Source organism: Chenopodium quinoa, unplaced genomic scaffold (assembly GCF_001683475.1).
Source record: "Chenopodium quinoa cultivar QQ74 unplaced genomic scaffold, ASM168347v1, whole genome shotgun sequence".
Taxonomy (NCBI): Eukaryota; Viridiplantae; Streptophyta; class Magnoliopsida; order Caryophyllales; family Amaranthaceae; genus Chenopodium; species Chenopodium quinoa.
In genome coordinates this window covers 6,834,203-6,899,410 of record NW_018743292.1, presented here as the reverse complement: position 1 = coordinate 6,899,410, position 65,208 = coordinate 6,834,203, and the positions used below count along the sequence as shown (strand labels likewise).

Here is a 65,208-nt window from a genome sequence, read left to right as displayed (position 1 = left end):
TTTTATATGTCGTCTCTTGAATTTATTGGATTATGTCCCTTGATGTTGTTGATGAAATTTCTGATTTATTGTTGACTGAGATGGAGGATTGTGTGTTGCTTGTTGATAAATGGTTGCCATCAACTATGATCTGTTGCTGGCCAGGGGATGTATGTTGTTATATGTTGTTGTTGCTATTGATGTTGGTGCGTCTGTGATATGTGTCTGAGTTTCTTGGATTATGTTCCTTTTTAATGCCCTTGATTAATGTTATTTGGATATGTCCCTTAATTATGTCCATTGTTTAATGTTACTTGGAATATGTTCCTTGATTATGCCCCTTGATTAATGTTGCTTGGGATATACTCTATCAAGAGCTTCCTACCTTTGCTTTCCATTTATATATGCTTGGAAACTACCTAACAAAGAAGCAAAAGCTGAAGGAAACAAAGGAAAAGAAAGAGACTCTTTTGGATGAAGGAAACAAGTGCTTGTTTGACAATCTTTTTTTTGTTCTGCTGCTATGCCCCTGCTGTTGTTTAGCTCTATAGCTACTGCTGCTTTGCTACTGTGTTGCTGCTGTTCTGCTATTTTGGTCTTTCTAAAATAGTAATTTTTCATTTTTTTTTTGGACGAAAATTGTAATATTACAACCATTTTTAATGAAAATATGTAACTTTATATATATGTTAGTGTTTATATATCAATTTAAGTGAAAAAAAATGCAAAAAAAAATTAAATTTTTTTTTTGGGGCATTAAGGGCACTGGTTTTGAACCGAACCGGTGCCAATTATTATTAATACCACAAAAAAAACGCGGCTAGAGACTTTTAGCTCCGGTTAACCGATGCCAAAAATATAAATTAGCACCGGTGTTGAACCGGTGCATATGCTTCTGGTTTTTGGCATCCCTCAAATCTGGACCGGTTCAAAACCGGTGCTAAAGGGGGGTTTTAAACTGGTGCTCATTTACATTTTTCGTCTAGTGTACATACAAGCTAAAAGTTAGGCAGAGAATCTCCTAACTAAATCCCTTAATACGTGGGATAACTATTGACTAAGCTAAAGCCTAACTAATTTCTAGACTATGATAAGTATACAAAGAGTGAAGGTATACACAGTAAATATAATACTATTCTAACAATTTAGGAAACTATACAAAACTGAATATATCACGAATATTCATTATATTCCTAATTACATTAATATAGTGGTTAATAATATATACATACACACGCATTTCAAAGCATCTATGCTGTTTGCAACTTTGCATGATGGGGTTTAGCAAAAGTTTCAATGCATAATATACTACTCCCTCCGTTTCTTATTTTAAGTAATTGATTCCAAAGGGGAGTAACAAAGTGAAACGGAGGGAGTACTACTGTTTTATATTTTGGGACTTGCATGTGGACCAATAAACTTTTGACAATAAACTAAGATCAAGCAATGGTTAATGATATACTATAATGATCTCATATCATGCCAGTCTTTAATTAATATAATTAATAGTGTTGAGCGCAAAATCAAGAACAATATAGAAAAATAATACTCAATTTTATCACTCTTAATTTGATTGATGACAATCACTATTACCATGGTGCATATAACCTATTATATAGAAGAGTTGATTTGAATGCAAATGGATCAATCCCTAACGGATGTCATAAATAATAATTATCATACATATCATATCTAATGTTTCCAAAAGACAAAAATAAAATATGTCGCAACTCGCAAGTATATATGTGAAATAATGAAGAAAGGAAAACATGTATGCAGTGAAATATAGTATCCATTGATATATAACGTGGTTATGCATATTCATAGATCTATTGGATTTAATTTGCTACTACTTTATCAGATCAAGAGCCCCTAATCAAGACAACTATGATTACATAACAAATACAATACTATGATCACAAGCGTCAAAAAGCTAATCGGTCAAAAGTTCAATAGAAATGAATTTTAATACGGAGTAAAATACAAGGAATAACCAATCAATTATGACATGACTAATTCGACACATCAAACAAAGGTTTTTAAGAGAAAAAAAAATAAAAAATAAATTGGTGTATGTCAAAAAACAAGTACTCCGTAACATAGTATTGCCAATTGATTGCTACTTAAATTTACGAAGGAAAAAGGTAAATATAACGCTGACCTTAATCATAGTACCATGGTGATTTCATTAGCTCAGTTGGCTAAGGTATGATATTGATAACGTGTTATAAAATCAAAGAGAAAAAGGAGTAATGGAGGAGAGAATCAATCTACTTCTTATTAGATGTCAAGGGATATATATACACAACAATAGATAGGGTTTTCTTAGACAATAATAAACCTCAATAAGATACAAAATATTCTAGAAAGATAGAAGGGTATAATGAGCATCCACAAATACATATATTATATAATAGGTGCAATTATTATCATTGTAACTAGGGGTGGTTATTGGACGGGTCAGTGCGGGTCCGTGCGTGTCATTAGCGGGGCGGGTCGGTTGCGGGTCATAATGAATATTTAGTGGGTCAAGGTCTGGTCAGGTTCAGGGTCGAGGTAAAAGTGAAACGGGCCATTAACGGGCCTTTACTCACATACTTTCAAACAGGCATTCATTCACAAATCTCAGGCCACCACCACAAATCCTCAAACCACCACCACAAATCCTCACGGTTTCCTTATTGTCGACGGCGTAGTAGCACAAGCCGCCACTCCTCCAAACCTCCGGCTGATTCCCGCCGGAAAAAACACCGCTGTCGACGGAGTATTCACCGGAAAACTACCAAAAGCCGACGATTTCTTCGACCCTATAACCACCGCCTTCATTCCACACCCTATTCCTCCAAAACGAACCTCTACCAAATCGCACCTCCACCAAATCGCACCTCCACCAAAGCTTCGAGAACCGACTTCCATTTAGCAGAGATGTTGCCGTTGAGGAGAGAGAGTATTCATCACGAAAATACACATTTAATAGAAGAATGAAAACCAAATGCCATGCCTTCTCAGTGTAATTGTAGTTTCTACAATCAGACCACTATCAGCAGTGAGGGAAAAAAAAACTCTTCAATCTCTCTCTACCCACTTTCTCACTCCTCCAACCCAATTTCCCTCATCAAATGATTTTTTCACCACACCAATGAGGAAAAAAAAAAAACTCCTCAATCTCTCACTACCCACTTTCTCACTCCTCCACTATACCCCACCATAATACACATCATCTTTTTATTTTATCTTTATTTTGAAATATTGTTTATACTACATAATTAATTTTCCAATACAATTAAAATATGTAAAAATAATTTATTTTTTAATTACGTTTAAAAATAATTTAATAAAAATATGTAAAAATAATTTTTTTTTTGTAAGAAATAAGTATAATAATAAGAAGAAGAAGAAATTGAGAGAATATGTTAATTTCTCTAATTTATGAGATTTTTTTAAATTATATCAAAATATATCAAAATGCATGTCTATTTATAGAGAAAAAAATTTTATGACCGTTGGTGTATTTTTTTTTTTTAAAATATTTACAAAATATAACCATTGTAAAAAAGGTACAAAAATTCTGATTGGCTGAAGCACTGACACGTGTCACCCTCCCATTGGCTGGGCCGACGCGCGTCAGTGCCAGCCATTTAATTTTTTTTTTTTGCTTCGTGTACTGTTCATTGCTACCAGAAAAAAAAAAGAAAATGTATTGCTTGTGGGCCCCACGCGTGCACTGTTCATTTAGAAAAACCCTCAACTCTTGAGGGTTTTTTTTTCCCTCACGGTTGAGGGTTTTTTCCCTCACTGCCGTGGTGCTCGGTTTTTTTTTTTACACCCTTATTTTTACTCGTGAGGGTTTTTTTCCTCACTGCTGGTAGTGCTCTCATGGAGGAGAGAGAAAGAGAAAGGGGGGAAAATGGAGGAGAGAGAAAGGGAGGAAATGGAGGAGAGAGAAAGAGAAAGGGGAAAAATTGGAGGTTCTAATTTATTTATTTTTCCAATTTGGGTTTTTTCTTTTTGGCCCTTTAATTTTTCTTTGATATTAATGGGCTGTCAATAAAAGCCCATTATTGACCTTATATTTTAAAGCCCTTTAATGACCCTTTCCACTAAAATATCAAAGGGTCAAGACCCTTTAAATTTTGACCCGACCCTATTATCAATGGGCAGCCCTATCCATTAACCACCCCTAATTGTAACATACAATACAAAATAAACTAGTACTAAGCTAATGTATGGACATATGGTATGATGAACATAACATGTTATGTAACACTATTTAAAGTGTCTATTATACATCCGAATAACAAAACACATGTTTCTAAGCATTTGCCCAGGCGTGGGTATGTACGTAACACTCTAGAATATATTCGATCTGCTTATTTGGAACTCTGTTTTACTCATCAGGTTCGTACAACAATAAAACGTTTTTTCTCATCCGAAGAAAAGTTGACTTTTATATTTTATTCCGTAGCTTCCTAATAATCTTCCTTCCCCAAGGAAAAAAATGGTCAAACTATTAAAAAAAAATGATGAAAGCAACAATAATACTTGTATAAGAAAACTACTGTATTGAGTATTGACAAAGAAACCTTAGATTTAGGGAGGAAAAATAATTATCTACGGAAATAAAATAATGATACAATCTCCTATAGGATGTAACACCTATCACCCATTAAAAATACAATTTATCAATTATTGTACTTTCTTAATTAAGTCCTTAATACTTGGATCATAAAATTATAGAAAGTGGAAACTAATCTTGGGTTGATTAGTTGATATCCGGCCGGCAATGATCACTGACCAAATACATGTATTTCTCCCTAACATAACATTTCCTATGTTCGGCATTAATAGTCATGTATCTTAATTTAATTTAAGATGTTAAGACAAAGTTGTCCGACTTATCACCTATTCAGCTATTCACATTTTTTGAATATTTTGGTTTATAATTAAAGTATTATAATGTTCTTACTAAAACAAATAAGTGACAAAGTAGAATATATATTGATGAAACAAATAAAACTAAATTTAAATTAATTTTAATGAATTTTTTTTATCGAAAATTATATATAAACAAATCAAATTAAAATTGAGTGAATTTTAAACTTGACATGATTTTAACTTAAATTTACTATAAGATAAGTTTTATAAGGGCAATATAGTTACTTGCCTTCAAAAGGGCAATATAGTTACTTTCACTCTTTTAGTCTCTGAGAATAAGTTTATGTCAACAATAAAAATTGAGAAATGTATCAATAAAGCATAGATCACTTTTATTCATACCTTAGTAACTTGTATTTTATCGGGGTAATTATTACTTCCTCCGTTTTATTTACTTGCAACACACTATTTTGACAACCACTTCAATTAAAATACTAGGTTAGAAAAACGAATAAATTAATTGAGAAAAGTTTACCACCGATAAGAAGAAAGTGATAAGTTGCTACGCTTTAAATGTTATAGCTTAATTCGTCTGTTTACTTAATCTAATCACTTTTTCAAATAGCATGCCAAAAAAGTATATTGCAAGTATAAAAAAGGGAAGTATTTATGTTGGGATGATTTTTTTTTTAATCATTTTAGAACAATTTATAACGGATGTAAAATATTTATTGTACACCTAATCTTTTAAAAGTTTGTAATAAACATGGTCGTAAATCAAAGTAAAACCACCGCAAGAATATCTAGTTCAACATCATGTTTTGTGTGCGGCTGACCACACCATGTGGCCACTTATAAAAGAACAAAGTAACCCCGACCCTGTAACACTGACGAGTAACCCTTGTAATACTGACCGAGTAACATTTATAACATTAACCGAGTTACCCTTATAACACTGACGAATTAACCCCTGTAACACTGATCGAGTGACATCTGTAATACTAATGAAGTAACCCATGATGACTGGTTATACTATGTGGCCGACTACACACATACGAAGTATAAAGTTGGTGCTAGTTCAATTGTCTTTTCTTTTTTTTTTTTTTAAAAAAAAAAAAATACCTTCCATCTAGTTCAATATAGCCTAGCTTAGGGTCCTAACAATTAGGGCCAATAATTGGAAGTTGGGCCTTCATTCTGGCCCAATCTCTAACCCAAGGTTTTTAATAGTAGTACCTAACTCGCTTATATTACTCAAATGGAATACAAGTATTTCAAATCAGACAAATTTACGTAGTATATTATGTGCTTCCTTCGTTTTAAATATTTACAATACTTTTCTAAAATAGAAATGTCATGATACTTGCAACATACTACTAATGAAAATTTTTCAAAAAAAAAAAAAGTTGCAACATTACTCTTATTTAATGCTCATGGCCTACTTAATTACACTCCAAACAATCTCTCAATCTCATTTTAAGTGTTTTAAATTATTTGAGGCTCATTTTTCTTAAATACCGTGAAAAAAAATGTGTGTTGCAAATATTAAAAAACGAAGGAAGTATAAAAGATCGAAGAGATTATATCTATAAATATAACTAAAGTAACAACCGCTAATATCATCACTGTCTATGTGTCACTCTCTTATTAAATTTGTTCCCGCCTAAATGCAAGGATGATGACATTTTTTTTTCTTCTTTTTTTAAGCTACTCTATTTAACATTGCTTTAAAATTATAAAGCTTTTACAATATGAAATTGCAAATAATATTACGTACCACTTATCATCTTATCCTAGAAAAATGAAACAATTTTGAGTGTCATAATAATAATGACCTCCTCCTCTCATAACCCTTTTTTTTTTAATCATTTGACCTTTAGTGTATAATTAATTTTTTATGTTGAATTAAAATGTGCATTGTACGGGTCTAACTAACTTAGTTGGTTAATATTCCTAAATACGGGTTTTTGCATTGCCTGCAAAACATCCTGGAGTTCATGTTCTACATATATTTTCAATGGAATTATTTAGTTACTATTTTAACAAAAGAGACAAAAACTAGTAGCAAAACTTATTAAGTTATTTTCTTACTCAAATCTTGCCATCATAAAATAATATCGAATCTTATGACGTTTGTATTTCTTATTGGCTAATTGCAGCTAATAAATATACCATCTCATTATCACCAAATCATTTAGAAGTAGAATATATATTTGACTACAAAATTTGATAAATTAGTTAAATTAAGTAGTGTTACATCCTGAAGGCGCATGGGTTGATGACGTAAAACATTACCAATCATATATTTTAAAATGATTAATTAAAAATTAAGCTTATGTCAACAAAGAAAAATTGATTAATGAAGTTTCTAAACGTCTAATAAAACCTATAATTATATTGATTAATTATTATTAGTAGAGTATAATGAAGACAGAATCTCATGTAAGGAGGAGCAAGCATGTTCTGTTATTGATGATGAATGCAGAAAGTAAATTAATTTTTTTTTTTATCGAAATAATAATCTAGAATCCAAGAGCCATAATTTGTCAACTAATTTGACCTCTTGAATAAGCTAAGTGTTTGATGATTCTGTTAAAATATTATGAAGTATAGCTGTATAAGTGAAAGGGAAATTTGAGTACTCTATTCCCTTTTATTGCAACGTAAAAAGTTTATAATATGACGCTCCAACAAAAAGATGTAGTTGAGGGGAAAAAGTCCGTAGAATCATGGTGTTTGTAACTCCAATAATGATCTTACTAAATATTGGGCACCTAAAACATGATGCACGCATCTTATGTGCACGATTATGCTACATGCCCCAAACAATAACATAATGTTCAATGTTACTTATTTCACAATAAAAAAAAAATGACAACAACTATTATTTTACCGATGTTGATTTTGATTACGAGTATATAGAAGGAGTAAAGTGGTTTGATCGAGTATAGGACTTGCACAAAGTTTTTGTATTAACTCATTAGAGCAAGACAACAAATGATAAGTAGAGAAAATTAGAACAATCATTTAGAGATGAAGGCAAATGCCGCATCATGCATGTTGTAATTGATGTTATAATTCACCTATATACATCATTTTTTTCCTAATTAGAATTAATAAATTTGACTAGAATACAAATTTGAAGAAATTGAAAGATAGAACACCACAAATAATTAGTATGAATATTCTTGGATGTGGAAGTTTTGACGAGGAATCTTGATACAAATTAAACGCAATAAATTATATATTGCCCATATATATATATATATATATATATATATATATATATATATATATATATATATATATATATATATATATATATATATATATATATATATATATATATATATATACTTTTGATTATACTTCGTATATTTTATAAAGTAAAGAACAAACCAAAGTGATTAACGAATGACTATGAGCATGACACTGTACGAATGTAAATTAAGGAAAATGATATATGGATTTCTTATTATTATTTTTTTAAAGGAAAACTACTACTAGTAAAAACATCAATTAATGAATGATTTTGTCACAAATATCATATTTTGTCGTATGTAGCTGGCACTATTTTACTCACCTTATATAGTTAGGTTCACTTATTTTTTAGTCTCATAAGTTTTGGAAACGTAAGTTTTGATAGGGCTATACAACCAAAATGTTACGTAGTTGGGTTTTTATTTTTTTAATCTTTAATGAAAAATTGAAGGCTTGAAGCTGTAAACATTTGACTCTATGCTGCTATGCACGCACTCACATTGCTACATATAGCGCGCCTTACCAAGAATGGGTATACTGTTCCCACCAAAAAATAGAAAAAAGAATGGTTACTTGTTTATGATAATGACCCTCTGTTGCAATTAAGATTCTGCTTGGTATTATTTGGCTAAAAATAATTCCTTATGGTATTTTCACACTGGAAATTTGGAGATTATAATTTTCTTATTTCATACTAGTATCGATTTTCTGAGTTTGAGTTTGAGTTTGAAATACTACTTCCGTTTTATATTAGTTACAACGATTTAACATAAAGTAGATAAGAAAAATGTCTAATCGTTGCAAATAATATGAAACGGAGGTAGTACGAGTATAAACGCTAATTACCAATGAGTATTTTGAAATGCAAATTCTTGTTTAATTATGTCCATAAACTATGTGGTCATATCGAATATTAGTAGGATAAAAAGAAAAAAAATTCAAAATAGACAAACAAGTGATTACCTTTTTTTTTTTTTTTTTTTTGTTGAAACAAGTGATTACTACTCTTATGTTAATAATGTATGAAAAAAGTTACATGAATTACATTAAATAATAAAAGTTAACCAACTAAACCTAATACGAAATAATTACTAGTTAGCAACATAATATATGGTATGAACATCTAACAAAAGATCAATAATAATTCATTAAATGGAATTAAAAATCCGTCCCCTAATCTCTATGGATTATACATATATGAACTACATACTTTTGAAATCTAACCATTGTCGCAATTAAGTTTATCATCTTATTGTCATAATTTTGCCTCATCGTATACCAATGAGGTCTAGGCCTAATGGTTATAACAAAAGGTATTTAGTTCTTTACATATACAATTATACATTAGGAGTATACAACGTACTTTCATACCCACCTCTATAACTCCATTTATAATTTGTATTGTCATTGTAGACCTTACGACTGGTTCCACCACCACCACCAGTACCAACAACAACAACAACTCCACTTCCTATAAGATTTGCATAACCTGGTCTTCATAATTTTCAAAAAGATTACTCAAATGCATACAAAAAATTAAAGTGGATCGATATTGCTATTTTTTAAAAAAAAATTAAAAATAAAATCCCTACTGCTTTTCATCCACAAAAAACAAAATGTTAGAAATAATTGAAGGTTGATAATCAAAGGCAGTGATATATATGCAAGAGAGGCTATATATGTTGGATACTGCTTCAATGTTGGAAAGAAATGCACCTGATCAAACACGTACAGTTACACAACTTTTTCATCATCTCACTCCTACTTTTGGTCCATTAAACTTTGTTTTATTATTTACATATTTTAAAGTTTATTAAGCTGTGAAATTTGAATTCAGTTATATATATATAAAAATTAGTAAAAAAAAAATAAAAATGATTAGTCTTACGGCAAGTGGCAATGATTATTGACTATACCTCCCCCACCATTCCATCAAGCTCAATTTTGATATAAAAAAATGAATAAAAAAGAAAGAAAGAAATATAAATCAATTACCTTGTTATTAAGATTCTACTATATTAATGTTTTTGTACAAATTCAGCGTATGGTACTCTCCATATAAATATGTCATGGGATACTTTATTTCTTTTTCATATCTATCTATCTAGATAGCATGTGTTATGATTCAATGGAAGTACAATTTCATTTAATTTTATACATATTTTTTTCACAGGATGTCCGTATAAAATTGTTACTAAGATCACAGTACAATAATGTATCCACTGTAATTAGATTGTCAATATATATCACAGACCTACGATGATTGATAATTATGTTTAGTCGCAGATGATTCCCCTATGTACGTAGAGATAAGTATTTAGGGTTGTTTTACTTAATTTAGAATAAATCCAATTATTCAATAAAAAATTAGCTTACAACTATAAGAACACCAACTCGATAAGAAGAAAGTAAGTATTGTTATATTTAATTTTTTTCAAAAAATACTTGCAATTTTAGTACAAAATATGTTTTTTTTTTTTCTTCAAATGGAATTGTATTCTTACTACTCGTATTTTTGTAAGTAAATCAATATTCTATATATCATACCCCATTAAAAAGAAATCTTATATTGTACTAATTTGACTTTGAAAGTCACCTATTTCATCAAAACAAGCATATTACAAGCTCAAATGGTCCAGGATCGATTGTCCCACTGTACAATAGAGACATATGATAGATAGTTTTGTTTAATTTTCAACAAAGCGAAAATACCATCATTTTTGCACAATTAAAGACTCGATTAAGTACAATATCAGTACACACAAACAGAAATCAACTGTACATGGAAAATCTAATTTACGTTAGGTCCGTCCTACTATTGTTGTAATTAAAATTTATGTCATAGGATAAAAAAAAAAAACTAACATTTGATCAATCTATATGTATATGAATTGGAAATATTTTCAAATATGTTCATCTCGTGTATTTGATTGGTGTATAAAGAGTTATAGAGAATAATGATGTATGTAACTAATCCAACATTCTCAGTTTCGCCCCACATTAAGTCTTTTACTTAAATTAAACTACACCCTTTGTTTGTATATATAAAACATACATCATGACTTTTGCACACAAGTTCGTTTAATTATTGTAATATCGTATTGCCCTTATATGTTAGATTTAAAATAGATATTAGAGAATAATAGATCCCATTTAGATGAAAAATGGAGTGGCAAGTTTAAGGTACAAGTTACATTTATTAGCATAATTTTCGTTCCTAATATCTCAAATTTTTAACATAGTAATTTTAATTAAATCAACATATAAAAAAAAATTATGAGAAAATAATACTTCTATTACGAGACGATAGAGTCACTACCATTCATATATTATTCCATTAAGACAATTAGCAATGTTGAATTAAAATTTCATGTCCTACTTTTTGCTTACAATATCATCCTTTGTGACATCCACAATTAATATCAACCAATATAATTTTGATGAGAAATTGTTAAAATTATGATAGAAAAGGCTATATTGTTGTATAGTAGTGCTAATTTAATTTATAAATTTTATTTGCCACATACATATTCTGCAAATACTCAAGAAGTGGGACAAACAATGTAATTCAACGATGACAAGCAATGAGGACTAAAGAGAATTATTTTAAGTTCACACAAAATCCAAAAAATGATTCTTTCATTAAATCTACAGCCTCAAAAATTAAAGAATGATACATGTTCCCTCTTTTCTTTTTTCTTTTTTTTTATTTATTTTTATTAATTATTTTTATGTACCCACTTTGATTTTATCTTTAAGTGTTTTATTTGAGTATCCACTTCTAGTTTACTAAATAGTTACATCATTCATAGTTTTCAATGTACTAGTTTTAATTTGACCACGCATATAATTATTATTCGATGTAGATTAATACTGACTTATAAGTAGTTAATATTTTGATAATACAAATTTAACTAACAAGATTCCACTTTAGTACTTTACTATATTTTCTCAGACAGAAATTTTTGTAATATTTAATTTTTCACAAACACATCTTTATTTTCATCTTATATATACTATTTAATACAACTTTTTCCAGTTACTCTTTTTAACTTTATCAACATTTTTTTCATACACTAACCTGCCTTTTTAGTTTTTACTAAGGAATTCATGTGATCTCTAACTTTATTTATATGGAGGAATTACTAATACGTGCAACTTTGCGAGTGGTTACAAAAGTAGATTCATCATTGATGATATATGCAAGAAAGATGCAGCCAACTTTGAAAAATTCCCTCTTTATTTAGCTAGAAATTAGCAACTAAGATCCAAAAAAAATATAAAGAAAAATAAATAACCAAAGTAGAATTATTGACATCGAAGATTCTAACCGTAGAATAATATCTACATACACTTGACTAGTTACAACCACAACGACAACTTTTTTTATATATACATACACTTCTCCCATCCCATGCCATTATAACACTGCTTACAACATCATCTCTTATCTCTACCTCTCTTAGCTTGGTTTTGATCTACCTACAATAATGTCGTGCAACGCTGCGGAGCTACTCCCTCTTCTCGGCGGCACGAATGCTAGCGCCGCTGCTTCTTACCTATGTGACCGTTTTACAACGGTGACATACGCCGTGGACAACACTTACTTGTTGTTCTCGGCGTACTTGGTGTTTGCCATGCAACTTGGGTTTGCTATGTTGTGTGCGGGTTCGGTTCGGGCTAAGAATACGATGAATATCATGCTTACGAATGTGCTAGACGCAGCTGCTGGCTCGCTTTCTTATTACTTATTTGGATTTGCTCTTGCTTTTGGTGCCCCTTCTAATGGTTTTGTTGGGCGTCATTTCTTTGGTCTTAAGAACATTCCCGAGTCTACTGACTCGGGAACGTTTGACTATAGTTTTTTCTTGTACCAATGGGCCTTTGCAATTGCGGCCGCTGGAATTACCAGCGGCTCGATTGCAGAGCGGACCCAGTTTGTGGCATATCTTATATACTCCACTTTTTTAACTGGGTTTGTGTACCCGATTGTTTCTCATTGGTTTTGGTCAGTAGACGGGTGGGCTAGCCCAACCAATACTAACAATTTATTATTTGGGTCGGGGGTGATTGATTTTGCTGGGTCTGGTGTGGTCCACATGGTTGGTGGGGTAGCGGGACTATGGGGAGCCTTTATTGAGGGCCCGAGGATCGGTCGTTTTGACCGGTCGGGCCGCTCTGTTGTCCTAAGGGGCCATAGTGCTTCTTTGGTAGTACTTGGGACTTTCTTGCTTTGGTTTGGATGGTATGGGTTCAACCCGGGTTCGTTTTTGACTATTCTAAAGGCGTATGGGTCCCCCGGAGGGTATTATGGTCAATGGAGTGGGGTAGGAAGGACAGCTGTCACCACAACATTGGCGGGATCGACCGCTGCGTTGACTACCTTATTTGGTAAGAGGTTGTTGGCTGGGCATTGGAATGTGATAGATGTGTGCAATGGGCTATTGGGTGGGTTTGCAGCAATTACTGCTGGATGTTCTGTTGTTGAGCCTTGGGCTGCTATTGTTTGTGGGTTTGTGGCTGCTTGGGTTTTAATTGGTCTAAACAAATTAGCTGAAAAGGTCAAGTATGATGACCCACTTGAGGCAGCCCAATTGCATGCTGGTTGTGGCGCGTGGGGCCTACTCTTTACCGGTCTATTCGCTAGCAAGCACTATGTCGGGGAGGTCTACGGGGTGGATCGGCCTTACGGACTTTTTATGGGTGGCGGGGGAAGACTACTCGCGGCCCAAGTGATCCAAATCCTTCTTGTGTTCGGGTGGGTTACCGCCACAATGGCTCCACTTTTCCTAATCCTTAACAAGCTCAAATTGTTACGGATCTCAAGTGAAGATGAAACCGCGGGTATGGATATGACCCGACATGGCGGGTTTGCCTACGCGTACCATGACGAAGATGACCTGTCACAAAGACCCTCCTTCATGATGAGGAAAATTGAGCCAACTAGCACTACTCCTAGTCCTCAAAACGGTGGAAGAAATGTATGATCGTGTGCATAATAAGCATGACTAAAGAAATTCACCATTAATAGGTTGAGTTCAACTTTTAAGGGTAGTTTTTATACGCAAGTTGAAATGTTTTTGCATGCCATATTTTTGCTTCGTATGATTTCTAACGTTATTGCTTGTATAAGTGTGTACATTAATGATTTAGTTGATAAAAATTACATATTTTTCCACCCTTTAAGCATGGTTTGAGTATGCTCATATTGTGATTTTCATCTGACATAATTACTTTTTCCGTGACTTCTATTGATATCTTAAAAGGCTATTACCATTTTATTCTGGATACATGAGTCATGTATTATTAGCTCCAAAAGATTTCTACATGAATGAATCATTAGCTAGAAGTTTAACTTAAAATCTCGATAATCTAAGCAAACACACACACATTTAAATTTTACCAAATTAAATAATGATTAACATCAAGAGACTTGAATGACTAAATATAATCCAACACCAACCAAACTACTCCAGTCGAATATGACCTAAACTCAGTAGATTCTTTATTAACAATTTATTGACACTTTTACACACTAATTGATTGCTAGAAGCGTTTCTATAGACTATAGTCATCCTAAAGACCTAAATACATAAATGTGTTAAGTAATTCAACCTTTTTCTTATCCCTCATTAATTATCCATATCAAGACATATAAACAACCAAAGTATGAGTTTCAATAAGCTTATCTAAGCATGTGACTTTGGAAGTCATTTCTCATAGCCTCACAATTCATTTTGAAATTACTACATTAATATATTTTTTTTTTATATAATAAAATAGAAAATAGGGTAGGAATTTTTTTTTTGTCCACGCAAATTTAAGATGCCATAGTAGAGGACAAATACACACAACACAAGGTTTCAAACGTGCAGGAATAGTTTACAAAGAATCTGGTTTTAATTTATCCATGTCCAGAATTATTATTTAGTTTCTTTTTTCGCGTCACTTCATCAAAGTTTGTGATTCTTGTGGAGTTGTGGTGCTTTCTTTTCTTTTCAAATCTTTTTGGCAACCACAATTAATCAGAAAAATGAGGAAATGTACTTGTTTTAGTTTATGCATTGTGTTCGAAAACTAATGATTAATGATGTGGTGAATCAATAATTGATAATGCATGGAATCTAGATGAATTTAAATGATTAGGCCATTAAGTAGTCAGATATTAAATGTTAGAGTGGGAAATTATCTAGGCCATACCAAAAAAAATTGATTTTAACACACCAATATTGTATGTTAGAAGAACATTGAAAATCGGGCTCTTAGCTTACAATGGGTGTGTCAAAATCAATGTTTAATGTGCTAAAATCAGTTTCCAAATAGAGTATATTACTTACAGATGTTACACTTTTGAGCTTGTAACTTATAATCATTCATCGTCCAACAAATAATGACTAGCAACAAGATTTATCATAAAATACCAAACCTTCACTTCATTTGTGATTATTGATTGACCTTTGGCTTACTCTTCCTTCAAAGTGTATTTTCTTTCTTTAGGTAGCAATTAATTTTGAATAGAAAGAAGTATTGTCAAATTACTTAATTTCGCTATTATGAATTACATGCGACTAAGCTTAAAGATAATTGGACAAATTAAGGTAACTTTTACACTAATAGTAGTCCATCCATTGTTCTCATGTCTAAGTAAATTTAATAAGTTGTCCGTATAAAATCACTATATTTCTTGTATTATATTATGTGTCAGAAATTTTGGCTACAAAAATTGGAGAAATTGCATTATTTGATGATATTGTAAGCAATATACCAACCACTCCTACCCAACAAATCGGGCATTTAAGTGTTTGGTTCCTCTTTGTCCATGAAAAGTCACTAACAAAACGTCTTTTCAAAAAAAAAAAAAAAATGTTGCAAAGAACTGAAGAAGACATTAACTCTCCATCCATCAGCATTATTAATGGCATCAATAATATTAATAATATAATTATATACTCCATCAGGTTTTTTTTAGGTTACATGGCACATATTAATTGATTTTAATTAATATAACATGATGTCATTTATACAAATTTTTCTAATAATAGACAAGTAAAATTTTCAAGACAAAGTTATGCAATATTACAGTGCGTGGCTCGTGTGCCAATTAAACCAATGCACTTATTTCAGGGAGTATTATACAATTTATACTCTTTTTGTTTTCAATTGTTTGCCTCCAAAATACCAAGTCATTTTTTAGCTAATTAAGTTATATTTCGTAGTAGAATAGAGTTGATAAGAGAGAAAATTGGTCGGACCAAAGCAATAGATGTGAAAGTAATTAATACTATGATATTGTGATCTTTCATGAACAATCTTTTGGAAACGATTTTAAAAAACTGGGTAAACTTTAAAGGATGGCGAGTAGGGGTGTCAATTCGGATGTCCGGATCGGGTTCGGTGAGATGTAATCAGGTCGGGTCGGGGCAATTTCTAAAGTTGAGTCTGCTAAGCTATTGTGTCCATGTGAGTCGAAATCTAAATCGGATATTTTTTAGGTCGGTTTTGAATCAGATCGGGTAGCTTGTTGGTTGACACCTCTAACGGGGAGTATCAAATAATTGGACCATCTTTGTTAATGGGCAAGTTGATAGCTACTTTCAAAATGAAGTTGAAACACAAAGTTTATTGATGTAACAGTCTTTGCTGAATATCATGAGTTGCAGACAAATTAAAAGTGTAATGTTTGAGCACAAGTCAATACAATTTAGGCGAACCACCCAATTTGCAATGGCTGGAAAAGGATAGTTTATACTGCGTATAAATTAATTTCAATATTGAACGGTGGAGGTAAATAAACGTCAATAACAAGAATTTTCAAACAATTAAACAAAATTGTAGGACCATTTATAATGGACTCTTTATAATGACAGAAAAATATATGTGTGACAATAAGTTTGTGGAGTATCATGTGGTTCTACTTTGTACTTTCCATCATTGTTTGCCTTTGTTTACAGTTAGTATAACAGAAAAATAATCTGCGCTGAATACTTTTACCACTAATAACTTCTTGTATTATACGTAGTAGTTCAGTGGTAATTCGAAAAAGCTCGGATCAAGTTCAATTCAATTTTAATCATGCTCAAATGAGTACTTTTACCCTAGTGTTGCGATCATTACAAAACTGAGGGAGTACTTCATTCATCTGTATATATGGATTTACTTGTACTCTGTAGTTCAGTTCAATGGAGGTAAATTTCCTGTTATGTACTCTATAGACCAGACAGTAATACTTTTACTTGTCAAGTACAATTTCCTGATCAGAAGCTCTTTAGAGCTATTTTGCCAGTTTGAACTATAGCGAAAACAGTAACCGAAAACAGATATCACGCCAACTTCTCATGCCAATTCAAGAACATTTTAGTCTGTCACGGATATCTTGAGCTTTAGTAACTGAGACAAAAAGAAGCTAATATTCATATCTTACATTAGTTACATAATTCGATTAATAATCACATATCTAAAGCTAAAAATGTACTGTATAATCCCTCATGTCACTGATTGTTATTCACATTCAATTCAGAAAAGGAACCTGGTCCATGAGCCCAAAATTGGAAACACAGCAATCAGCAACCTGATGAACAATGGTTTATCTTTGTTTAATGTCCTACTCAATTTATCAGTATCAGAGTATCCCCTTGGGGGCGCATCAGCCTTTTGCTTTTGCTCGTCAGTAAAGCTGTTGCTTCTCGATACTTCTTGATCCAGCTCATCCCATCCACCAAATTTTGAATCAGGTCTTCCATCTTTCTTAGCTGCCTCCCATGACTTATAGTCACTATAGTCACCATTTACAGGACGTGGACGGGATCTTGCCTTTCGTGCATATCCCTTGGACCTGGACCTGCTTCTGGTCTTGGACTTTGACCTTGGCCTTGATTGTGGCCTGAAATTTTGGCTAGAACTCGGGTCTTCCCACAGTTTATCCATTACTAGGGAAAGGGCTGTTTGTCCCAAGGGAAGCACCAATGCCATCATTAGTGAATTTGGTCCTGTATCTAATACTGTTGACAACAGAACTATTGGAACCATCCAACCAAAGGCTTTGGCTATCTGTGTTCATCAAAATAATCACGTTACATACTATCATATCTCGAAAATAATTAAATTTAAGAGGGGAAGAAAATTTCAGGCTCTGTAAGCACTGAGCTATCAATCATGGATAGGGGAATATAAGAAATCTCCTCTTCCACAAAGCAGACAGCAGAAACAAAAAATAGTACTGTAAAACTCAAGACTAAACTCCAAAGATCTTATTATATACACGAAGTAGCATGCAGAGTAATAACAAAAAGCAACCCAAACAAAGAAAGGTTGCACAATTCCTTGTTCACAAGATATTCAACTTAGGAGCAATTTTGAAGGGAAGATGAGCTAACTGAGACCACTGACCTCCTAATGAGTATTTGAGAGCTCTTAGTGTCCAGGACTTCTCGTCTTTATGGTTCAGGTTGGGTGTTTGTGATCTCCACGCTCCCACTTGAGGGGAAGTATAGAGTATTCGGTTAATTTGGGAGTTAAGGTAGTATTAGGAAACATAATTTTTTTGTTACCTATATTTGCTTATCGTTTACTAGCCCGTCTAATAAGGATTCTGTTTATTTGCTTAACCTCCGAGTCTCGAAGTATGCAAGTATTAACAAATCCACAAGTTGAATCAAATCAATTACTTGGTATAGGGCTGTATCCCAAGAGAAGCACTAATGCCAAGATTACAGAATTTGACCCTGTCCCTAGCTGTCCTTAGTAGTGTTGATATTGCAATTGCTTGAACCATCCAACCAAAAGCTTCGAATATCTGTTTTGTACACCTAAATACTGGTCTAATGCAATCATTTCTCCAGAATGGTTTAACTCTAGGGAACAGGACAGCTCAACAAGACAAGAAAATGAACTACTAAAAATAAAAAATCATTAATAGGGAAGTAAAAGAGACCTCAACTTCCATAGGAATACTAAAAATACAAAATACAGTACTATACACACTCAAGGACGTCAAAAACCAAAATTATTACAATAGCAATTAGCAGCCCAAATAGAGAACGGCTGCACAATTTCTTGCTAGCAAAATTTTCAACTTGAGGGGGATTCTGAAGAGAAGTCATGTAAACTGAGGGCTAGAGCTGATCAAAGTGAGCCCGGCCCAATTTTGGGCGGGTTTTAGACAGATTTTTCCGACCCAAAATTGGGTTGGGCCTAGTCCAGTCCGATTATTGAATTCTTTGGGCGGGCTTGGGAATGGAATTTTATGCCATTTTAGTTGACTTTTTGGGCCCGGCCCAAAAAGCCCACACGACCCAACTAGTTTGGGCACACAATTTCCGGCCTGACAGCTTGGTTATTTTTTGGCCTCGACCCAGCCAGCCCGCCCAATGATCACCTCTAACCGAGGGCCAAATGAACTCCATATTAATCAGATAAAATATGGACTTAATGAAGTACACTATTAAGACACTTCTATCATAGGATTTTGCTACAATAGTCATCCTTAAAATGAATACCACTATACTTAATTTTTATTGGCCGTTTATTTATTTATTTATTTGTTGGTCAAACTTATTAGAAAAAAAAATTTCTTTTTAAAAAATTCTTTTTTTTCGGTTTTTTTTTTTTTTTTTTGAAAAATCAGAAAATTAATTTCCAGGAAAAGAAAAGAATTTTTTTAAAAAAAAATCATTTTTACTAAGTTTGACAAAAAAAAAAGGAAAAATTGATGGAAATAATCCCAACTTTCAGCGATCTGCTCAAAATAATCCCAACTACCATTATTCTCAATATAATCCCAACTTTAACAAAATCTGCTTAATTTGGTCCAATTAACCGGTTACTTGCTAAGCTGGTTGTAAAATTAATTAAATATTTTTTCTTTTTAAAGATAATTACCTGTATTGCAATTACGTATTTTTGCTCCTACCCTTTTCCCTCTCCTCTTTGCTATCCCCTCCTTCTCATGTTCATCTTTCTCAATCTATATACTGTTATGTTGTCGTCGGCCGTCCCATTTTGTCACCGCCACCATCTCGCTCCTCGGTCGTCTCCCTTCCCCCTTCCCCCTCATCGCTGCAACTTTTCCTTCTCTGTTTTATTTTCCGTTGTGTTGTTAAAGGGTGGGTTTGGACGTTTGGTTGTGTGGGGTGGTGGTCACTAGTCACCATGTCCTTTCTCGAGCACCGTCATACACTTATTCTCATATTGGTGCTTTTAATTATCAAGTAAAGTACAATTCATTGTGATTTATCTAGTGGAGTACAATTCAGAGGTTTTGTAGTGTGATAGGGTGTATTGGGGTTAATTGGGGCTAATGACAGTGATGGTGGAGTTGTGGTGGGGCAACGACGGTGGTGATTTGGTGTGTCAATGGTGGTGGACTGGTGGATGGCTATATATAGTGTGGGCTGGGTTACTTAACTAATCAAAAGCTAATTTATTTAAGTTAATTATATAAAATTTTGATTAATTAAATTAGAACCGATGAAAACAAAACACTTGTCTAATTAACCTATTTCACGGGTTACTAACACCTCTCAACAGGTTATGGACCAAATTGAGCAGATTGTTTCAAAGTTGGAATTATTTTGAAAACAATGATAGTTGGGATTAGTTTGAGCGGATCGCCGAAAGTTGGGATTATTGCTGTCAATTTTTCCAAAAAAAAATAAATCAAAAATCGGCCAATGAAAATTAAGTATAGTGGTAGTCATTTCAAGGATGACTACAGTAAAATTTGTCATACATTTAGGCCTTGTTTGGTTGGATGTAGGAAGTAGAAACTTCCATGAAATCTCAATGCCCATGAAATTATAATCTTTAGGAATTCCCAAAAAAGGTTTGATTGGATGTAGGAATTTCTACTTCCCATGGAAAGTTCCACTTACCTAGGGGGGACTAGGTAAGTTAATTCCTCCATTTTGTGGTAAGTAGAACTTCCTAGGAAATCCCAATTCCTACATTATTGTCAACCAACCAAAGTATACATATATGATGTATCCATTTCCTAGGAAATTAAACTTCCCATGAATTTGTTTGTCAACCAAACAAGGCCTTATACTAATTTTAAAAGCAGCATCTGTTGACATAGGTGCAATTATGAAGATACAGCAAGTCAGTCACCAGGCAGTTCAGGCGGAATTGTCTTATACATCTAAGCTTTTCTGACAGCTAGCACATACTACATAGCCCCTGTCCGACATAGATGGTGAAATTTTTCTAAACTAGGCCATCCAAAAATATAATCAAACACTCTCACATTGTTAATATTGCAATGGGGTTATACATATCAGATAATATATAAAGGAAACAATTTCCATTTCTCTCCCACTCCAAAAGTACATAGGACATTTAGGGTAGAGCACATAACATTGCAAAGGCTTCTACACAAGAGATTCCTTTCTGGCATTAAAAGAGAATAATTCATATAGCCGATACTAACAAATAAGTCAAGTTATTTTGTTGGGAATAAATTTATTTTGCAAACTGAGGCACCATGAATAAACAAATCCCATCCTTTGAATTTTCTACCATCTTATACAACCAAATCTAAAATTACCTCAATCTTCAAATTTTCCCTCAGCCAAAACTAGGCCCAACAATCCAGGCTAACATCCATATATGTTTTCCTAAACTGGTATATACACATAACCAAAGATTCGCCAGATACATTTACTTACCAGCCCAACGGAGAAGGATCCATATAACCAGCACTATTCAGTGAGTAGAGACATTTCTATACTAGTATATATAGCCAAAGCTTCACAGTTTCACCAGATACATTTCTTTACCAGTTCATCAGAGAAGAGTTCATATAGCCAGCACTAACCACTGAGTAAAGACTTGGCTTAACTCACCCCATCCCCCCCCCCTCCCCCCAAAAAAAATTAATCTCTTCATCTTACATGTACTTATATCAAAGCATAAACCAAGCCTAAAGACCATAAACCATCCAGAACTGTTTTTTTTTTCCACTTTCATGCTTCCTCCTAACACAGCTATATTGCCTTTTCAAAGCTTCACATCAATCCCATCCATATATAATGAAGTACGATGCATTTTAAGAGTTTTGAGATTTTGATTATGATAAATTATAAGCCAAGGAAAGAAATATTTAATGAGTATGATGCAAGCAGCTTTCCACATTTGCGTTCCCGTGCCACGAATTGTACCGTACCATGTACCAAGCAACATTGATTGGGGTGAGGTTGGTGGTCAAGCTTACGATGAGATATTGAGCAGGCAAACAGTTTCACCAATCTACTAAGCTTGCTTGGTACACAGCTTAAGGATACTACTCCAACCGAAACAATCTTTATTTGGATTACTAAATGCAAACCACTAGGATGACAAACACAAGCCAATTTGATCACCATTCGGATGCCCTTACTTTTTATATAAAGTCAGTATACTACTCTGTATCTAGACACAAGAAAAAGAGACCATGTTGCATCAAAGATTAGTCACTTGTAAATAGTGATGCACCCTAGTCAGCAAATAATAATCACATAGTTTCATCACCTAAAAATAAGAATTGGATATGAATCACACTAATATCCTTTATCCTTGCATCTTCCCAATCTAATCATGCCCTCTCAATTCCAGCTCCCCTTTTTCACTAAACTTCATCAGAGAGTTCGATCAAAAAAAAAAAAAAAAAAACGGACTCCATGATTACTATTAGGCTACTAGCTGTAGCTGATAAAATGTACATGGTGCTCATCGTCTGCCATATTAGCTTTTTAAACATTTTGTTTCTCTCCCAACTTCACAAGCACCTAACTCTATTCGAGTAATAATAGTACTACAGTGAGATTTGAGCAAACACTAACGGTGTGTTTGGATAAAGAAATGGGAAAGAAAAGAAGGGCAGGGAGGTGAAGAGGAGGGAAGAGAAAGAGAGGGGAGGGAAGAAAGATGAGTTTTCCTTCCAAATCTCTCAATTGTTGGAGAGATTAATTTCTTACAATTTAATCCCTTCATTTCTTCCCCCTCCAATTCCCTTCTTTCCTCATTTGTTATCCAAATGAAAGATAATCCATCCCTCCATTTCTCTTCCCTTCCTTTCCCTCCATTTCCTTCAATCCAAACATAGTGTAAGTTTTAATTATGCACAGCCTTCAACTATCATCAGCATCAAATGAGTAGAATGGTGGTATACCACACTTGGGTTCTTCGATTGGAGCCTTAGGGTTATAATCAGAAGAGCACGGACATTTTGCCAAAAAATAAAATAAATAAATAACTAAAAAATGGTAATTCTAAGCTATAAGTCCATCTCTTATGGAGTCAGATTACTCGGATAGTCATTATACTTTGGCTTTGGGTTTTGATGAACTAATTCCAAAGGTTCATTAAACTCTACACTTCTTCATTACTATGAATCAGCAAATGATTGTTTCCCTTAAAATCAGGGGTTGAATACAAAATAAGATTTCGACGTCAGAGGGCTTAAGATTGTACACAATACACATCCAAACCAAAACCCTACTATAAGTGAAAGCTTCTTACTATGAACCGGCAAATGATTGTTTCCCTTCAAATCAAGGGTCGATTACAAAGAATCTTTCGATATCAGAGGACTTAAGATTGCACACATCCAGACCACAACCCTACTATAAGTGCAAGCCTCTTTACAGATATGGAAAGTAACAGCATCAATAGAGGCATTATTCATTATGATAGTGCTAACGTTGATCTGTAATCCCATGTTATTGCTCCTTCCGTCTAAATATGGCAGTCATTTTGACATTTTGGAATGTCCAGAAGACGACCAGATATTATATTCACTTAATTATTCATAAGCTTTCCTTCGTTACAAAAGATAGGCCAATTTTTAATGATGAAAGCGTGCTAGCATTATGACATAATTTAAACTTGCTAAATTCACCTTCAAAAGTACTTTGACTACGTCCACGAGGTTATCTTTTATAGTATTGCTTAATATATTCATATAATAGCCCTGATCAAAGTTAACATGATTTGATTAAATATATCACATGTAGCCAAATTATTTAAAATTGACGGTGTATTAAATAAGATTGATTTCTCAACTTATTCACACTTAGACCAAGTGATGGAGAGAGGACGCCGCTAACACTATTAGTCGACAAAATCATCAATTTGCCTCTAAAAAAAGACTACCACCTTTTCCTCTTACAATAACAATTAGATCCTTTCCCAACAACTTCAACACGATACACAACAACCCCCTATAACAAATACAGTACTCGTAATACGAATACTTCACAACTATCATTAAAGATACTCCCTCTGTCCCGAAACAAACGTCGCATTGATAGTATAATTTAAATTAGTAACACAACAACTAAATCCGAAAAAAGGTCGGACTGAGTAAAATCATTCCAATTCTCAATTGTGAGGAAATATGAAGTAAAAAACGAACATTCATTTACATAGCAAGGTATAATTAACTAATAATGCACTAGAAATGGCATGAATTTGAGCGGCAAAACAATGCAATTATCAAGGAAATTTCGAAAACAATTGAGGCGTTTTTATACCTTGAAGAACCAGTCAATAGCAGGAGAAGAATCTTTCCAAAATCCAAACTCTTCTTCTTCGTCATCATCGTCGTCATCGTCGGACCACCAACTCTTCCTCCGTTTCTCTCTCCTCCCAAATTCATCTTCAAATTCGAATTTCCGACGCTGAGATGCGTCGAAATTGGAACCCCAATTGGGTCTAGAGGATGAAGAGCAGCAAAATTTTGAGGAAAAATTAGGGTTTTGGAGAGGTTTATTAGGGTTTGGGAAAAGGTGATAGAGAGAGTTTGGGGATAAGAAGTGTGTGCTCACCATTAATACCAGGTCACCCCTTCCATTTCTGGGGATTGGAGATTGTTCGTAACCAAAAATAGTAATAACCGGAGGTTTGGTTGGAGGAATGGAAATAAGAGGGATAAGAATGGAGTATAAAGATAAGGGATTAATAGGTGGGATAAAGATAAATAATTTTTATCCCATCATATGTTTGGTAAGTATGGGAAACAAATTAGGAATAACTAATAAGTAATAAATTTATAAAAATACCCTTACTAACTTCTACCGTTTCTGACTTTCTCCTTACCCTTTTAATTTCATTAAGGGTAATTTGGTCTTTTAATACCCATTTCTTATCCCTACCCCTTATATCACCCCTTAGTTATAGAAATGGAGGGATAAGTAGGTGTTTTTATCTCAATCCCTACCCCTTATAATCTTCATCCCTCTAAACAAACACCACATTTCTTCTATCCCTATTTTTTATCCTTATCTCATCCCCTTTATCACTCTAAAAGAATGCAAATGATGCGGTAATCGACCATCATTTTAAGTATTTCCTAATTTTCCTACATCCCAAATTAATCGTAACATCAGGGATTGACACGTACTCCGTAATTTAAGAAATTAAAATGCTACGTATAAGATATAGATTAAAAAGATATTTTATAATAAGTAGTCGTTCAAATCAAATGAAAGAGTGTTGAAATTAATTAGAAACGGTGAAAAACAAAGTTGTAATTAATCTGAAATAGAGATAGTTTAAACTAGTTATTGAATTAGGTGATGCATGAATTGTTTTGTTTTATGAACAATCATTGTGAGAGTGGTGACTTTAGCTCGAGCTTTTAACTTATTGGCATTTGACATGCACTTGGTTGAATTTTTTTTTATTTTTTTTTTTCAATTTTTGGTGTAGAGTATGTTAGATAGCCATAAAAGACAATTATGTTAATAATTTTAGCTAGAGCTCTAACTTATTAGCATTTGACACTTAATTCAACTAATTTAGGTTGTAAATCAAATTTGAATAGCCCCTTGAGACTTTAATGTTTTTTAATTTAAACTTGTTTTCCTTATAAAGACGTAACTTAATTTTGTAAGTAAAATGAACAAAGTATTGAACATCAAAAACTTGATAGGTGTAAGAAGAAGGTGGCCCAAACCCGCACACAAAAGTCACGATACCAAAACAAAGATAAAATGCCAAAGAAAGAAAGATCAGTTAAAACATGCCGTTTTCTTTTTCGTCATGATGCATGCTTTAGGATATATAGTAGCACAAGAATGGAAATGCAATACCTTTCACCTGATGACTATTAAATTGGTGACTATTTTACACTTCAACGCTTTTGTTTTTCGTCATTCACTTCACATGTAATGCCAATTATACACTTCTATAACAAATTAAATTGGTGACTATTTTACACGTATGAATGACATAAATTAACCGTAATAAAGTTTACAAAGATGAATGTTTTAATCGAGTTTTCTAATATTGCTTTCTTTTAGTAGTCTTATTTGTGGTGGCTTACCTTAGTCTTCACTCTTCACCTAACAAAAAGTTGTTTTATGGGTGTAACTAAAGGAGAATGAATTTATGGTATGGTAATTACATGCAAAATTGAGTCATCAATTTGGGGTTTGCGGGTTGTATTATATATATCGAGGAACAAATATTTATCGGCACAGTCAGTCCCGTTCCTGATAATTTATGGGCTCTAGGCATAATGTAAGAAAAGGGCCCCTTGCCTAATTAACAATTTTTTCTTTTTACACAATAGATTTATATAAAAGACAAAGAAAATTAACTCGTCTATAATATAATTACAGAGTTAATGAGATTTCTCCAAAACCTCAATCCTCAACTCTCTTAAATTTAGGTTTTTTTTTTTTTTTGGTTGGCTATAACCTCCAATTAAATAACTTCCATTTCTTCATTTTTTTTTTGTAACTTCCACCACTCCTATTGTTTTCTTTCTAAATATACATGTTACGTATATACCGTGAATTAGCACGGATACACTCCAGTTTTATTTAAATTTAAAACGAAATTAGAACGTGATAAATTTAGATAAAAAAAACAGAGGAAAAATTGTGTACTTGTATTACCTTTGTCTATTCGGCAACTTAAAAGAAAGATCAAGTCACCAATGCCGTAAATTTTATCGGAAACAACCAATAATAAGAAGATGGGAATTGAATATTTGGTGGGATGAACTATTTTTGCTGCTATTTATCTTTTTAAATATCTTAACCGTTGACATAGTATTAATTAACCAAAGTTAAAGGGATTGAATTTTGATAATTGAAGAACAAGTGAAGCAACATAATTGGAAAATTTTATATTTTTGGAGTTGTTATTCATGGAAATTGGAGGAGGAGGAGGTGAAGAGATTAGAAAACATTGTAAATTTCACCTAATTGATTGATAGGATAGATAAGTAATTAATGCTAATTGCTAAATAAATGGAGTAATTAACTTTTTAGAAAGCTTTCTTTGTGGAGTAATTGACAAAGAACACGGAGCCAAATCTACAATTAGAGTCCACAAGTTACAAAGTATTAAACAGTTTTTTTTTAAAATTTATGGGCCCCTTTTTGGCGTGGGCCCTAGGCAGTCGCACTCGCGGCCTACCCTCAGGGTCGGGACTGAACACAGTATAATTTAAGTTTTGAAATATTTGTTAAAGTAAATAGAATATTGCATATGTAATGTGCGCAATACTTGATGTAATGTGAAATTTAACCTTTGTTCTTGTAACTTCTTTTATAAGAAAGTTGACCAAATCTCAAGTTGGCAATTATATGAAATGAAAACAATAATTTCACAATAACATCATTGGTGAATTTGTCCGATTTTTGTTATTAGCCTAAAATTATTAAAACATAAATTGTCTTCATCAACAACAATAATATTAAAGGCTTAATAGATTGAGGTTGGTCATACGCGTATGACAGAATTTAAATCAAATCTATTCATTAGTCTTGTCACCACAATATCTACCAATGACCATAACAATTCAAGACAAACACAACTACATAGCAAAATAATTTTAATCACTGAAGTTGTAGTGGACAAAATTTCTTTTGAACGATAATAGAAGGAAAATAACCAGAGATATATTATTCTATACACAATTTTTCGAAGTTTAGATTGTTTTGCACTTTCTTACATTAAGAATAAGTGATCTATTATACTAAAATCCCATATTATGATCAATTAAGGCCTTGTTTTTTTGAATTGTTCTGCTCTGCTCTGCTTAAAAATAATAATTATTATTAATATTTAATAATAATAACTAATATTTATAGAAAATAATAATTAGTATTTAATAATAATAATAATTAATATAAATATTAATTGATAATAATAACTAATATTTAATGATAATAATTAATATTTTATATTATTTAACATATTTTTTAATATTATAAAAAAATCTTAAAAAATCAAGTAATAACAACAACAACAACAATAGTAATAATAATAAAATAATGCGATAATAAAAATAATAATAATAATAATTATAATAATTAGAATTAGAATAATAATAGTAATAATAATAATAATAATAATAATATAAATAATAATGATAATAATAATAATGATAATATTAAAAATAATAGTAATAGTAATAGTAATAGTTAATAATAATAATGATAATAAAATAATGCAATAATAATAATAATAATAATTTTGAAATCTGTTCTGCTCTGCCTTGCTCTGCTCTGCTGAAATCGCTCTGCTTTGCTCTATTGAAATCTGCTCAACTCTGCCCAGAAGCTCAAAAGAACAGGGCCTCAATTTAGCATAACAGGCTTAGGGCTTAACGCCAATATGAGGAGGAAAGGGAAGGTAAGAAAAATCCATAAGTCCATAGAGACGTTTTAAAATGTTTGATCAATTGATCCAACGACTACATTTTATTTTTTGCAGTTGCAAATTATTTAGTGCAATACAGTCTTACTTCATTAATTAGTCGTTATCAAATTTGTGTAGTGGGGGTCATACATTGCCTCTCACTCTTTCCTTCAATGTTTAATCAACTTTTTTTTTCTTATGGGCCGGCAAGAAAAGCTAAAAGTGTATTTATTGAAGAATAAAAACATCATTACCTCGTTAAGTAGGCGTCACCAGATATTAAGGAAGAAAGAAATATAGTAATTTAATCCTACTAAGTAAAGTACTCTTCGTTCCATTAATTAGTTATGATAAGACGTATAATACTTATTTCAGCTTAAAAAAAATTATTTACTTTGACTTTTTGCACAACTTATGTAATTTTTTTTTTTTTTTTTTTTTTTTTTTTTTTTGTAAGAACTTATGTACTTTTTTTTTTTTGAAGGCAAGAACTTATGTACTTATATTAACTAAATTATAAATAAGGACTACTATTTTTAAAACAAGTGTTATTATGAAAATATTGTTGAATTAGTTTTAATGCATTTTTTCGAAATACTAAAATTATACTCGAGCCCCATAAAATTTGATCCATAGTCCACAAAAATTTGGAGTGACAACAATGACGATATCATTAATCCACCAATTCAATCTCAAATACGAACAATACAACAATTAGGACAAAATAAATACGTAATAATACAATAATACGGTGTAATTAAAAAGAGTAAACGTCGCAAGAAAGTCTAAATCACGGAGTTTCAATAAAATCACGGAGTTTAAAGGCCGAGTAATGTCCAAATACGGCAACTAACTTTACATAGTCAAAGCCCATCAACTAAAATAGACCATTATTATCCCAACATTGCGTTTTGTTAGTCAAAGCCCAATATCATACGATTCCGCTTTTAATTCCACCGTATATCCGTGATTTAATGTACGCCTCAGCCTCAACCTCAACTGTATTTTCAACCTTTTTCTGAGGTATTTTGAGGTGTGGAAAAGGCACTATAATTTCACATCGATTGCGTATTTGATTGGCCAATCTTTTGGACAAGTTGGATGAAATAAAACAAGTGTCTTTGTTTAGCTTTTATATTTTTAATACTATAGATGTCTACAAATAGATAATGATGTAGAATTGTTGTCGACCTAGCTTAACTAGCTTGTCTCCCGTGGTGTATAAGTGTTTTTTTTTTTTTTTTTTTTTTTTTTTTTTTTTTTTTTTTTGGGAATGGTGTATACTAAGATTTATACTCCTGTGGTTCATAATTGATTATTTTATTTGATATTATTAGGGATTTAATTAATTATAGAATCGAAAACTTGACAGATGAATATATACTTAAAAACATTATTATTTGGATCTTGTTAAGAATTCATCTTATTTAAGTTTTCAAATATGCTCCTAAACTCTAGCCTCCATTGTTGATTTTGAAGGGGATTTCATCGATGGAAAGCCCTAATCTTTATTTGTTAAGTTTTTTGTTTCTTAGGTTATAATAATGTCTCCCTCGAAAGAAAGGGTTTATCTCCTTTGAAAGACAAGATTTTTTCGATCTTTTTCGAAAGACAAGGTTTTTCGAACTATGAGTTTGAAAAACAAGGTTTTATTTGTATTTAATTTAGTCTCTGATTGTGCGAGGCTACGATTGATTATGGCTCGAATTCGGGTTACGAAATCAGCACAAGAATTTTCTTTCTCACAAAATTGCGAAGCGACGACGGATCTACTCAAAAAGTTGTATGAGACAACGAATTAAGAATGTGCCGAATTGTTATATTTATGTATTTGGATTCTTAGCCCTTCTCCGATTATTTCTTGTTTCATTTTGTTAAATTCGTTTTCATTATTGTTAATTGTCAATTGTAGATGTCGTATGGTTTTAATTAATGAAATTTCGTGTCCTTTAGGACTTCTTTAAAAAAAAGTTTTCAAATATGTTTTTTTTATTTTTATTTATAATGTGCAACTATAATTTTATTACAATATTGCACTAAAAACTGAAAAGAAAAATAAATAAATATGACAATCAATTAGGAATGAAGGGTGTGTATTCAATATGTATTTATTTGTTAGTGTAATAATACTCCGTATTTTTTATTTTTTTGAGGAACCGTATATTTTAATTTTGTAAAAAAAATCGGTTTGAAATTGGCCTGCTCTAATCTGAACTAAAATTCGATTTTTGGATATTAAATCTAATCAAATCTTAATTTGCCACCAAGCCAACATCCAAATTATATTTACCGTCACAACTTTCTTTCACGTCTCATAGATAAAAATTGTTGTTAGATGTATTTACCTCTTTTCCTTAAAGAAAAAAAAAAAATTAAAAATAATGCTTTCATGTTGATGCGTTAAGTCATGAATTAAAAAGCTCAAAGTATAGAGTTTGAGGATTAGTGTGACATAGGCATCTTAATGCTTAAGAACAAGTTATATTCACGTTTGAATGTGTGATGTCGCACCATGTCGTTTTAAGTTGATGATATCATGTGACAGAAATCTTCTGAATGATAAAGTCTTTAAAAGTTTTAATGAAACTTTCTATTTGATGCAATTAATCAAATTAAAACGCCATCAACAATTAATTTCTATTCGTTAACATTAATTAGAAAGTGATTTTACAATACTTAGCAATTAAGTCTTTCAATGTAAGCGGGCAATAAATAATACTACTTTGCATTTTTTTCATGATAGCTCCCACTCCCATTTTAATGTAGTTTTTTCATAAGAATGTTGTGGATCTACAATGCACACTTTCAAGCGTTTTTATTACAAGGATTGTGGTAGCAAACTATTCGTAATGGTATGAATGAACTTAATGTGAAAAATTTTCTAATAAAACCAACTTAAAGAAAGATGCTTGTCTCTATAGAACTGCACTTACATACCCACATTGAAATGTAATGCATGCACATGGCATTTGACTAATCTTAATTCACAACAACATATGGCACCACACAAGACTAAAATTTAAATCCTCCAAAACATAAAACAAATTAACACTTAGTTGACAGGGTTGGTACAAAATGAATCATATTGTTTGTTTGGGGTAAAAATACCCTAAACACGTGGCCCAATGGCCTAGTGACACGTGGCATCCAGCCGTTGGTCAGCAGGGCTCCAATCCTCTGCTGACACGTGTCCTCTAAACCCTAAAAGGGAAACCATCCCTTCCCCACTATAAATAGTGGAAGGACCCTCATTAATGGGGGGCTGGAACATTTGTTGTTCACATTGAATACTCCTCAAAAAGAAAAACACTTACCCCGAGCAATATTAATTGCAGAATTCTCCCATTACGCGAGAAGTAACTTCTACATTACGTGCATTCTACCTCCCGTATCTTTACTAACTTGATCGTCGGAGGCGGAGCTCCTATCCCCAGGAGTCTTCGTGATTTTGCAGGCACAGGCGTCGAAGGGCATTCTTGGAATTGTAACTCTCCCGCAGGACACATCAAAAAACCCCGAAACATTTGGCGCCGTCTGTGGGAAGAGTACTTCTAAGATGACTTCTGATACTGTGTCACCGAATCAGGGCAAACGGCCTGTGGTCGAGCCTGAGGTCCAGACGGACCATGAAAGTGGAGACGAAATTGAAACATATGTGGCCCCGGATGGGTCTTTCATAACGAAGCACCCTCATGCTAAAGATAGAAGAGAACGGGAAATCAGCCAAGCTGCTCCCAGCAACCCAGTCGGGAAACCGGCTGGAATTGCCCAAACGGTGGAGGGCTCAGCCCCCGTTACAAGAAACGAACTCATGTCTTTCATGAATAGTTTCAAGGGTGAGATCAAGAGCCTCATCCGGTCAGCTACTCCAAAGAAGGGTCAGCCGGCCAAGAAGCCTTCTGGAAAGAAGGCGGTCAAAGAACGAGTTCCTACCCCTCATCCCAAGCCAAAGGAGGGGGAGGGCTTAAGGTTTGATCCAAGCAGACTCCGTTTTCCTCAAGGGGAGCTGCGAAAGGCCATCCGGCACGTACAGCCGGATGGCTCCAAGAAAACATTCTCAGACGCCCGCACATTTCTCCAAGAGAAGCGAGGTCAGGGGCGTCTGCGTCGGCCTCAACGTCGACCTTCCCGGACAGTTTCCATGACGTCTCACACAGGCGTACGGGAACGAACCTTGGGAGCCAGACGGGTGAAGCTTCTGCCCGGTCTGGACCCAAAGTGATCCAGCCTGGCCTATTCGGCACACCGAATGGGTTGGGTGGATCCCCTTTTATGTCACCGGGTCTTTTCGGTGGGCAAGCGCAGCAGCCGTTCCAACCCACGGACTGGCAGCTGCGCCTGCTAAATTTGGGGGAACAGCCAACGGCGTTCTCACCAGAGATAACCCAGGCGGCACAGCCGCCTAAGATCAAGAATGTTTTGGTGGGGGCCTATGACGGCACCACCAACCCGGAAGACCATCTAATGGCCTACTCTAACCTCATGTACCTCCAGGGGTTAGATGATGCCGTCTGGTGTCGATGCTTCCCGGCTACCCTCAAGCGGTGGTTTGGTAACCTACCAGCCGGTTGCATCAACAGCTTTCGAACTTTGGCGTACTTGTTTACGTCAAATTTCTCAATGAATATTCCTGCCAAAAAGACTAGCCTCGACCTAGGGGCAATACAGCAGGGCGACCGGGAGGGCCTCCGGTCATACGTCAGACGGTTCAATCTGATGAGAATTCAGATTCCAGGACTATCAGACGAAGTGGCCTATACAGACTTCTTTCGAGGTCTGAAGGATGGGTCGACCTTTAAGTTTGACCTCGTCCGGAAGAGGGTTGCTACCCTCCAAGAGGCGTTAATTGAAGCTGAAGCCTATATACAGGCGACGGAGCTTTGTGCTGTCAAGCAGCCGTCAGATTATAAAAAGTCTGACAAAAAAGAGAGCCGGCAACAGCATCAGCCGGCAAGAAAGGAAGAAAAGAGAAAAGGGGTCTGGGCAGCTGACCGATCAGGACAGCCGGCCCAGAAGATCAGGCGGAAGTCAGAATCGTATGCTCCCAAATACGAGTTCGCAAAAGATTGCTCCACCATCCTCCTGGAAATCAAAGACCGGATGTCTCTCGACAAACCGGCTGAAATGAAAAGCCCCGTGAATAAACGGGACAAGAGCAAGTATTGCCAATACCACGAGGATGTCGGCCACGACACCGATGGCTGCTATAGCCTCAGGCGGCTATTGGACCGTCTGGAAGATGAGGGGGCCCTAAAATCGTACCTACCCAAGGCTAAGGGTAATACCCAGGCCAAGAAAGGGCAGGCAGCAAAAACCGGCCCAACAAACTCCGAGACGGATGAAGAGACCATCTTCACAATAGCAGGCGGTTTTGCCGGAGGGGGTCCTACCATCCGGGGCACCAAAGACAACATCAGGAAGCTGGTCAACTCAGTGGATGAGGGCCAGGCGTCGAAAGACATCTTTCCTGAGGTCCTTATTTCTGAAAAGGAACGGGGCAAGGTCAGGCGGCCTCATGATGACCCCATCGTCATCGAATGCAAGGTTGCCAACCAGAAGGTTGGCCGAATCCTAATAGAAACCGGGAGCTCGTCTGACCTAATCAGTTATCAGTGCTTGACCAAGCTCAAGTACACATCCGGTAACATGCACCAGGCTCCTCACCCACTAGTCGGTTTTGGGGGTGGAGTAGTGCATCCGGTCGGAAGCATAGATCTTCCGATCCGGCTAGGTGAAAAGGGGCAAGGACGCCACATGATAGTCAAGTTTTTAGTTGTGAAGGAGCTTTCCGCCTACAACATGATATTTGGTCGTCCTACCCTCAACGCATCTAAGGCTGTCATCATCCCGTCCCTCATGTTGGTCAAATTTCAAAAGGATGATGGTACAGTCGGTGCCCTAAGCGGGGACCAGAAGACGGCAAGAGAGTGCTATCTCTCTGACGTCAAGACAACTATGGGTGCAGCCGGCCAGGGCGAGCCCATAGATATTGATAACTGCGACCCAGCAGTCCCGGCTCCAAGGGCAGCCGGTATGAAAAGAAAGGCGGACCAACTGGCACCCGTCAAAAAGGAGAAATAGCAAGCACTAGCCGGGGAAAGGTCAGATGACCAACGACCTCAGCCGGCTGGTGACTGCCTTGATGTCATCCTAGATGACAGCCGTCCTGAAAGAACAGTCAAGGTCGGGACGGTAGCCTTCGAACGGTTGGGAGAAGGCTTGCTCCAGCTGCTGAAGGAATTCAAAGACATCTTTGCCTTTGAAGTGGAAGAGATGTCAGGCGTTAGCCCGGATCTTGCTGTCCACAAGCTAGCCGTAGATCCCAAAAAGCAGCCGGTTAGGCAGAAAAAGAGGGATCATGGTGGAGAAAGATCTCAAGCGGCAGCGGCTGAGGTCAAAAAGCTGTTGGATGCTGGGTTCATTAGGCAATGCTACTACCCGGATTGGGTGGCAAATGTCGTTCTAGTAAAGAAGCCGAACGGTACTTGGCGGATGTGTGTGGATTACACAGATCTGTACAAAGCATGCCCAAAAGATAGCTACCCGCTTCCAAAGATTGACAGCCTAGTCGACTCAACAGCCGGCCATGCGTTAATGAGCTTTATGGATGCTTATTCCGGCTTCCATCAAATACCTCTCTAGAAGAAAGATCAGGAGAAGACGGCTTTTGTCACTGATCAGGGGTTATTCTGCTATACGGTGATGCCGTTTGGGTTGAAGAATGCACCGGCTACATTCCAGCGCATGATAAACACCGTTTTTATCAACCAGATTGGCAGGAATGTAGAGGCGTATATCGATGACATGATAGTCAAATCCATGCTACAGACGGATCACCTAGCAGACCTGCGAGAAACCTTCACCACACTCAGGCGGCACCGGGTCATGCTTAACCCATAGAAATGCGTATTTGGTGTTGAGTCTGGGAAGTTTCTCGGATTCTTGATTGACCAAAGAGGCATCGAAGCTAATCCGGAAAAAATACAGGCGGTAATTGACATGAAGTCTCCCCGCACTGTAAAAGAGGTCCAGAAGTTGACCGGTTGTCTGGCGGCATTGGGGAGGTTCCTCAGCCGGTCAGGTGACAAGTTCCTCTATTTCTTCCAGGCAATCAGGAAGAGGTCAAGGTTTGAATGGGGTGAAGAAGCAGAGGCGGCATTCCAGAGGCTTAAGCAGCACTTGCATTCTTTGCCAAGGCTAGTGAGCCCCCTACCCCGGGAGGTTCTGTACATGTACCTAGCCGTCTCTGATCACGCTCTTAGTGCCGTTCTCCTCGCTGAGAGAGACGACATTCAGCTGCCGGTGTACTTCATCAGCCATGTCTTTAAAAATGCTGAGCTCCGGTACCCCATGATCGAAAAATTTGGGTTGACCTTATTCGTAGCAGTCAAGCGGTTGAAGCCTTATTTTTTGGCACATCCGGTTGTGGTATACATAGATCAGCCGCTCAAGCGTACGATGACTGCTATAGAGTCATCCGGTAGAATGATCAAGTGGGCTGTTGAAATACAAGGCCTTGAGATAACTTTTGAACCCAGGCGGGCAGTGAAAGGTCAGGCGTTTGCCGACTTTATTGTCGAGATGACTAGGCCGGTGCACCCGGAAAACCCTGATCAGGTCTGGAAGTTATTTGTAGACGGCAGCTCTACGGTGAACGGCTGTGGTGCAGGTGTTATCTGTCATTCCCCGGAAGGGGATAAGTTTGAATATGCACTACGGTTTAAGTTCCAAGCCTCCAACAATGAGGCAGAGTACGAAGCCCTGCTAGCCGGATTGCGCATGTGTAAGGAAGCCGGTGCAAGAAAGGTCGACGCCTGCTCAGATTCACAGCTGATCGTTAGCCAATACCTTGGTGACTACGAAGCCACCCATCCGGCTATGGTCAAATATTTGCAGGCGGTCAAAGAGGAGGCTGGGTCCTTCGATGAATTTCATCTGCGACAGGTGCCCTGGTCTGAAAACAATCAGGCGGATGCCCTCTCAAAGTTGGCATCATCAGCCTCCGGTGATGCTCCTAGGACGGTCTTTTGGGAAGTCATTGAAAAACGAAGTATTCAGAATGATCCCATTGGAGTCTTGGACAGAACTGCTACCTGGATGGATCCCATCCGGTCCTTTTTGACGGATGGTACCTTGCCGGATGACCCTTCAGAAGCATCAGCGCTCAAGAAGCGTGCTTCAAGTTTTGTTATGCATCAAGGGGAACTCCTCCGGAAGGGATACCTGCAGCCGTTTTTGAAATGTGTAACCCCGGATAGGGGGAGAGAAGTTTTGGAAGATCTGCACGCGGGGTTCTGTGCCTCGCATATTGGCGGCAGGTCCCTGGACAGAAGAACCAGACGACAAGGGTACTTCTGGCCCACTCTTGAAGCGGATGCCATGGATCTAGTAAAGAGATGCGACAAGTGCCAAAAATTCGCTAAGTTGATACATCAACCGGCAACAGAACTCACGGCAATCCATAGTCCGGTTCCGTTTGCTAAATGGGGCATGGACATTTTGGGACCTTATACGCCTGCATCAGGCGGCCACCGCTACATTCTTGTAGCAGTAGACTACTTCACCAAATGGGTTGAGGCAGAGGCGGTAAAAGGGATTAAAACGAAAGACGTGATTTCTTTCATCTGGAGAAACGTCATCACCCGGTTCGGGGTTCCAATGTCCATGGTTTTCGACAACGGACCGCAGTTCGAAACGCCTGTCCTGAAGACCTGGTTGGGAGACCAAGGAATTTCCCATTGTTTTGCATCCGTTGGCCGTCCTCAGGCAAACGGTCAAGTTGAGGCTTTTAACAAGTTGATCTCAGACGGGATAAAGAAGAAAGTAGAAAGAGCCGGTGGACTATGGGCAGAGGAATTACCTCATGTCCTTTGGGCTATCCGGACAACCGAAAAGGGGGCAACCGGTGAGACCCCATTTCTCATGACATACGGCACTGAAGCAGTTCTTCCCATTGAACATTATGAGCCTACTCTACGCATTATGTTATATGATGAGGAGGCTAAATGGGAAGCCATGCAGTTGGCATTAGACGCTCTTCCAGAGCGAAGGGGGAATGCTGCCTTGCGTCATGAGATCTATCGTCTGCGTATGACTAGAGCCTACAACAAGCGGGTTCGTAAAAGACCTTTGAAAGAAGGAGATTTTGTGCTTCGCAAAATGGAGGCAACCGGTAGGGCCAATGAACAAGGCAAATTAACCCCAAATTGGGAGGGACCCTACCGGATCTTTGAAGAAGTACGAGACGGCACTTACCGCTTGGAAACTCCAGACGGAAGAAAGTTGCCTAGAACTTGGAATGTAGATAACCTCAAAAAATACTACTTCTAAGTATTGTACATCTTTTGAAAATTTTCAAATGATTAATGAGAATTACATTCAATTTTGTATACAGCCGCCATGTCTTGTGCCTACCACAAGCGGCACCAGTAACTAATTTTTTCATCCGGTGACACCCATACGGGTGAATTCATCGAAGAGAACATCTCCGATTTGGGTGGTAAATTGTTCTAAGCGATCACACAGGCGGACAAATCCGCCTGACGATCCTTCGCACCAAAAAAGGGCAGGCTAGCAACCCCAAACTTGCAGCCGGCTCACTTTTTGGAAGGACAGCCGGTACTCAATACCGCCGCCTGACTCTCTAAGAGCAGGCCTAAAAACATTTGGTCTAGGCCATAATTCATTCAGGGGTATGCTTGCAAAAGCCCAACCGGTGAATGGACATCCTAATCTGGCGTGATTCTTTTGCGAAGTCCCGACCGGTAATTCAGTATAAACCGACTGGCTCCCGAATCTAATGTTGGCACTTAGTGTATATTCGAGCTATATCATATGGATAGTCGCCTGGCTTGCAAAGACCCAGACCGCTATCCAGGGGCAATTACCCAGACGCCATCCGGTTTGGTTTTGGGTCGAAATTTCTTCGCCTAGTTTGCGAAGACCCAGACGGCAGTGTTACCGGTGGGGTCTTCTTGGCAACCCTAGTAAATTTCTTCGCCTAGTTTGCGAAGACCCAGACGGCAGTGTTACCGGTGGGGTCTTCTTGGCAACCCTAGTAAATTTCTTCGCCTAGTTTGCGAAGACCCAGACGGCAGTGTTCCCGGTGGGGTCTTCTTGGCAACCCTAGTAAATTTCTTCGCCTAGTTTGCGAAGACCCAGACGGCAGTGTTACCGGTGGGGTCTTCTTGGCAACCCTAGTAAATTTCTTCGCCTAGTTTGCGAAGACCCAGACGGCAGTGTTACCGGTGGGGTCTTCTTGGCAACCCTAGTAAATTTCTTCGCCTAGTTTGCGAAGACCCAGACGGCAGTGTTCCCAGTGGGGTCTTCTTGGCAACCCTAGTAAATTTCTTCGCCTAGTTTGCGAAGACCCAGACGGCAGTGTTACCGGTGGGGTCTTCTTGGCAACCCTTGCAAATTTCTTCGCCTAGTTTGCGAAGACCCAGACGGCAGTGTTACCGGTGGGGTCCTCTTGGCAACCTTTGCAAATTTCTTTGCTGTTTGCGAAGACCCAAGCGGTAGTGTTACCGGCGGGGTTCTTTTGGTTATCCTCGCAGAAATATGTATAAAAAAATAACAAGAATTCTAGTATTGAAGTGCAGAAACATAAAAAGCATTCAAAAGCCGGCTCAGCCGGTGAAAATGTTAATATTCAAAATAAAAATTATTACAGCTTAGCCCATCTCATCCGGTGCTATTACAAGATAATGCAAGGCGCGCAGGCCGGGAAGTAGTTGCTACTCCAGGCGAACAGTGAACCGGTCCTCTTCCGGTTGGTTCTGGGTTGGATCAGGGTGAGCGGCTGCGTCGGCTTCAGGAACAACTTCTTCCTCTTCAGCAGCCTGCGCCTGCCGTCGCGCAATCTCCTCCCTAACCCCAGCGTCATAGGGTCCGGGCCCCGGCTCATTCGCCTCCTCGGCCAGAATGGCAAGATCAGAATATTTGAAGGCGAGTTCCCAGACGGTGAAGTCCGCCTCCGGGTGGATGAGGGAAAACGCCCGTTGCATCCGGTTTTCACAGTCATGCTCATTCTCTTCAATGAGCCTCTCCTGCTCCGACTCCAAGGTGGCCTTGAAGTTCTCATTGGCAGCAGCCGCCTCTTTGCGCAGGCGCTCATTCTCTTTGGCAAGGCGGCCATTTTCAGTCTCCGCCTTGCTCAGCCGTTGGAGGGGCTCTTTCTGTTCCTCCAACTTTTTATTGGCATCATCCAGGGACGCCTGCAGTTGGTCAACTTGGTTTTTCAGCTGATCAATCTGCTGTTGGAGGGCCTTGGTCTTCTCCGCCTGTTCCATGCGTGTAGATTTAGATTCTAAGCCATGCATGTACAAAGAGTAGTCAACAACATTATGGGCGTCATCAACAACCCGTTTGCTTCTCCTTACCTCTTCAGACTTGCGGGTATAAGCTCGTTTGAGCCCCTCTACGCGCAGCATAGCCTGCAAAAATACAGCCGGTTAATACTGCATATTTAAAAATGCACGTCAAGAAAATTACCGCATGGTTGTTGGAGCATACGTCGGCCAGGTCGACCAGCACCCGGTCGGCATTAAAGGAGTTGATCCCAGGGATCGCCTCCTTCTCGTCCCTGGGGACGGCTTTCAGCATGGCCCGGGCATATTGTGCCCCGTCCGGCCAGCGGGGAGAATTATCTGCACCAGAAACAGACGGTGAGAAACTCGCATATGCTCTGCCTATAGATTGCCGGCTGATTGGAGAATCCCCCGGCTGCGATCGATACTGTGAATAAGACTTGACCCGCATGGGCAGGTCAAGCAGTGTAAGGTCGAAGTTACCTTGGCGGCCCGAACGGCCTTCAGAGGGACCGGTTGCGGTCCTCAATGGGATGGCAGAAAGCACATCCGCAGATCCAGGCCCGCCTGGGACCTTTATTGATTTGCCGCCGGTAGTTTGCCGGTCGGCTGTCTTCTGCACCTTGGATGCAGACTCTTGTTGGGTCGGCGGAGGCCTGACCTGTTTTTGAAGGGACCGGGGCATCTGCTTCCCGTCCTGTAAACGAGAAAAATATAAGTTATGGGATAAAAGGATTGAAATAAACGAGAAGGATCAGACGGTTATACCTTCCTCGCCGCCTGGGCAACAAGTTTTTTCTCGAGATTGGCTTTCCGGATGTCGGCAGCCGACCTAGCCGGTGTCTTCTCGGTGGGCAGCATTTTCTTGGCTTCTTCTGCAGAGGAAGGCACACGGTTAGAATAATAAATAAGCAAGGAAATAAAAGCATCCGGTTTGAAAGAAACCGGCTGAGTTCCGAATACATACGTTTTTTAAACATGCTGCTTAGACCACAAGCGGACAAGAAGCATTCGTCCCTAAAAAATTTATGTTTGGGCACCCAGTTTCTAGGTACCCTTACTATCTCTCCGGATGAGAGGGTGTCAGGAACTAACTCAAAAAACCCGGAGTCAAGGATGGTCTCTCTATCATCCTCCGGGACAGGGGGCAGGCAGCACTTGGTCCCCAAGAGTTCTGGTTTCCGGTTGTAGATCCGGAATTCTCTGTTCTCTGCCGTAGTTGGGGCCTTAACCAAGTAGAACCGGTGCTTCCAGTCCGACCATTTGGATGGCTTGTCCAAGGTCATAAGGTATTTGGGCTGGGTGGTCAAGGTATACCAGGCTCTCCAGCCGCCTGGGCTCCTACTCAAGTAATGCATGTGGGCAAACGCCTCCCAGCCGGGGTTGAGGCCCTGCATCTCGCAGGCGGCGATATACCCTAAAATATTTACCCATGAGTTGGGGGTTAATTGCCAAAGACCTAGGCCATACCCCCTAAGTATGGCTTTTATTGTGTCGTGGAGAGGGAAGCGGACTCCGGCCACAAAGGCCGCCTCGTAGCACCCGAACCAAGCGTTCGCGTTCGGTTGTCCATCCTCCCACCATATTGTTCCCAGAGCAGCCGGGATTTTTATTGTATAGTCACCCCCCAGCGGCCGCCGTTTGATAAAATCTGGCAGCGCAGCCCGCATGAGCTCGCGGTCCTTAGAGGAGACGGCGATCATGAGAGGATCGTTCCTATTATCCCAAGAAGGCCTCTCCGCCTCCTCGCTATCCTCAGATTCGGTTAAGTAGCTGCTACTGCTACTTTGAACGTGACCGGCATCAGAGCCGGCTGGGGAGTTGGAGACCTCCTTATCAGAGCCTACCTGCTCTCTGGTCTCCTGGAGGGGAGCAGTCTCTTCGTTTAAAATGCTATCACCCGGGGTGCTAGGAGCGCCCCCGGGTGAGCCTCTCTGCTCTACCTCTCCTTGCTCTACTTCACCGCCTGAAGCTGGGACCTTAGGCGGCTGCTCATCTGAGCTCCCACTTCTGTAGTTGGGATCTCTGGCAGTAGACCGGATTCTGGCCATTGTGTCCTGCACAGACACAGAGTCGGTCGATATGGGTGTTGAAAAAGGGTTGTCCCAAAGAACAGAGGCGGCAGACCCAGTTCTAGACTCAGCCGTACTAATAAACCGGCTGAGTTCACAGCTAGGTTCCGGGTATGGGTATAAGGGGTTCATCTACTTATGGGACCAATGAACAAAAATGCGAGTAAAAGACTCAAACGGAAATACATGAAAAAGCTAGAAAGAATAGAGACGGTACCTAGAAGAAAATCTGGAAATTCTTTGGGATGCTTGCGAAGACACAGGCGGTTCACAATCTGGCTGGGTTTCTCTGATTACCCTCTCGAAAACCTTTGGCTAGCTTGCAACGACCCAGACGGTCTGTAGACCGGTTGCTCTCAACGAATCTCAACTCCGAATGCTCTCAACTCTCAAATTGCCGGCTGCTCTCAAATTTTCAGAAATTTGGCAAAGTTTGTAAATGAGAGCTCGGGGGACATCTTCTCCTATTTATAGAATTTGTCCCAGAAGGTGAAAAGTCGTGACTCTTCGCCTTCTGCTTTTCCATCCTTTAAAAAGAATCTGAAGAGTTGTAAAAAAAAAAAAAAAAAAACCTTTCACCGGCGCCACGTGGCACCCTGCCACGTCAGCACCAGTGAGGGGAAAATGTTTGGGGTAAAAATACCCTAAACACGTGGCCAATGGCCTAGTGACACGTGGCATCCAGCCGTTGGTCAGCAGGGCTCCAATCCTCTGCTGACACGTGTCCTCTAAACCCTAAAAGGGAAACCATCCCTTCCCCACTATAAATAGTGGAAGGACCCTCATTAATGGGGGGCTGGAACATTTGTTGTTCACATTGAATACTTCTCAAAAAGAAAAACACTTACCCCGAGCAATATTAATTGCAGAATTCTCCCATTACGCGAGAAGTAACTTCTACATTACGTGCATTCTACCTCCCGTATCTTTACTAACTTGATCGTCGGAGGCGGAGCTCCTATCCCCAGGAGTCTTCGTGATTTTGCAGGCACAGGCGTCGAAGGGCATTCTTGGAATTGTAACTCTCCCGCAGGACACATCAAAAAACCCCGAAACATTGTTTGTGATTCATAGGAGCCAAAAACATGTGATTCATAGTTCAATTTACTTAACTCCTAAGGATTTGCCTATAACATTAGACTAAAAGCTAATACGAAGTTCCAAAACATCATATTACCCTTCTAGAAAATCCACAAAAACCAAAGTGAAATACCAACCAGCACTCAATGCAGCCACATCCATTAAGAGCAAAGAACACGAAGTTCATTTAACAACTCACACTCCCAAGCCATAAAACACTAAAGATAAGACGACTTCACAAAATATTCAAGATATTACAGAATAACCAAAACCATTATTAAAATTCCGTATATATAAATTAATATTCCGTAATATACCCGTATGATCCAACATATATTGATCATGAAAAGGCCATCACTCTCGCAACAACCTTTACTTTATATCCAAAAAGTTTTGGGATAGTTTCCCTTACTCTTCCTCCTTGTTTCTTCATCCTCCTTAAATTTCCAAACTCCAATTCCACCACCACCATTTCTAATTTCTAAATTCTCCAACCTCATTTTTTCTCTCTCTAAAAAATAAAAGTAAAATAAAAATAAAAAACCTCTTTGATGCGCCCTCTATTCACCTCTCCTATAAAAACCTCCTTCCCTCTTTCACTTTCTCTCTCCTCCTATAAATCCACCATCTTCCTCCGATCTTCTCCTCTCCTTCTTCTCTCTTCTTCTTCTTCACTTCCACCTTCATTCTCTCTCCTCCGATTTCTGCGCTCGTTTTCCGGCGATTCGAGATCTTCTTCATCTTCATCAATGGCGACGGCTCCTCCGCCGAGGTCCACCACGCCGTCGATCGGAGTTCCTGCTGTCGGAGCCGTCGCTAACGACGTCGGCATCTCTCGAAGGTCCTGGAACAAGTTTAAGCGCGACTCCATTTTCTCTCTCTTCACTCCTTTCGTTCTCTCTCTTGCTGCTGGTAATCTTCGTCTTGAAGCTTTCCGCCATTACATCTCTCAGGATGTTCATTTCCTCCAGGCCTTCGCTCACGCGTTAGTAGATTCTTGACTGTTTTTTTGCATTTTTCTGGAATTGTGTTTGTTCGATTGTTGAATGAGGATGGGAAATTGATTTTTGTTTGTGTTTTAGGTATGAATTATCGGAAGAATGTGCGGATGATGATGACGATAAAATTGCGATTTCGGAGTTGAGGAAGAACATTCTTAAAGAATTGCATATGCACGATTCTTATGTTCAGGTATCGGATCGTATATTCGTATATTTTTGGAATTTCAGCAGTAGTTTGAATGTGTGGAATCTTTGAGAAAATGTGAGAGAATAGAGATTATTTCTTGACGAAAATTCGTACGAAGTATTATCTTATATTTTCGACTGTAGTGTAATTGTAGTTTGAGTGTGTAGAATCTTTGATATAGTGTAATTGCAGTTTGAGTGTGCGGAATCTTTGATAAAATATATGCGATGATAGAGATTATTGCTGTGTTGATTGACGGAAATTTGTATTGGATTGCTTGCGTGGAGTAAGTAATGTGAAATTTTCAGTGGATTTCTGCATTTCTTTTATGATTAGCTTAAACCTAGAATTTTTGGATAGTCAACACTAACGTGTTCTCCGGTATAGTGAAATATGACTTCTCCGGTATAGTGACATTCGACTTCGTTAACTTGTGTTTTCAATTATTTTGTTCACCATGACAACGAACTGTTAATTGAACTTTGCTTTGAATAATGAGATGCATGCCTTAATATACTCAGTGATAAGTGGCACGTGTTTAGGGATGAAGGTCACCTATCTGAGACTGTTTTTTCCCTTAAGGGATTGAGAGATATAGGTGGAGAAAGAGATTGTACTACAGGCTTAGTGATAATTTTAATATGCCTTGGTAAATTAGCCTGCTGCTTTCTACTTAATATTGTAAGACCTGTATAAACCAGTAGCTCATTTTCTCTCTGTAGTGTTTCAATTTTGTATGGTGAGCTTTATGTCTGCGGACTGAAGTAGTACTGTATGTGTTAGAATCACTGTGCGTCTTATGAGGTGTTAGCTCACCAGTGTCAATTTTTTTATTATGATTTTGCATGTAAGCATTGATGCATAGATCTTAATTTTTATTCGAGGAATGTTGAATTTAGACTTGATTAAAATGTTTCATGCAATGTTAACTAACCTGATATGCATGATAGATTTGGTTAAGCAGGCAATTGACTATGTGGAATTTGAAATGTTGGGGAAGTATAGAAAGTGCGTGAGAGGTCAGTATAGTCTTCCAGTATAGGAGGAAACCAAAATTGAAAGCAAATTCTGTATTCCTGTATCATGTTTATTTGACTCCATACAGTGATACAATTACTGATGCTGTATGTGATTTGTACTATGATTCTGTATAGCACTATATTTTCACATCTGTCTTGAGAAATATTTCTTTCCAAATTGCTAGAGTGAGATCATGTGATGGCTACTAATTGTTTGTCCACAGCCATATTGTACTTTATTAAGTTTAGGTTGAGTTGGATTGATAAGAGAGAAAAGAGTTAAGTAAATTTTTGTGAGAATAAAGTTGTAGTCCCCCATGTATATTTATGGTGTGGAGCAATCTTTTAGTGACGACTTAGAAATGAAAATGGGGCAAAATTTAAGGAATGGAGGATGTATGATTTAGAGGTGGTAACATTGTGAAGAAAATTGAAATACAACTAGTTGTACTAGCTTCTAAAGGCCATTCCTCCAAATTTGAATTATTATATTCCAATTATCATTTAGATGAGGTATTACCGGTTATATCAATCAATTGATCAAAGCCTTAATTCCATAAGTGGGGTTGGCTACATGAACCAAATTTGATTATTCCGTGTAGTCATCCACAAAAATCTTCCTCCTCCATTTCTTACCATCCAATGCTTCATCCTCATGCAAATCTATATACTTCATATCCTTCCTAACTCCTTCCAACAAAGTCATTTACGGTCTCCCTTTCTCTCGTTTAACCCTTCCACTCTTCGAATCGGTGCACCCTCGGGTGTCCGTCTTACATGCCCAAACCAACGCAGGCGATTTTCCCTTAATTTGTTTGTAATGCCTGCCACACCTACTTTCTTGTGAATAACCTCATTTCTGATTTTATCTCATAGAGTGTTCCCACACATCCACCTTAACATGCGCATTTCTGTAACCTCCGTCTTTTTAATGTGCTCCTTCTTAGAAGTCCAACATTATGTACCATAGAGCAACACTGGTCTTATGGAATCCTGTAGAATTTTCCCTTTAACCGTAAGGGAATGCTTTGGTCACATAACACTCATGTGGCCGCTCTCCATTTAAGCCACACCAACTTAATCCTATGGGCCACGTCTTGATCAATGTCACCAATTTTCTGGATGATCGACCCAAGATACTTAAAACATTCACTCATGGTCAATTCCTTTCCATCCAAACTCACCACTTCATCACTTGTTCCCCTCTGAGTACCAAAACGACATACCAAATATTCAGTCTTACCGGTTACCATTTCAAAAATGACAAGGATGAACTAGTGGATAATTATAGATCATCCTTTATGGATGGGATAGGTTAATGATAAGATCGATAAGGTTTATGAAAGATGGAGCTGGCAGGAATTGATAATTTGTTTCATTTTAGGATCTGCCTACTTTTTTACTAGCTTATCTTTTAGTTGTATAAGAATCAGAAGATGAAGGATGCTTGCTTCACAAAATAGTTAGGAAGTAAAAGTACTACTTTCCACTTAAAATAAACTTTACAGTTGACTTTGTTTATTTATTGTTATCAAGAATATATAAACTAAATGTTTTTGGGGCAGACGGCAGAGGTTTATAATGGAAAAGATCAATGAGATATGTCATAATAGTGAGAAAATAGGGGGTAAGCGGGTAACTAGGGGCAAAGGATAGGGAAAGGGATAAAAGAGAGAAAGAGTGGTGATGTAATGGAGAGATAATAGGGGTAATTTTACAGAAGCTGTTGACCGTTATTCAAATGAAAAATATGAAGTTATGGATTTCTATCTTGGAGCAGAGGTAGTCTCTGATTTGCGCTTAGCATTTTTCTAAGAGATGGGGATATATGGTTAACAAGGGGCATTGCCATTCAGGAGCAATGAGTCCACATCATTTATCGTAAATGATTTCCTTATTGTATGCTGGCTATTAGTTTGCTACAGTGGGTGGTTAAACTGGTAAAGGTGGTTTGGACTCGAATTTTGAATGGAAAGAATGTCATGGTGCCAACTTCTTGGTCTTGGAGTATTAAGTGTAATTTTTTTCTCCCTGAGGAATATTGAGTGTAATTTTTCTGCTACTTGGTTAGTTTCTTCCCTAGAGCAAGGGGAGGTTTCATAAAATATTTGGAGGCTGTATATGAATTATGACCCCGTGAATTAATAGCAGATCCATATATTTTTTTCCTTTGCCTGTCAATCATACTATATGCACAACTTAGTTTCTGAATTGAATCTTGACCCTATTTGCTGAGCCTTGAAGGTATTAATTTTTGTAAACTGATATCCTTGTAGAGGAGTTAAATTGGGAATCTTGATAGATTAATTGATTATAGGATTTTTGGCACTTTATATACAGAGGTAGATTAATATGCTTCAGTTTCTCACCTTCAAGTACATTTTTGTTTTCACCATTGATTTTGAAAAGTCATGGCTTATGCAGTTCCCCTTGAGTTAAGTGTCCTGTAATCCTGTTACTTTCGATTTTGTCTTCTTTGTGGGGGGGGGGGGGTGGGGGAGAGCACTAGTCTTCTAAAATATTAAACTATGCTTATTATTGATGTATGTTTGTCAAACAAATGTGTGGTGATATTGCATTTTGGCATTGCTTTTGTCTAAACATCAAGTTTTCCATTTAAGATTTAATCTTTCTTTCTTTTAAACAAATTCATAGCTTACTGGTGGCTCCTATGATATTATATTATTATGTTCATGCTTACAACTGTTGAATTTAGCCTGCTTCCCAAACAATGATAAAATTGCCACTCAGAGTTCTGTGACATATCATTTAAAATCTGAGTGTATTTTGTCTTGAGAATTTCTGCAGATATTAATGTGCTCTTATTACAACTTTGCAGGAATGGGGAATTGACCTTGGTAAAGAAGAAAGCTCTGTTAACTCTGCAACTCAAAAGTACATAGATTTTCTTTTAGCAACAGCTTCAGGAAAAGTTGAAGGAGTAAAAGGGCTTGGTAAGCTTGCAACGCCATTTGAGAAGACAAAGATAGCAGCTTACACTTTAGGTGCAATGACACCTTGTATGAGGCTATACGCTTTTCTTGGCAAGGAGCTTAAGGCTTTGGCGGATCCAGATCTCAATACTCACCCCTACAAGAAGTGGATTGACAATTATTCGTCTGAAGGCTTCCAGGTTTGTCATGGTATTGAGCTATTATTGTAGTTATCTAATTTTTATGGCTACAGTAGTAGTGGTAAAGTGTAATATATTTTGAGCAGGCAATTAAGATATTTCAAATGAATGTAGGCATGCACTTTGCAAATAGAAGAATTGCTGGATAAATTGAGTGCTTCTCTAACTGGTGAAGAGCTTGATGTTATTGAAAAGCTTTATAAACAGGCCATGAAACTTGAGACAGAATTCTTTGGGGCACAAACACTATCACAAAAGACCGTCGCTCCGTTGTGGAAAGAGCTTAATCCTGAAGAATCGCGTCTCATGCTGTTTTCAGATTTTGACTTGACTTGTACAGTTGTTGATTCATCTGCAATATTAGCTGAGATCGCAATTGTAACAGCTCCAAAGTCTGATCAAAGTCCAACTGACGGTCAAATTACTCGGATGTCATCTGCTGATTTGAGGAACACATGGGGTGTTCTCTCTAGGCAGTACACAGAGGAGTATGAACAATGCATCGAGAATGTTTTATCAACGGATAAAGGTATCTAGATCATATCAGAGTTGGTTTATTTGGAGTGGGGCTGGGGGGGGGTGGAGGGTTGAGCCTTCTGTATTTTAGTTTGTTTAATTTTTGTCATTTTTTTAGAAAAAGTTGCTTATTGGAGTTATTGCTAGGAGGGGAGTTCAACTTTGAAGCTCTGCAAACGGCTCTCGAGTTACTTGCTGATTTTGAGAAAAAGGCCAATGCAAGGGTGATTGATTCTGGAGTCCTTAAAGGTGTGAACCTTGAAGATGTTCGGAAGGCTGGTGAACGTATAATCCTTCAAGATGGCTGTACTAGTTTCTTCCAGAATGCTGTACATAAAGAAAATCTGGATGTGACTGTCCATGTACTTTCATATTGTTGGTGTGGTGATTTAATCAGATCAGCTTTTTCATCAGGTAAACTGTCTTCCATTCATCCCGACTAATTTTTTATATTGTAATAAAATTTTCATATTGTTATGATAACATGGTTTGTTTTATTGGGAGTTCAAAGAGTGTTTTGTTTGGTGAGCTTGTTTCTGATATTGTGTTGTAATGTTTGATTACTTACCCCTCTCTTTGGCATAAGGTAAAATACTAAAGGGAAGTTCTGGAAGCTTGCGATATAAACTTCAAATGTTCCGTTTGATTGTTCGATATAATGCACCTACACTTCTAAACATGTGTTTTCTTCATTAATATTAATTTTAACTCATTACCACCTAGAGATGTGAGTGTAGATGAACTTAATTTCAAATAAACCTTATATTGAACAAGCCGCTAGCACTATTTATTGCAAACATTAGATCAAGTGATTTGCAGGGGGACTAATTTTTATCCTTAGTATGATTTACATGTTAATAGTCTTAATACCATGGGTTCCTTCCTCTCTGTCTTTGCTGGATATCTATGTATTTTTTATCTGGCCAATTGTTTGTTATTCTAGTGTCCTGAACTGAAAGTAGTTTTACGGAAAAGAGAGATGAAAGTAGTATGCTCAAAACTATTTTTTGCCTCATAACTGTGCCAGTATGGCATGTGCACTGCTGTCTTGTTGTAATGCATAGCTTTGGGCTTGGCCCTGAAACTAGGTTCTAGGTTCAACCAGGAAGGAAAAGTTACAACCAGAAACGTCTATTTGTCTCCTATGCTGCTACCTGAAAAGCATATTTAATGATTCAAATATGTTTTTAATTTGTCTAAGTTTAATTGTTTACTGTTCACCAAGTTAATGCATTTATGTGGTTTACCTGCAATATCATTTCATATGAATGGGAAGTTGCTAAATATTTTTGTATACCAGGTGGTTTGGATGCATTAAACATACATGCAAATGAGTTCAGCTATGAAGAATCCATTTCCACCGGTGAAATCATTAGGAAGGTTGAATCTCCCATTGACAAACTTCAAGCATTCGATGAGATCTTGGTCAGTTGTGGTGATAATAAGAAGAATTTAAGTGTATATATAGGGGATTCTGTTGGTGACTTGCTTTGCTTACTCAAGGCGGACATAGGAATTGTTGTTGGATCAAGTTCAAGTTTGAGGAGACTTGGTAGTCACTTTGGGGTTTCATTTGTCCCATTGTTTGAAGGTTTGGTGAAGAAACAAAGGGAGTGTGTTGAAGGAGATTCTTTCAATTGGAAGGCCAAGCCTGGTGTTCTTTACACAGCCTCTAGCTGGTCCGAGTTACATGCATTCATTTTGGGGTGTTAGGATAGATTCTTGCCTTTGATGAGCCAATTTTCATTTTAGTTTAGGATTGAAGCAACTGCCATATATCATAGGATATCCATACAAAATTGGTGGCTAGTTTTATTATGGGCCACAGATGAGCTATTGTTTTTTTTTGCCTTTTTTGTCTATAGGCATAGCGTCATCGTTATTTTGAAGACTTAGTTTGCTACCATTTTCAGCTGGCATGCTGTTAAAAAGTGATACCTACAAAAGCTGCTATCTAGACCTCCCCATTCAATTCCTTGACATTGTTAATGCGATCTCTGAACTGTCATATGGTGTGGTTAAGTATTCTTTCTGCAGGAGCAACAAGATCCTTGATGGTTTCAGAGTACAAGTTACTGCAGCCGCATCATGTTATGACCTCTTTGTTCTGTCGTTGCATTTCTGTTCAATATTTGGGGTTATATAGGAACTAGGAACATAATATTGGAACCTGGAAGTTCAAATAGAACATATAATTGTTGTATTCCCATAACTGTTGCTGATATTTAAAACTTTGATTCTACTTCTGATATATTCTTGGAACAACTTTTGCGGATAAGAAGCAGGTTTTGTGCATTGAAAATGTGTGTATTTTTGAATTGTTGCTTTGAGTTGGTGTTGCTTGATTCAGGTCCAAGTTTTCCGTACGTCTTCGTTCAGTATTATGCATTGTTGCTTTGTATATATGTTGCTATTACTATGTGGAATTGAGGAGCACCCTCTTCATCTCCAATCTAGTTTTCTACCACAGCTTTTTTTGTCAGCAGAACTTGGTAAGTTAACTATCAGTACTTCAGTTTACTTACTGTTTTCCTGTTCAGTTCAGGGTTATCGCTCCCAAGTCCCAAGTACCAATTTCTGCAGTTGTGGAATTAATCAGCATGTTGCATATATCTTGAAATAAGTTTACGATATTGACTTTTATGTGGTACGAAATGAAATTTATAAAGTTTAGAATAATGTAGTAAACTTGGTATGTTTAACCTGTTGTTCATGTTACACCCATTTATAAATTGTACATAATGTATATCCAATATCCATCCTCAAAGATTTGCGAACCTTGTAAAGTTTGATTTAGATGAAAGGCCAAAGGTTGTTTATTAAAATAAGGTTGAGAGAGGGGGGATTGTTAAAAGTTGAATGCACTTGGTCCATTCATTAAACACTATCAACTTTTTATATTGCATCCAACAAATAGGTAACGCTATAATAATTGAGCTTAAGCATAGCTTTATTTGTTTTTTTTTTTTTTACATTACTAATATTAAACTAATTTAATTAATTAATTTCACTTTTCTATTCTTTGAAACAAGAACTAGTGACTAGGTTGGCACGACTCATGAATTGTTATGGGCCACCACAAAAAGTTTATTTCTCAAAGATTCATGTAAAAAATAAAGGAAAAGGAAGTTAGGTTTGTCGAATGAAGATTTATGCTTGGTGGATGTCATGATATTGTGGGGACTCTTGTAGTTAGTAGTTCAATTGTACGGACATAGTGATTTTTTTACAAAAAAAATTAACATGATAATCAGTGGCGGAGCCAGGATTTTCAACTTGGGGGGACAAAATGCTTAACTTACGAAAAGCTTAACAAAAAAAAAAACAAAAAAAAAACTCACACACAAATTGGTTAATACTTAATATTAAAATTTCAAAATACAAATATATACTTAGTCATACAATTCAAAATGATGAAAAAAATTACATAAACATTACATTAAAATTACAAGTTCATTCTTCGAGTCTTCATACTTTGAAATCGATCAATAATCTTTTCGTCGGAAACTCGTAAGAAGACATCCTTCTCAATAAAAGTGACCAAACAATCATTCATAAGTTGATCACCCATGCTATTTCGCAACTTGTTTTTGACACATGTCATTGCAGAAAACACTCTTTCAACACTTGCCGTGGCAACGGGAAGAATCAACATCAACTTGATAAGCAAATGAATAAGAGGAAAAGTCTTATGCTTATTGGTTTTAACAAGCATCATAGAAAGAGAATTAAGGTCATTTAAACCTTGAAATCTTTCATCATTTAGCATATTCTCCATGAATACATCAAGTTGATATTCAAGAGCCATCAAATCAAAGCTTGAAAATTCTTCGGGATAAAAAGAGGCAAGTTTAAGTACCTTATCTTTATCAAAGGATGAGAAGTTATCTTTAGGACTTAAACAAGCCATACATAATAGTAACTCCATATTCCTCTCATTAAATCGTTCATCAAGTTCTTGAAGATGCAAATCAATTAGTCTTAAGAAAATTCCAACCCGAAAATGATGTTCATTTGTTGCTTCTTCAACAAAACGTCTTGATCTTCCATGAGGAACATAAAGAGAATCCATAGTGGGAATAACAACACCATGTTTAGTGCAAAATGAAGTTACCTTGTTTAAGAGAGTATCCCATCCTCGCTCCCTCATTTTTTGCAACACCGTTTTTGTATAAGTGACAAGTTCCATGGCATTTACAATATCTTGCTCCTTTCTTTGCAAAGCAACACACAAATCATTAGTGTATCCAAAAATAGTCAACATCAAGTGAGCAACAAAAATAAAGTCAAATGACTCTAATTGTCCTAAAACAATTTGAGCTTTGAACTTATCTTCCGATGCACCATGCTTCCCAATTTGTACAAGCACCTTAATAATTGTAGGAAATAAGAGGATGGCATTTAAAAGTGACTTGTAATGAGAACTCCAACGAGTATCCCCGGGCCTACTCAAACCAAGTTCTTGATTTAAACCCGATCCACTCACAATATCCCCAACATCCAAGGCTCGAGCAACTTCTTGAGCTTGATCTTGACGAATCATTTCTCTTCTCTTGCAAGAAACTCCAACCACATTCAACAAATTTCCAAGTATCTCGAAAAGCCAACCACAACTATCATTCTTTTTAGCAACGGCAACTAATGTTAGTTGAAGTTGATGAGCAAAACAATGTATATAGTAGGCACTTGGAGTATCATTCATAATCAAAGTCTTAAGGCCATTTATTTCACCCTTCATGTTGCTAGCTCCATCATACCCTTGCCCTCTTATCATAGATGGGCTCAATGAATGTTCAACAAGTAAAGACATGATTGCATCTTTAAGAGTTAAAGCGGTAGTATTAGCAACATGAACAATGCCTAAAAATCGCTCCATTACCTTTCCACTATCTCTATCAACAAAACGCAAAACAAGAGCTAGTTGTTCTTTTTGGGACACATCACTTGACTCATCGGCCAATATAGCAAAGTAATCATCACCAACTTCTTCTATTATGCACCTAGTTGTTTCTTTGGCACAACAGTTAATAATGTCCTTTTGAATAGGAGGGGAAGTCATTTGACAATTTTTAGGTGCATTTTCAAGAGTATGTATCCTTACTTCCTCAACCTTTTCTCCTAACCACTTCAAAAGCTCAAGGAAATTACCCCTATTATATGACTCCCCACTTTCATCATGTCCACGAAATGCCAAACCTTGCCCCAAAAGAAATCTTAAACAAGATAAAGATGCTTTCAAGCGGATAAAATATTCACTTTTAATCACATCACTTGCATTGTCAATCACATTCAAGATTGATTTCTTTTTTTCATCTCTTAAATTCACATATTTCTCATAAGCAAGATTATGAGCACTTTTAATTCCACCAACATGCTTCTCAAATCTTTCCGGTTTATTCCATGCCCTAAACCCTCCATCAACAAATGCATCACCCCCCGGTTTAATACCAACTTCATTCTTGAACAAGTAACATACAAAACAAAATGCAGCATCTTTTTCAATACTATATTCAAGCCAATCCCATTTGTTGAACCAATGAACACTAAAGCGACGCAAACCAGACACTTGTCTTGTAGGGAAGTCATGAGTTTTTGGTTGGCAAGGTTTTTTAAGAATATAACCCCTCCTAACAGCATTTCGTTCATTTGCGGGGTAATCCATAATGTTTATTCTTTTTCCCGGATCATGAGGAAGAAGTTCAACATCATACACCAAATCTTCCTCTAATGGTACATTACTATTACTTGAACCACCCATTTCCATACTATTTTCTTGACTTTGAGGGGAGCTAAATGAAGGTGAGTTATTGGACTCATTTTCATTGGACTCATTTTCATTGAGTTTCGTTCTTTTAAACAAGAATTGTCGAAGATCGGGTTGTTTAGTTGCCTTTGATTTGTTTGAATTTGGTGAATCGTTTGACATTTCCTAATTAAATCGAAAATTATATATCAATTTCCACAAGACCACACTAATTAAATCGAAAATTATATATCAATTTCCACAAGACCACAATCCACATCATTACATAATAACAAAACCTAAGAGGCTAAGATTTTAAATTTCTAATTCAACTACACATTTCAATAATTTACAATAATTAATAAATTTAAATTCACATTTCACAAAAACAACCAAAAACTCTAACAGGGGAAACAATCAAACATTCAAACAAATATAAATCAATAATCATTTATCAATTCAAATTATTCAATAATCAATACCCACAAGGCCACAAATGACAAATTCACAATAAAAATATAAACAATTAAACATTTAAACAAGTAATAAAAATATGAAATTCAGAATTAAACATTCATTGATTCATACCTCCATTGAAATGCATATGACGAACAGACGAAGTGTCGATCGAAGACTCGAAGTCACGCTGTCACGCTGTCACGAACTCACGAAGACACGAACAGACGAACTCACGAAGTCACGGGCTCACGGCTGTCACGATTCACGAAGGACGAAGGCTCAAGGGCTGAAGGGCGGCTGTTGAACCTCGTCACCAGGGGGGAACTGCCGGCGAACGGTGGACGAACAGACGGCTAGGCGAGTAGGCGAACAGACGAAGTCACGATTTCACGAACACACGAAGTCACGAAGGAGGAAGGACGAAGGCTCAAGGGCGGCTGTTGAACCTCGTCACTGCTGCGAACGGTGGACGAACAGACTGCCGGCGAAGTGGCGAACGGACGAAGGCGACTAGCGAGGGCGATTGGGCGAATCGAAGACGAAGAGAGAGAAATTGAAAATTGAAAAACTTAGGGTTTGGCTTTGGCTGGCTGGAAAGTAATTGCATTTTTTTTTTTTTTTTTTTTTTTTTTAATTTTTTTTTTTTTTAATTTTTTTTTTTGAAAATGGGGGGACAAGTGTCCCCACTCGTCCCCTTCTAGCTCCGCCCCTGGTCCTAGGATACATGGACACTTCATGCACCTGTCGTGTCCGTGTCGGACACCGTGTTAAATACCGACATTCGTGGGATACACAACGATACGTCTCGGACCGTATCCTACTATAATATGGGCTGTTAAACTTTTTTCAATGATAAAATTTAAGTATAGTAAGATAAATAAGGTAATTATTAAATACTTATAGAGTCATATATAGCTCATTGTTAACATGATACAGTATGATCTAATAAGAGGACAGAATGACAAACATATTGTCAAATTCGTTTTTAAAATATATTATATGAATTTTATCATCCCGTACTCGTGTTCCTTATTTTAAAACAGATGTTTTTCCAATTTCTCGTATCCGTTTTGTATCCGCATCCGTATCAATACTCGTCCTTGTGCAACTTAGGTACGTACTTACGTCACCTCATCCCACATATATAATCACCAACTTTCAACAGAGAGTCATCTTGATGCTTCTTCAATTCTCCCCCACCACCAGTCCACCACCATACCAAAAAGAATGGAAAAAAGAAAAAAAGAAGACCTTTAATTTGGGAGTACTATTTTGCAAAGAAAATTACAATAATTAAAAACCATTAATAATAATAATAATAATAATAATAATAATGTGCATTACATCATTACTTACGATTAATACGAAGTACAAGTATATATTAATACGCCAAGGTGGTCCAATAATGCTAACCCATGTACGTTAATTCCAAGCTGAATCATATCATATGAAAAAAAAAAAAAAAAAGCAACATTAATTTATAAAATTTATTAATCAATAAACAGTTTTCATCAGGAAAAAAAATAAATAATTTTAAGGCACCAATGAGGGAAGAACAGCTGGAATTTCCCTAGAAGGGGACCATAATCCGTACGAAATTGCATGCCCTACGATCGACTATACTATAAAGGGAATAGCCAGTAGTGTTTACTGTTTATCCTTTAAATATATATAAAAAATAAATAAATAAATAAATAAAAAAAAAGGAATATGAAAACTGTCAAAAAAGAAAAATGTTAGTTAGAAAAGATTAAAAGAGGAAAAAAGATGGTGGAAATTATTAGGGCTTAAAATGGTTTTCATCATTCATGGTGAGAATCAACCATGGAAGGAAGTAGACAAGGAGGAGAAACAATGATTTAATGATTCATACACTTGTGACCACATATTTTATTAGAGTATCTTATGTGGTAATTGGTATATACTCGTATAAAGTATTTTTATAAAAAAATTTCTTAATCGCAATATGTTTTTTTGACACGCATTTTAATTATTGATAATAAATTTTTTAAAAAAGATAAAATTTAAATTATCAAAATAATTTGAATGCTGATATTCGAAATTTGGTGCTATGGTGGTTTCACAAATTAAACTATTATTATATTTATGTCAACGACAAGTTGTCACCAACAGTGCTTGGACTTGAGTAGAGATTTATAAAGAAGTAACATAAAACTACACATGACCTATTTACCTGTTAAATATTTCAAAATATGTTCGGATATCTCTCTATTCTTTTTATAATTTTATAATGTTACATTATCATCCATTGTACAAGTACAAGGGACAACTTTCAATCTAGCTCAAAATTAATCAATGTACGAAGAATACTATATACATAAAAGTAAATCATATGCGAACAACAATAAAACGTGGGATAAGTTTCTTCTAAGGGTCATCATCCAATTATAATGGTACAATGTCTTTGTTGTACATCGTTATTACCTTAAAGTCTTTTGGAGAAGGAAGATGTGAGGGTAATGGGACTTCACATGTCTCATATTATAAATATAGTCACATGCTTGACTACCTTTTGGCCCCATGCATAGAATGGAAATCTTCAAAATTAAATTGCGGTTATCTGATCCAAAAAATTTAAAATTAAACCCCTAAGTTACATTACTCACCTTGCAAAGCTTTCCTAAATTATGTACGTAGTATATATATTTATGTTAAAATATACAACTAAAAATCTACCTAACTACAAACTAATTAATTGAACTAAACTCTAATACTAAATTACTAAATGTGATATTAAATCCATTATCCATACTATTTCTTCAATATCATGTACATAAATCCTAGGAGAATGAGTCAATGAGACACAACTATTTAGAAACTTCATTCTCAGCAATTTTATCTCCTTAATTGTTGTTCTATGAACAATACATGAAATTTCCTCTAATAAACTGTTTTTCATTTGCAAATACAAGAAGATATTAAATGCAAGTATTTGATTATCTTACGATATCGAAATTGAATTAGTTTACAACTTCTCTACTTTTGAAAATTGAGCTCAAACCAAAAGTTGATTTTAATTTTTGAGAAATTAAATATTAGAAATTCATTACCAATACAAAGTAGCCAAGTTTGCAACTTTACAAGATACAAAGTTGAAATTAAAACCTTAAATTTTCAAACTAGTACTCCTAATAACATAGGATAGATTAATGACAAAATCAACATTACTACAGAATTTGGTCCACATGAGTTGACTAAGCATGTGATTGGCATTCTTTGAAGATAAAAAAGACTTTAAAAGAGTATCAATTCATAATCAAGTGAATCAATACAAGTCTATCTCCAAGAAAATTACTAGACACTCCTTCCTTTAATTTTGCTCTCATTATCTCTTTAATTTTCCTATATTTAGATTATTTTTAATTTAGCCTAAACCAATTAATTTGACGTAATATAAAAGTATAAAACCGATTTAATTGGGGTTCAAGTCAAATTTGACACGGCCACTATTATTAAATATATCATGAGTAGAAGTTTATACGAAGTAAGTATGACTTAACCTAAATATCATAAATAATAGATACCTATATAATCTACAATCAAAAGGTTCCTTTTCAATGCAATCGCATTCTAACAAATAGCAGTACTTAGTGACCATTGTGAACAAAATTTCACTTTCAAGAGCATTTTGATATTTTACTTGTGACCATTAATTCATTGAATTATTTTTGAAAGTAGCTATTTAGAGAAAGGTGGTCCAATTTTCATTACCAATTTTGTAATGGCTATCAAATATCACCACCTTCAAATAATCAAGAACTTTTAATACAGTATAAAAATAATACTACTATTAGAAATATAATGGTCTTGAAAATGAGAAGTAAAGACAAGAAGAAAATGACAATTTGTTGTCAAGTGCAAATGGACCGACTACCGGCGGCTAGACAGTTGCCTGCTCAAAGTAAATGTTCTTTTTTAAAAAAAAAATCCATACTCCCTTCCTTTATGTTGGATAACATTTGCTTTCATTGGCCTCTAACACCAATTTTAAGCTTTTAACCATTAATAAATCTAATATTACATATTCGTAAAAATTAGAAAAAATAATCATTTACAAAATACTTTGGTTTTGCTCTCTTCATCTAAAATAAGATGTTCATATCTTAATTTTTTTTAAATTTGATTTAATCTGAATTGTTAGGATTTACTGGTTTAGGCTTATTTGATTGTTTGATTTAATTGAACTTTGACCTTAGTTAGTTGTATATTGATGCATAACAAAAAACACATTCTCAAGTTGAATTTTGATAGATTCGTCTGAATATGATAATAAGCATACGAAAGTAATATCTAATTTGGTTATGATTTTTTTTTTGTCTGATATTTTGTTTGATTATTTTGTATGTAATGTATAGTAGTTGAATTTAACTCATCTGACACGATGATATATTTATAAAATAATAAAAATAAACAAAGTAAGAAATTTGGTTAAGATTGTAATATTTTAAAGCTCAAAAAGCAAATATTGCAATCAAAAGCGATTGAAAAATGCAAGTGAAATTATTATTATCATGTTGATTTTTTTTGTAAAAAAATCACTATGTACGTACAATTGAACTACTAACTACAAGAGTCCCCACAATATCATGACGCGATTGAAAAATGCAAGTGAGGTTATTATTATCATCAGGGGCGGAGCTAGAAGGGGACGAGTGGGGACACTTGTCCCCCCATTTTCAAAAAAAAAAAATTAAAAAAAAAAAAATTAAAAAAAAAAAAAAAAAAAATGCAATTACTTTCCAGCCAGCCAAAGCCAAACCCTAAGTTTTTCAATTTTCAATTTCTCTCTCTTCGTCTTCGATTCGCCCAATCGCCCTCGCTAGTCGCCTTCGTCCGTTCGCCACTTCGCCGGCAGTCTGTTCGTCCACCGTTCGCAGCAGTGACGAGGTTCAACAGCCGCCCTTGAGCCTTCGTCCTTCCTCCTTCGTGACTTCGTGTGTTCGTGAAATCGTGACTTCGTCTGTTCGCCTACTCGCCTAGCCGTCTGTTCGTCCACCGTTCGCCGGCAGTTCCCCCCTGGTGACGAGGTTCAACAGCCGCCCTTCAGCCCTTGAGCCTTCGTCCTTCGTGAATCGTGACAGCCGTGAGCCCGTGACTTCGTGAGTTCGTCTGTTCGTGTCTTCGTGAGTTCGTGACAGCGTGACAGCGTGACTTCGAGTCTTCGATCGACACTTCGTCTGTTCGTCATATGCATTTCAATGGAGGTATGAATCAATGAATGTTTAATTCTGAATTTCATATTTTTATTACTTGTTTAAATGTTTAATTGTTTATATTTTTATTGTGAATTTGTCATTTGTGGCCTTGTGGGTATTGATTATTGAATAATTTGAATTGATAAATGATTATTGATTTATATTTGTTTGAATGTTTGATTGTTTCCCCTGTTAGAGTTTTTGGTTGTTTTTGTGAAATGTGAATTTAAATTTATTAATTATTGTAAATTATTGAAATGTGTAGTTGAATTAGAAATTTAAAATCTTAGCCTCTTAGGTTTTGTTATTATGTAATGATGTGGATTGTGGTCTTGTGGAAATTGATATATAATTTTCGATTTAATTAGTGTGGTCTTGTGGAAATTGATATATAATTTTCGATTTAATTAGGAAATGTCAAACGATTCACCAAATTCAAACAAATCAAAGGCAACTAAACAACCCGATCTTCGACAATTCTTGTTTAAAAGAACGAAACTCAATGAAAATGAGTCCAATGAAAATGAGTCCAATAACTCACCTTCATTTAGCTCCCCTCAAAGTCAAGAAAATAGTATGGAAATGGGTGGTTCAAGTAATAGTAATGTACCATTAGAGGAAGATTTGGTGTATGATGTTGAACTTCTTCCTCATGATCCGGGAAAAAGAATAAACATTATGGATTACCCCGCAAATGAACGAAATGCTGTTAGGAGGGGTTATATTCTTAAAAAACCTTGCCAACCAAAAACTCATGACTTCCCTACAAGACAAGTGTCTGGTTTGCGTCGCTTTAGTGTTCATTGGTTCAACAAATGGGATTGGCTTGAATATAGTATTGAAAAAGATGCTGCATTTTGTTTTGTATGTTACTTGTTCAAGAATGAAGTTGGTATTAAACCGGGGGGTGATGCATTTGTTGATGGAGGGTTTAGGGCATGGAATAAACCGGAAAGATTTGAGAAGCATGTTGGTGGAATTAAAAGTGCTCATAATCTTGCTTATGAGAAATATGTGAATTTAAGAGATGAAAAAAAGAAATCAATCTTGAATGTGATTGACAATGCAAGTGATGTGATTAAAAGTGAATATTTTATCCGCTTGAAAGCATCTTTATCTTGTTTAAGATTTCTTTTGGGGCAAGGTTTGGCATTTCGTGGACATGATGAAAGTGGGGAGTCATATAATAGGGGTAATTTCCTTGAGCTTTTGAAGTGGTTAGGAGAAAAGGTTGAGGAAGTAAGGATACATACTCTTGAAAATGCACCTAAAAATTGTCAAATGACTTCCCCTCCTATTCAAAAGGACATTATTAACTGTTGTGCCAAAGAAACAACTAGGTGCATAATAGAAGAAGTTGGTGATGATTACTTTGCTATATTGGCCGATGAGTCAAGTGATGTGTCCCAAAAAGAACAACTAGCTCTTGTTTTGCGTTTTGTTGATAGAGATAGTGGAAAGGTAATGGAGCGATTTTTAGGCATTGTTCATGTTGCTAATACTACCGCTTTAACTCTTAAAGATGCAATCATGTCTTTACTTGTTGAACATTCATTGAGCCCATCTATGATAAGAGGGCAAGGGTATGATGGAGCTAGCAACATGAAGGGTGAAATAAATGGCCTTAAGACTTTGATTATGAATGATACTCCAAGTGCCTACTATATACATTGTTTTGCTCATCAACTTCAACTAACATTAGTTGCCGTTGCTAAAAAGAATGATAGTTGTGGTTGGCTTTTCGAGATACTTGGAAATTTGTTGAATGTGGTTGGAGTTTCTTGCAAGAGAAGAGAAATGATTCGTCAAGATCAAGCTCAAGAAGTTGCTCGAGCCTTGGATGTTGGGGATATTGTGAGTGGATCGGGTTTAAATCAAGAACTTGGTTTGAGTAGGCCCGGGGATACTCGTTGGAGTTCTCATTACAAGTCACTTTTAAATGCCATCCTCTTATTTCCTACAATTATTAAGGTGCTTGTACAAATTGGGAAGCATGGTGCATCGGAAGATAAGTTCAAAGCTCAAATTGTTTTAGGACAATTAGAGTCATTTGACTTTATTTTTGTTGCTCACTTGATGTTGACTATTTTTGGATACACTAATGATTTGTGTGTTGCTTTGCAAAGAAAGGAGCAAGATATTGTAAATGCCATGGAACTTGTCACTTATACAAAAACGGTGTTGCAAAAAATGAGGGAGCGAGGATGGGATACTCTCTTAAACAAGGTAACTTCATTTTGCACTAAACATGGTGTTGTTATTCCCACTATGGATTCTCTTTATGTTCCTCATGGAAGATCAAGACGTTTTGTTGAAGAAGCAACAAATGAACATCATTTTCGGGTTGGAATTTTCTTAAGACTAATTGATTTGCATCTTCAAGAACTTGATGAACGATTTAATGAGAGGAATATGGAGTTACTATTATGTATGGCTTGTTTAAGTCCTAAAGATAACTTCTCATCCTTTGATAAAGATAAGGTACTTAAACTTGCCTCTTTTTATCCCGAAGAATTTTCAAGCTTTGATTTGATGGCTCTTGAATATCAACTTGATGTATTCATGGAGAATATGCTAAATGATGAAAGATTTCAAGGTTTAAATGACCTTAATTCTCTTTCTATGATGCTTGTTAAAACCAATAAGCATAAGACTTTTCCTCTTATTCATTTGCTTATCAAGTTGATGTTGATTCTTCCCGTTGCCACGGCAAGTGTTGAAAGAGTGTTTTCTGCAATGACATGTGTCAAAAACAAGTTGCGAAATAGCATGGGTGATCAACTTATGAATGATTGTTTGGTCACTTTTATTGAGAAGGATGTCTTCTTACGAGTTTCCGACGAAAAGATTATTGATCGATTTCAAAGTATGAAGACTCGAAGAATGAACTTGTAATTTTAATGTAATGTTTATGTAATTTTTTTCATCATTTTGAATTGTATGACTAAGTATATATTTGTATTTTGAAATTTTAATATTAAGTATTAACCAATTTGTGTGTGAGTTTTTTTTTTGTTTTTTTTTTTGTTAAGCTTTTCGTAAGTTAAGCATTTTGTCCCCCCAAGTTGAAAATCCTGGCTCCGCCACTGCCTAGGACTAAGTACCAAAAAAATAAAAAATTAAACTTGTTTTACCAAAAAGAAAAAAAAAATTAAAGAAATTTAAATATATACCCTCATCGTTTAGTTTCTTTCTAGTTAAGTTTTCTACTCTAGCGTAAATTTTTATCAGTGTGATCATAAAAGAGAAAGTTAATGAATGGTGGTATTTTAATGGTTAATTTGTGATTTTGGTACGAAAGTAACATGAACATACTTTGTGTTATTGGAAATCTTAAGTATAAAGTATACGAAGAATAACACCTACATACTAAATTAAAGGCCAAGAGCTAGCCTAAGAGTAGAGATCAAAAAATTATTTTAGCAAAATTGGCTCGAACCTGGTTAACCAAACTTACATCACCCACAAGGGCTACAACCCCTCTTGAAAATTAATTTGATTTACATATTATCACGAGTATGCTTTGATTTCAAATCCCTTAACAAAATATATTAACTCAAGGTATCATGTTCGACCTATTATTTAGTTAAGTTGTGTGGATTCAATAAAATACAACTTCACCCACCTCCACTCCCCTCCCCCCACCAAAAAAAAAAAAAAAAAATTAAAAAATCAAGGTGATTTCACCTTTAATTTACTCCTGATTATACTATCAATTTTCATTGTCTTAAAATTTCTTCTAATCAGGCGAATAGAATACACCCCTAATTGATTAAATTTGACCGGCTATCTATACCTAAATTTGAGCACTATTGTAATGGGTAGTTGATCAAATCATAGAACAAGTTCCCATTGGGCCATTAGTTGAGAGTCTTATCCACCGACAATTTAAGGAATTCTTTTCCTTTTCTCATCCGCAAGTACCGCCATTCCATTGAAAATGATGAGAAGTGTTATGTTATTTGTAGTGAGCTTTTGGACCAATGCAAAAGCCTCTTTCTATTTATTCACCATTCACCAATGGTTTTATAGTTTGGTGGATAAGATTAAGAGAAATGCATGTACATTTGTAGTATTTATGCTTGTACGAATTTAGGTCACGTGAGTTCTGTCATTGGATGGAGTTATCTCCCTTTTTTCCACAAAAGTCACGTACCTATAAAAGAAAGGAAAAAAAACTATTAAAAAGCAACCAAATTATTATTAGTCAAAAAAAGTAAATCTATTCTAATAATTACATAATAAATCTAAAAAAATGAGTTGAAATAACTCACATCTAATTTGGATGATGTAGGTTTACTAGATGATAAAAAGGTTTGATCCGTTATCACAAGGAAAATATTTATATTAGATATTAAAATTAAAGCTTGATTCAATATAATTGCATTTTAATGATAATATTCTAACAATCTTACCTTAAAAAACTATGTAAATTGTTTAATATATATATAGCTTTACTTAGCTCAAATCTCAGGATTGGAGTACAAAGTTTATAGATACATCAACTAATTAAGGTGGACATCACTTTGATTAAGTTAGGACGAAGTATTAATTTTATTGATACTTTTCACACAATCGAATGGATAAATATTTTATTTAATTATGAACAATTCGTCTATAATCGTACCTTTTAGATTAAAGACACATTAAAGTTTTTTGGCTATAGTTATTTTTTTATTTTTCCAGCCAACTATTGTAAATCCACTTGACTTATAAAGTATTGTCCCCTC

At 36.2% G+C, this 65,208-nt stretch overlaps 4 protein-coding genes and 1 pseudogene across 4 annotated transcripts; 3 read left to right on the top strand and 2 right to left on the bottom strand.

Annotated features, from left to right (window-relative positions):
- The first annotated feature begins 12,277 nt into the window (after positions 1–12,277).
- On the top strand, positions 12,278–14,293 carry LOC110736726 (annotated as a pseudogene).
- A 3,164-nt stretch (positions 14,294–17,457) lies between these two features.
- LOC110736725 lies at positions 17,458–25,014 on the bottom strand. Its single transcript, XM_021917023.1, has 2 exons — positions 24,621–25,014; positions 17,458–18,162 (listed from the first exon to the last, which is right to left on the bottom strand). Exons 1-2 carry the CDS (start codon positions 24,915–24,917, stop codon positions 17,629–17,631), a joined length of 831 nt encoding a protein of 276 aa, XP_021772715.1. The 5' UTR covers positions 24,918–25,014; the 3' UTR covers positions 17,458–17,628.
- Positions 25,015–43,439: 18,425 nt separating this feature from the next.
- LOC110736724 (bifunctional TH2 protein, mitochondrial-like) lies at positions 43,440–51,333 on the top strand. The gene is made up of 6 exons (XM_021917022.1): positions 43,440–44,189; positions 44,287–44,395; positions 48,251–48,544; positions 48,659–49,073; positions 49,208–49,474; positions 50,361–51,333. The coding sequence occupies exons 1-6, from the start codon at positions 43,756–43,758 to the stop codon at positions 50,771–50,773; spliced, it is 1,932 nt and encodes a 643-aa protein (XP_021772714.1). The 5' UTR covers positions 43,440–43,755; the 3' UTR covers positions 50,774–51,333.
- A 1,172-nt stretch (positions 51,334–52,505) lies between these two features.
- On the bottom strand, positions 52,506–54,986 carry LOC110735877 (zinc finger MYM-type protein 1-like). The gene has a single exon (XM_021916055.1). The coding sequence runs from the start codon at positions 54,984–54,986 to the stop codon at positions 52,506–52,508; it is 2,481 nt and encodes an 826-aa protein (XP_021771747.1).
- Positions 54,987–60,892: 5,906 nt separating this feature from the next.
- Positions 60,893–63,373, top strand: LOC110735876 (zinc finger MYM-type protein 1-like). The gene has a single exon (XM_021916053.1). The coding sequence runs from the start codon at positions 60,893–60,895 to the stop codon at positions 63,371–63,373; it is 2,481 nt and encodes an 826-aa protein (XP_021771745.1).
- Positions 63,374–65,208: the final 1,835 nt, after the last annotated feature.

Bases quoted from the DNA above. Each gene is read 5' to 3' on its own strand.
- LOC110736725 (XM_021917023.1), bottom strand. From the start codon at position 24,917: ATGGTGAGCACACACTTCTTATCCCCAAACTCTCTCTATCACCTTTTC. The intron at 18,163-24,620 runs GTATAAAAACGC...TGATGAACACAG, and splicing joins CTATTGACTGGTTCTTCAAG to ATAGCCAAAGCCTTTGGTTG.
- LOC110735876 (XM_021916053.1), top strand. From the start codon at position 60,893: ATGTCAAACGATTCACCAAATTCAAACAAATCAAAGGCAACTAAACAA.
- LOC110735877 (XM_021916055.1), bottom strand. From the start codon at position 54,986: ATGTCAAACGATTCACCAAATTCAAACAAATCAAAGGCAACTAAACAA.
- LOC110736724 (XM_021917022.1), top strand. From the start codon at position 43,756: ATGCGCCCTCTATTCACCTCTCCTATAAAAACCTCCTTCCCTCTTTCA. The intron at 44,190-44,286 runs GTTAGTAGATTC...TTTGTGTTTTAG, and splicing joins CTCCAGGCCTTCGCTCACGC to GTATGAATTATCGGAAGAAT. The intron at 49,074-49,207 runs GTATCTAGATCA...AGTTATTGCTAG, and splicing joins TGTTTTATCAACGGATAAAG to GAGGGGAGTTCAACTTTGAA.